Source organism: Lactuca sativa, chromosome 5 (assembly GCF_002870075.4).
Source record: "Lactuca sativa cultivar Salinas chromosome 5, Lsat_Salinas_v11, whole genome shotgun sequence".
Taxonomy (NCBI): domain Eukaryota; kingdom Viridiplantae; phylum Streptophyta; class Magnoliopsida; order Asterales; family Asteraceae; genus Lactuca; species Lactuca sativa.
Window position 1 is genome coordinate 23,146,580 of NC_056627.2, and position 72,089 is coordinate 23,218,668.

The window sequence follows — 72,089 nt, forward strand, 5'->3', positions numbered from 1 at the left end:
ATATAACGATTTTTGTTTATGAATGAAATGGTTGATAATTATGGTTTTTATTAATGATTTAAAACGAAATTTTTGGGATGTTACAAAAATGGCCTAAAGTCAACGGTCCAAACTTCAAAAGCTGAACCTCACGTCGTGACCAAGTCATGGTTATGTTGTGAGTATGAACTTGACCCAGACCCAACTCAGCAGGTCAATTAGCCAATTAACTTGCCCAGTGTCGATTCCAACCACTGTCACATCGTGGCCACTCCGGGTCACGTCGTGACCTAAAACAAACAAAACAGTTGCAGATGAGATGCATTCTCATGACGTGGCAGGCTCATCATCACGTCGTGAGCGCTGCCCTGGCTAGTTTTGAGCATTAAGCTCTTGTTCCTTTAAGCCACTACTTGGGACTTACCATAGGGTCTTCCCTCACCCAAAGGATAATAAAAATCATAGCTTTTTAGTCATGTATGCTCAATGCATGACTTAAACACTCGCTAGGTCAAAAGAGGGAAAATGTGATCAAGACTCATGCTTGGAGTCTAAAACCAACTCCAAAACACAGATCCTAAGCTTATAATACCAAGGTTGTCTTAATGATCCATAAAGTTGCCAACTTTATGAATCTCGTGTACGCTATCCAACTCGACCATGCAAAAAGGAGCTTAGAACCTAGATCTAGCATGCAAGAGGTAAAAAGGTGTGACAACCCGAAATTTCTATTCTTATAAAAGTCAAAATCAGTAAATTAGTCAAACGTACCAATTAAAGATCGAAATTATTTCTTTAATTATCTTAATATAATTAGAGTAATGAGTTATAGGTGTATGGACCTTGTGTTCAAAAGGTGCAGTGTGTTTAAGGAGGGAAACCTTCGGAACCGAGAACCTTGCCCGAACCACAAAACTTCGCATGGACTGCAAACGAGGTTCACAACCGTAAACCCTCGCAGCAACAAACGAGGTTCATAGCCGCAAACCACTTCAGGTTGTGAACTCGCCTCGACCGTGAACTCTCTTCGGACTGTGAATCCTACCCTATATATATATATATATATATATATATATATATATGTGTGTGTGTGTGTGTGTGTGTGTGTGTTTGACTGATTTTATCCTCACTTCTACACCTCTAGCCGAAAACTCAACTATTTTCTCTCGAAATCTTCAACCGAAAACCCTCATTCCCTCTCAAATATCATCCTTCTTACTTTAATCTTCTTAGGATCTTGCTTAGGATCTTCAAGTATTCTTCATTCATCAAGATCCTTGGGTCGTAAAATCAAGAACACCAAGTTCTTCTAGGGCCGAAAACCCCTAGGCTGGCCGTGAACACCTTGCAGCCTTCCATCTTTGCTTCTAACACTTCTTTTCTAAGTAATTCTTACATACTAGGTTGTTTCCTTAATACCTTAGAGGTTATATTCACTAATTCAATGGCAATATATCGCATAAATTGCTATTTAGAACTTGGTTGTGTCCGGGGAGCTAACATGTGGAAAAACACCCTATATCAAATCTTCAATTGAATCACCCACATAAGGTGAGTTCATAACCCTATAATCTACCTTTTTAAATGTTTTTAAATGCTTTTTTTTTGGGGGGGGGGGGGGAATACAAGTTGAACACAATTTAATTGTGTTAATATTTATATGTGAAAACAAGCAAACAAAAGGTTTTCTTATTGTTATAAATATTGTGTTTACAATAAAAGATTACTAAATGTTTCCAAAATGACGTTAAGTCACGTAAACTCTTTGAAATACTGTTAAACTCTTTTTAAATGTTTTATAAACTCTTTAAACTTATATTTGTCAAAATCATATTTATATATGTATATGTACATAAATAAGATTTAAAGGACTTAGGGCTAATGATTCGCTTTATTTCCTTTTCCTTGTTTGGATGTGGGCTTAAGGTGGAGTTATTTGTCCGAAGGTCATTTCCATTTTAATTATATTATATTATATTATATTATATTATATTATATTATATTATATATATATATATATATATAAGATTACTTAAATCAGTATTATTACCTTTGTAGCACGCCGAGCAAAGGGGTACAGTCATGAACAATCATGCTAAACAGATTGCATATAAATTATAATAGGTATAATTTATGAAGCAAACAAGAAATCTATTTTTACTAGATAAGTACACAAGGTTAAGCTACTTTGCTAAGATAAGGATATAATTCAAAACTTCCATAAACAAGTTAAACTAAAATGTGAGATACTATTTCACGGCATAGCAATATATTTGCTAAGTCGCATTTTGTAACTAGAGTCTCCTGGAGGGAGAGCGTGAGTTTGTGTATAGATCTATACGGGATTGACCATCCCACACCTTGTTACTAGCTATAGTGGGACCTGCGTGTCTACGGGTGACAAATGTCATACCATTATTGACGCTTGAAGAACGTCGTGTTTTATACTAGTCAATCAAGTATGCTTATAACCTCAATCACTTTTTAACCCTAATTAACCAACTTAATTATAGGGTAGTTAACCCTAGTTAACCAACATAATTTTATTTTCCATAAACAAAATGGGAAAACATTCTTCATATAATTTTATTATACATTAAAATTATGTTATACTATGTTATAAGTACAATAACACTTATACGGAGCGGTTTTATGGCATTAAAACTACTTTTCATTTGTAATAGGAAATAATGGGATTTTTTGAAAGGCATTCTATCTTTTTCGTAAAACTAAAGCAACCATAAAATCTCCCGCACTTGGCACACCGGCCACGACCCTGTTGGCCCTTACACAAAGAATCAGAGGTCTTAGGCTTTTTAGCCTGACCCACTGCTGTATGTGCCTGCTCGGGCTTCTGCTTTGTGCGGAAATCCAACTCCATCTCCCTCTCATGGGCCTTCTCCACCATCTCATTCAGGGTCTTGCACTCCGTAAAGCTCGCAAACTCCTGAATATCATCCCTCGTCATGGAATCGTATCGAGTCCACCTCAACTCCTTATCGGTTGCATAGTATGAGATCAACAAAGCTCGTTCCCGAAACTTGGCGGTGATCTCCGCTACAGTCTCGGTGGTCTGCTGCAAGTCATGAAACTCCCACACTAGTCGTTGCACCTCAATAGGTGGTGCAAACTCTGAGTAGAAACGCCAAACAAACTTTGCCCAAGTCATCTCAGCCACACCGAATGGTCCCACCTGGCTAGTAACCTCGCCACACCAATCTCGGGCCCTGTCCCTCAACATATAGCTTTTCCGCATCCGGGAAAGAACTCGTGCGATGGTCGTTCTCGATATCCGCCACCCAACGTCGGCAGACAATGGGGTCCCTAACCCCGAAAAACTTCGGTGCCCCACATGCCTTGAACTCCCGGAATGAGGGAGTTCAGGCCCCAACCTGGCCTGGAACAAACTTATCCATGAATGATTTGAGTCTCTCCTCCATGATCTCCATAATGCCCTCCTTGACCGTCCCAAAAATGACTGGGGTAGCGTCAAGGATGCCCCTGGTAACCTCGGATGCAACAAGCTCGTGCAACCTCTCATCAATCACATCAGTAGTGTCACCTGACCCTGCCCCAGATCCAGATCCCAATCCTGATCCCCCTACTCCAAATCGTGTCATCACCATGCTGAACTGAAAAGTCATAAATCATAATGATCAGGATTTCCATACAATGGATTTCCCCACACCGGTCCTCCTTGAAGTCGTCAGATCTAGCATTAGATCGGGTACAGGTCCTGTGCTTCCAGTAGTACAGGCCCAATACTACCTTCCACACCTACCTGTACCTTTCCCCAATGCTCTACCTGATAACTCCAGTTCGTCCCAAAACCGAACCATACCCACAATTACTACATATATCAATCTCAGGTTGTCCTAAGATTTACTATACTCATATCAATCAAACCCATCATAACAGGTTGATTTCATGCATGCAAATTGTACACAGAAAAGGATCAAATAGAGTTTTGAATAAAAGATTCTACCCTAGGACCACAGCCAAACAAGAAACATGAAATAAGGCCAAATCAATCGTTCTGAGGCTATAAGCTCATAACCGTATACAATTTTAAAAGCATACACATAGCAAGTTCCATATAATCAATAAGGCTCATATATCAGTATAACATGGCTAACATATTAGGGAACTACTTACTTGGCTTGGCTGATCACACGCGTTGCACTCTCATCTTTTTGTTTCCTTTTGAAAACCCATTTTTATGTTACTTTTAAAAACAATTTTACCATTTCCTTAGTTTGAGTCCTAACACACTCGAGAGTGTGCCCGAATCCCTCAAACCAAGGCTCTAATACCAACTTGTAATGACCCAAATTTTACAAAGAAAATTTTCATTTTTAATTAATAGAACACATTTTCATAATTCATGAAATCCCAACATAATTGTTTTCACATCAACGTTCATTACAACTTTATTTAAATCATCAGAGTGTCCCCAAAACAAATCAGTGAAAGAGAGCTAGAGTGCACGCCATGTCATCACGCCTTGACCTTGCCCTTGGGCTCGGATGTACCTGAAACAAATCCACAAACGGTAAGCTTGAAAGCTTAGTGAGTTCCCCATAACATAACCACACACAATCACATATTACATAACATACTAGCTAACAACTATACATATCACATAAGCTACGCGAAAAACATATGAAGAAGCCTTAGAAACCCTCTCGGGTCTTACACCTAGTGCCACTGGAACCCCCCACGTGGTCTTACTATCTACAATGGGAACCCCCACATGGTCTTCCTACCAAGCAAATTGTTGGATTAGTGTCTAAGTTAGTAACCATATTTTGTATATACTTGACCCGAGTGTGCATGGTCCTTTTGGGTTGCCTTCACCAAAGCAACTTGACAAGGTAATTTGATATGAGAGAGGAGAAATTATGATTTATTTATATATTATAAGAATAATATATTAAAGGAGAAATCATATTTATTTAATTAGTATTAGTCATAAATTAATTAGGAATTAATTTGGTGACTAAAAGAGATTAATTAAATAAAGGGGTATAAACTGTCAAATGTGTGATAGTTGAGTTTTGGGCTAGGAAACCTAATGGACTAAGGGGGAACGAAATTATGATGAAGGATCATCATATTTTCGTCCAAGGCCTCATTCCATAAGGTTCCTTGGGCTGCTTGGTGGCTAAGCTGTCCATTAGGGTTTATACTAAAACCCTAGCACCCTATAGTATAAATACATGCCCTATGCTTCAATTTAAGGCCACTTGATTCCAAGGAAACCCTAGGGCCGAAATTAGCATCATTCCCTTCTCTCTCTTAGTTTCCTTCTTGCTTCAAGGTGTTTGTGAGCCATTAGAGGCACTACAATTGTGGTGCTTGCTTTCAAGAGTTCAAGAGAGTTCAAGAGATCAAGAAAACTAGTTGTTATTGCTATATAACAACAAAGGTATGTCTACTACACTTCTATGTAATTTTCGAAAATCATAGAAGCATGCTAGGGTTTATTTTGTGTTCATAAAGTTGTATGTCTTATAGTGAAAACATAGATCCAACTAGGGTTGCATGCACACATAGGATTGTTTGTATTAAACCTATCAGTGGTATCAGAGCCATTGGTTTTTTGTTTTCAATTGGATTTGATACATATTATGAATTTGGCAAATTAGGGTTTATGGCAAGTAAACCCTAAGGCTTGGTGATTTTCGCAAATTAGGGTTGCAAAACCCTAGTTGGCGATTTTTGATAGGGTTCTTAAAACCTTTTTGCCTAGCCTCCAAATTTCGAAATTAGGGTTAAGAAACCCTAGGGATTTCGAAAATCCCTTGCCCCCCAAGATAAGATCCCAAGATTTTAGGGATTTGGATATTGCTATCTTTGTGATTATCAATTTAATTGTTTAAACTAGATAATTGAAGATCTTGTATTATCCTTTCCATATATTTAAAAATACAAAAAATCTAGGGGATAATATCAGTTTTGATTTTATGATAAACCTTAAAGATTAAATAATTCAAATTAATTGTTTTATCTTGATAATTATTAAATCAAAGTTTTTGGTGTTTAAAATTTTAAATTAAATAGCCTTAATTTTCGAAAATTTTAAATACACATTAAGATACTAGTATTTTGAAATGCTTTAAAATACACCCTTATACAATTATAATATTATAAGATTAATAATTATATATGTATAAGAATAAGCTAGTCTTATCGCTAGTAGGCCTCATTCACGAAGCCAGTCTATAAGGTGGGTATAAGGTTGCTGCCTATAAAATGGCGCTTAATGGATGTACACTCACATCTACCGCTTGATTGACTGGTGGAGGGTCGTTAGCCGAACGGATAGGATAGGGCACTTAATTCCTCATTAAAAGTATAATGGAAATATTAAAGTAACTACATTGTTTTACAAATTCCCACTCTTAGTTACTTTAGGGTAAAATGTGAAAATGATGCTAATCCATGGAATTACACTTCGTACCCTTGTCAAACATTGATGGAGCGCGTGTGGTTAACCGGCACATGAATTTGGGGATGACATTGGTAGCGAAGGGTGACTCGATGTTTGTCATAGATCAATGGAGCGTGTGTGGTTTACCGGCACATTGATTAGGTGATAATGACATTGAATGCACCACGTTAATTCGCATGGTTATTCACAAATTTGTTTGCGATCCTCGGCATCCCAGTCGCAAACGTGAAATGCATATCGAGATTTAAACATGCCATTGAAAAGTTCAATGAATCTCAAAGATCTAGGAGTTTTCAATACATTTAAAACCTAAATTGCTTTTTCGTTTTTCATGGTGAGAACTAGTGAATCGTCATTCACTTACCTTCAAGTTATTTACTTTTAGAGTACGGCATCCCTTTCTAAGTTGTAAATAATGTTGTTGGATCCTAGCCCTAATTTCTCATTTGGGTGTTTAATTAGGGATTCATTTCTAATCAAGCTTTGTCCTTTTCTTTTTCAGATGTCTGCTAACACCAACAACAACAACGCTTCTGGGTCATTCTCGTTGATGAACTTGTGTCAGAAAGTGACATTTGATGGTTCAAACTTCAACGAGTGGATGAGGTACATTCGCATGCTCACACGCTATGAGGACAAAGAATATGTCCTCGATGAAAAGCTTGAGAAGATCATCCTAGATGTTGCTACTCCTAAGGAACTGGCCGCCTTTGAGGCCCACGAGCGTGATGCCCCGAAAGTTCACTGCATCATGCTGGCCACCATGAACCTCGAACTCCAAAAGTCCTATGAGGACATGTATCCATATGAAATGCATCAGGATTTGCTGGACAGGTATCACCAGAGCGCGAGGCAAGAGCGCTATGAGATCATTACTAACATGATCACCGCTAAGATGGGGAGTGGAGAATCCCTAACCTCTCATTTGCAAAAAATGCAGAGGTATGTTGATCGTCTTCTCAAACTTAATGTTAAGTTTGATGAGGATTTGGCTATCGACATAATCCTCCACTCCTTGCCCTCCTGCTACAATCAGTTTAGGATGACCTACCATATGAACAAAGAGGAGGTCTCCTTGAGCAAGCTCCAAGGACTTTTGAGGACTGCTGAGAGCAATCTCAAAGACAAATCCGTTGCACCGTCCCCTGCTGTGGCCGCTCCTGTGATGGAAATAGGTCAAGGAAAGGGCAAAAAGAGGAAGGCTCCATGTAAGAGCCACCATAAAGGGAAACCCCGTGATGGTTCGTCCTCAAGTGGGACCAAAGCTGGCCCCGTTAAACCCTCTTCCGATCCTAAAGAAGCAGAGTGCTTCTATTGCCACCAAAAAGGCCACTGGAAGCGAAGCTGCCCACAATATCTGCAGGACATAAGAGATGGGAAGATCAAGCCCACATTTGCAGGTATGTATTCTATTAAATCTAATAACTCATCATTTGCTACTTCATGGGTTCTTGATACAGGATGTGGTTACCACATTTGTTCTGATTTGCAGGGCCTAAAAAGAAGTAGGGAGATGGAGCATGGGAAGACGAACCTGATTATGGGAAACAGAAGATCTTCGCCTGTGACCAAAGTCGGTGTTTATTCTTTAGTGTTGAGTAATGGGTTAGGAGTAGATTTAGAGAATTGCTGTTATTCGCCAGATATGGCAAGAAACATTATTTCTTTTCACGGGTTGTTTAGACAAGGTTTCAGATATTCTTTTGATAATAATAATGGTTCTATTAATGTTTATTTGAATGGTGTCTTTTATTTCAATGCATTACCTTGTAATGGGATTTATGAATCTGTGATGATTGTTGATAATTTTGGAAATAATGTTTTGAATATTGATTCGTCTACTAGTCTAGACAAAGCATGCTTGTGGCATTGTCGCCTTGGCCATGTCAACAAGAAACGCATAGCCCAACTCCAAAAGGATGGAGTGTTGGAGTCATTCGACCTTAGGGACGATGACACGTGTGAGTCTTGTTTACTTGGGAAGATGACCAAGTCACCCTTTACTGGCACTTGTGAAAGGGGTGAGGGTTTATTGGATCTCATACACACTGATGTGTGTGGGCCCTTTAGATCCACCACAAGGGATGCTTGCCGCTTCTACGTGACTTTTACAGATGATTATAGCAGATATGGATATATCTACTTGACCAAGCAAAAGTCGGAAACCTTTGAAAAGTTCAAAGAGTTTAAGAATGAAGTGGAGAATCAGCTGGGCAGGAAAATCAAGATGCTTCGGTCAGACCGAGGAGGAGAGTACCTAAGTCTTGAGTTTCACGACTATCTAAAAGAATGTGGAATCATTTCGCAATTGACGCCTCCGAGAACGCCACAATTGAATGGTGTGGCTGAGAGACGTAATCGGACCTTGTTGGACATGGTTCGTTCTATGATGAGTCGGACTTCGTTACCAATAGCTTTCTGGGGGTATGCCTTAGAGACTGCCGCCCACATACTTAACTTAGTTCCCACCAAGAAGGTTTCCAAGACTCCTCACGAGATGTGGACAGGGAAGGCTCCCTCGTTGGCACATATCAAGGTTTGGGGTTGCGAGGCTTTCGTAAGACGAGAAACTCACGACAAACTAGAACCTCGCAGTGAGAAGTGTTATTTCATCGGCTATCCGCAGAAGTCTTTTGGCTACCTTTTCTATAAACCAAATGACAATGTTGTCTTCGTTGCTAGAAGAGGGGTTTTTCGAGAAAGGGAATTAATAAGCCAAGAAGACAGTGGGAGGCAAATTGAACTTGAAGAAATTCAAGATCAAAGCGATGAAGGAACCTCGGACACTGGCACTCAACTTGAGGAAGAAACTCCTGTTGAACCTATTGACGAGTCCCTACCTCTTCGACGTTCCACTAGGGCTAGTGTTCCACCCCAGTTTTATGGTTTTCATATTACTACTGAAGGGGATACATTTATTAGTGATAGTACACTAGTAAATTTGGATGAACCTAGCAGCTATAAGGAAGCCATGGCAGGCCCAGAGTCTGCAAAATGGAAAGAGGCTATGGACAGCGAGATTCAGTCCATGTACGACAACCAAGTTTGGAATTTGGTTGATAATGTACCGGGTCGTAAGACAGTCGGGTGCAAGTGGATCTTCAAGAAGAAGACGGACATGGATGGGAAAGTGCATACTTATAAAGCGCGATTGGTTGCGAAGGGCTTTACTCAAACTCCCGGAGTGGACTATGATGAGACCTTCTCACCAGTTGCGAAGATAAAGTCTATTAGGGTGATGCTTGCCATAGCTGCGTTTCATGATTATGAAATATGGCAGATGGACGTGAAAACCGCTTTCCTTAATGGAAAGTTGGCTGAGGATGTCTACATGAATCAGCCAGAGGGTTTTGTCGATGAGAAGCATCCGAATAGAGTATGCAAGCTTGAGAAATCTATTTATGGATTGAAACAAGCATCTCACAGATGGAATCTTTGTTTTGATGAGAAGGTTAAAGAGTTTGGCTTTCTACGAAACAAAGATGAATCTTGTGTGTATGTCAAAGCCAGTGGGAGTATAGTAAGCTTCCTCGTATTGTATGTCGACGACATACTACTCATAGGAAACGATGTCCCAACCTTGCAGGAGGTCAAGTCCTGGCTTGGGAAATGTTTCGCTATGAAAGACCTCGGAGAAGCCGCTTATATTCTGGGAATAAGAATAGTAAGAAACAGGGAAAAGAGACTGATAGGACTCAGTCAGGATACATATTTGGAAAAGGTACTAAAGCGTTTTAGTATGGAAAATTCCAAGAAAGGGGAGTTGCTAATCCAAAGCAATACCAAGCTGAGTAAGACTCAGAGCCCGAGTACAGAGACAGAGATAGCTGATATGAGCCGAGTACCTTACGCTTCCGCAGTAGGCTCTATCATGTACGCTATGACTTGTACTCGCCCTGATGTGGCCTTCGCTTTGAGCATGGTCAGCAGATATCAAGGGAATCCCGGTAGAGCACATTGGATTGCAGTTAAGAATATTCTTAAGTACCTTCGGAGGACCAAGGAATGGTTTCTAGTCCTCGGTGGGAGTGATGACTTAAGGGTACGAGGGTACAGTGATCCTAGTTTTCAGACGGATCGGGATAACTTCCGATCGCAGTCGGGCTGGGTCTTTACCCTAAATGGAGGAGCAGTGACTTGGAAAAGTTCCAAACAAGAGACCGTAGCTGATTCAACATGCGAATCACAGTATATTGCGGCGAGCGAAGCGTCAAAGGAGGCTATATGGTTGAAGAACTTCATTGGAGACCTTGGAGTTGTGCCATCCATAAAGGAGCCCGTGGAAATTGTCTGTGATAATGAAGGAGCGGTTGCCTTAACCAAGGAACAAAGGGATCATGGCAGATCTCGACATATCGACAGGAAATACCACTTTATTAGACATCGGGTAGAAGAGGGACTTCTCGTTGTGAAGAGGGTATCGTCAGAAGATAACCCAACAGATCCCCTTACGAAGGGACTGAGTAGGGTCAAGCATTTGCAGCACGCTAGGAGCGTAGGGCTAAAGGACGATATTAGTTTGGATTAGATAGATAGGAAACTTGTAATAGATAATGTCATATTCAACAAATGATGATTAAATAAAGGTGTGTTATTTATAAGAAAGTTTCTATCTTGTGTTGATTATTTATCTATTGTGTCGATTTTGCATGTTTTGACTTCCTGAATAATAAGATTATTCGAACAGTTCACAATCTCTCATATGTTGGAAGTAGATATGAAGGAAGATTGTCATAAATTTGTTTGTAGATTGTCTGAAAAGTTTTAGACATAGCAAAGGTTTGCTGCAAAGTTTATGAGTGCTTATGAAATTTGTATTGAGCATTGAAATAGACCCACACTTGCTGGTATTACTTCATGAATGTTATCACAAGTGATCGCAAGATGATAATATCATATAATCTTTAAACCTAGAGATATGGTTATTGTTTGCTAGTTGATTATACATTGATAATGCGAAAACGCATCAGTAACTTGATGTTATAAAACGTATTATTGTGTGTGGTTCAACTAGTAAATGATAAAGGCATATTAGTCGACGTTTTTCTGTTCCTTTTATTCTATGAGGATAAAAGCGATATCTAGGCCACTTGATGATTTGGTTTGACTTATGTGTCGGGCCCGGTCAGGATAAAGTTGATATGTTCAACTGAGTTCTATGTCGAACAAATCAGAGATCAAGAAATAAAGTGCTAAACAATAATTATTGTTAGCATGATATCTAGAACAGAGGATTATGTGATCCCTTATCTAAAGGACAGATTATTGGTCAGGGTTGACAGCGGCTATTGAAAGCTACGATTGCTATCGGGTACGGAAGTCATACGTGAGATATAGTTACTAGACTTATCCAAGTGGGAGACTGTTGGATTAGTGTCTAAGTTAGTAACCATATTTTGTATATACTTGACCCGAGTGTGCATGGTCCTTTTGGGTTGCCTTCACCAAAGCAACTTGACAAGGTAATTTGATATGAGAGAGGAGAAATTATGATTTATTTATATATTATAAGAATAATATATTAAAGGAGAAATCATATTTATTTAATTAGTATTAGTCATAAATTAATTAGGAATTAATTTGGTGACTAAAAGAGATTAATTAAATAAAGGGGTATAAACTGTCAAATGTGTGATAGTTGAGTTTTGGGCTAGGAAACCTAATGGACTAAGGGGGAACGAAATTATGATGAAGGATCATCATATTTTCGTCCAAGGCCTCATTCCATAAGGTTCCTTGGGCTGCTTGGTGGCTAAGCTGTCCATTAGGGTTTAGACTAAAACCCTAGCACCCTATAGTATAAATACATGCCCTATGCTTCAATTTAAGGCCACTTGATTCCAAGGAAACCCTAGGGCCGAAATTAGCATCATTCCCTTCTCTCTCTTAGTTGCCTTCTTGCTTCAAGGTGTTTGTGAGCCATTAGAGGCACTACAATTGTGGTGCTTGCTTTCAAGAGTTCAAGAGAGTTCAAGAGATCAAGAAAACTAGTTGTTATTGCTATATAACAACAAAGGTATGTCTACTACACTTCTATGTAATTTTCGAAAATCATAGAAGCATGCTAGGGTTTATTTTGTGTTCATAAAGTTGTATGTCTTATAGTGAAAACATAGATCCAACTAGGGTTGCATGCACACATAGGATTGTTTGTATTAAACCTATCACAAATAACATACAAGTTAATCATGCAATTGCACTAGGGTGCCTTGGAAACCATCCAAGGTCTTGTACCAATTACCAAGGAACCCCCCCCCCCCCCCGGGTCTTCCATACAAAAATCATACTTATGATAACACATAGTCAATCGACAATCCACATATCGTATAATGGGCTGGCCTTGGTGCCTTAGACCCATTGGTATGGTGAGAAGACTCACCTCTCGATTACTGAACTGGTAAGTTGAAGTCAAATATTTTCCACACGCCGCTCCTTAACTGCCTACAATCATCAAGTGATTAACTTAACACCATCCTATAAATACTCCTAGGTCAACCCTGGTGATAGCCAAGGTCAACAGTCCATGTTGACTTCGACTCGTCGAGTATAGCTAGCCACTCGTCGAGTCCTAGCATAACTCGTTAAATCGCTGAGTCACTTGAGTGACTCGTCAAGTTCCATAACGTTTGCAGCCGCAAACTCACAACCGCGAACTCCTGGCCACAAATCCATCCAGCTAGAAACCCCTCGGCCGCAAACTCCTTGGCCGACTCATCGAGTTGATTAAAGAACTCGGCGAGTTCCGTTGGTCCTTCTTGTTTTCGGCCTTTTCCAGTGGGGTCTAGAGTCCCAAACGTTAGATCTAGCCTTCCCTAGTATAGATGTCACGTAAACTGACAAACTTTACGTGCATGCAAGGCCTCACATGGCTATAACACCAAAATTAGTCTTCATACAAGATTTTACTGCATGGAAAGGGATTGAGCTGCCTAAAGGAGGCAACTTTATGCCATTAGGGACCTAAAGAGATCCAGATCTGGAACCATATCCCTGAGATAATTCCAGATCCGAGTATGACTCCATTTTGCACCAAAAATGGCCATTTACTTCCAAGAAGAGGGATTTAAGTGTCTAAAGCTCAAGGTAACGACTTTATACCTCAAGATGGTGGCCAAAGTAGTGTAAATGTCGGATCTACTGCTTCTCTCCTTGCTCCTTCTTCGTCAAGCTCCAAAAATCCTTCCCAAACCACCAAAATCAAACACAAACTATCTTAGTCTCACTCAAGAGTGTTCATGGCCGCAAATTGCTTTCTGTAGGGAGATAGGGTGCTAGGGGAGGCCACAAGGGCAGTTAATGACCTTTAAATATGGGAAAAACCCTGATATTAGGGTTTCTTCTCCACAACTCTAACTCGACGAGTCGGCCTTCCAACTCGCCGAGTTGGTCCCGATACGCGTTCATAGTTAAATGTCCCTACTCGACGAGTCATACTCCCAACTCGCTGAGTCCATGCAACAAAACCCTGAAGTTACTAAATCAAATAATACCTGGAACATGTGTCACAGGATGGTCAACCCTAGCCCTCTCATTCCATTAAATACTTGAACATTAGCGTTTTGGATCATCAGGTCGTTCTCATGTCGTGAGGCTTCATACCTCATGTCGTGAGATTCGAAAACGCGGGTCAACAAGTCAATGGTCACTCACGACGTGAGCACGTTATCTCACATGGTGACCATCTTCCAAAAGGTTAGAAATTCAATAAATTAAGTACATCCATGATCCGGATGTTACAATTCTGCTCCACTAGAATCAGACTTCATTCTCAAAGTCCACTACTGCAAATAACCCATGATAATGCTCCCTCAACTCCTTTTAAGGCTCCTACGTCCATTCTGAAGCCTTTCGGTGCTGCCACCACACCTTCACGAGATCCACCACCTTGTTCTCCAAGGCATTCGCCCTCTTATCAAGGATCACCACTGGTCGTCTATATAATTCAGGCGATCATCAACCTGAATCTCCTCCAACGGAACCACTGCAAAATCATCAACCAAACACTTCCGCAGTTGAGAGACATGAAAAGTGTTATGAATTGGACTAAGCTCCTCAGGTAGCTCCAAATGATACACAACCATGCCTAACTGGGCTATCACCTTAAAAGGACCGATATAATTAGGGCTTAGGTTACCCCACCTCCTGAATCAGATGACACCTTTTTAAGGTGACACATTCAGGAGCACCATGTCCCTAGCATGGAACTCTAAGTCTGACCGGAGTCTATCTGCATAACTCTTATGTCGACTTTTAGTTGTCTGAAGTCTGCCGCGAACCTACTGAATCAATTTCGTCGTCTTTAGTACCACCTCGGTACTCCCCATGACCCATTGACCGACCTTTTCACAACATATCGGGGTCCTAGACTTCCTCCCATAGAGCATCTCGAAAGGTGTTCGATCAATTTTGGCGTGATAATTGTTGTTATACGAAAATTATGCCAAAGGAAGATATATATCGCAACTACCTCCAAAATCTAGTACACATGCCCGCAACTGTCCTCCAAAGTCTGGATAGTCCGCTCACTCTGAGCATCAGTCTGTGGGTGGAAATTCATATTGAAGTGCAACCAAATCCTCATGGAATGTCTTCCAGAACCTGGAAGTAAACCGAACTATCCCTATAAGATACAATAAATCCGGCTACCCATGTCATGCCACCACCTCCCAAATGTAGATATCGATCAACTTCTCCGCCGAAATGATCTCCAGAATTGGAATAAAATGTGTGCTCTTTGTCAATCGATCCACGATGACCCATATTGAATCCACTCTGCACGTCGTCGTAGGCCATTTGGTGATAAAATCCATTGTAATCTCCTTCCATTTCCAAAGGGGACTTCCAAGGCCTCCATCTTGTTGTAGGGTCGCTGGTTCTCGGCCTTGAACTTTATACAAGTTAAGCACCTCTCCACATACTAGACCACATCTCGCTTCATGCATGGCCACCAATAATCAGGCCGAAGATCTCTATACATCATTGTCTTTCCGGGATAAATAGAGAATATCGACTTGTGCTACTCCTCCATCAGAACCTGACGCGCACCACCCTAATATGCAACCCACACCCTCCAAGAAGAGTCAATAATCCCTGGCTATCATAATCAAAGGAAGTCACCTAACCAACTATGTGCTCACTCTTCTGGTGCTCTTCCTTCATAGTCTCAAACCGTGCCTCTCGAATATGCTCTAATATGGTGTGTGCGATGCGGTCATCTCGAGCTCTTCCCCTTCGAACCAGAAGTACTTGAAACATAAACTGAAAACCGTAAGCACAAAGGTTGGTGATTTTCCCAAAATACCGCATACCTTATATATCAAACATCTGACATCCAGCCCCGCTCGAAACAGATGTCATCAGGCCCCGCCTGGCATCGGTCCCTGCCCAGTATCCATACAAATACATAAACACATGCAAATATCACAAAGATAAATAGCATACAATATAATTATCAAGCCCCGCCCGACATCGGGCCTCACCCAGTAAACATATCAAAAAACATACATGCAGAGTCTCACATATAACTAGCATCCTAATCATAGTAAACCATGGGCCGACATTGGTGCCTTCGACCCGCTAAACACAGTGAGGAAACTCACCTCTAGCTACTGAATCTCTCAAATAAAATCTTTGTCTACATATCTAGAAAATCCCCGCGCGCTAACACCATCAAATAATGTCCAATTAATAATTGGATCTATATCCATAATCAAGAATATAAATTACTTGTTCAACATCCAAGGTAAAAGACCATTTTACCCTTTTCCTAATTGGGCCCAAAAAACCATCATGGAGCTACTTCTAAGAAAGCCCATAGTCTATCTATGGTCCAAAATCAGAAGTCCAATGGCCCACAAGGCCCAAACCCTAAAAGTATGAAATATGGCCCAAACTCATCAAAATCAACCCAAAAGTCAAATAGTTGAGTACGATGGGTGTACTTAGACTTACACTTAGCATACTCCTTTCGGGGCTAGTACGAGCTGAGTACACCCCGCGTACTCCATTGACAACCAATCTAACCCATTAAGCACTTAATTGGTTAAACCATCATGCCAAATGTGACAACCCGAAATTTCCATTCTGTACAAACTATATCACTTCAATAGAAGTTATAGCAGTCACAGTTAATTTTCAGACTTTTTTGCGTAAGTTTGAGTAATTCAGGGTTTACACTTCAGGAAATATCAGGAAAGTGGGTGCAATAGGGTTTTGTGCAACATTGTTATTCCAAAACTCTATTATATTAGAGATCATTTCAGGAATAAAAATATTTTATGCCAAAAATATCTCAGGACTATAAATAGAATTCTGAACCAAATTCATTCATTATTCACATTTCCAACTAGAGAAAAGCCATTTTCTCTCTCATGGATCTTCGGGTTTTTATCCCAAATCGTGAGTACCTCTTTCTAGTAGTGTTAGAAAGCTTTATATGTAGTTATAACATGATTTAGAAGGCTAAATCACTAGATTTAGGAGTTTACTCCCCAAGGTGTTCTTGGGCGGTAAACTCCTGAAACAAAGCCGAGACCGACCCTTGTGTTATGCTACTGCCTTAGACTCATTTATAAGTGTGTTAGGGACACGAAATCAAGCAAAATCCACCCAAGTTTGGGAGTTCACGGCCCAAGAGTTTCTTAGGCCGTAAACTCCAAATTCAAGCTCCAAATGGTGCTTTTAAGGCACCTAAAGCATTGGACATTTACTAGGAATTTTCCCACTTAATTAAAGGACAAAAACACATCAAAATCACCTCTTGAAGTGAGTTTACGGCCCTGGTAATGCTCCTAGGCTGTAAACACCAAACAAGGGCACCAAAGTGTGCCTAGGGTCCTCATTAGCTTTAAACAAATGTTTAGAACCTATCCTTCATATGCAAGAGACTTGAAAACAACAAAAACACCATTCCAAGGGAGTTTACGGCCGTAAACTCCAAAGGAAATGGCCTTGGGGCCGTAAAGTCCTCTAGGGAGTGTTTCTAGGCCTTAAACCCTTCCAAGGACTTAAGCACCAAGTTGGAATAATTCTAGGAATCATTTGGGACTTCAAAACACACAATCCCCCATGGTTGGGAGTTTACGGCCGTAAACTCAAGAGTTTACAACCTTAAAATCCATGTGTGTTAGTATATGAGGAGTAAACTCATATATGGGGTCCTTTGGAACCCTAAACACAAGTACCTTGTCCCATAATAGCTTAGATGCAATCCTTAGGGCTTAAAACACTTATATAAAGTGTTTATTATGTCTAGGATGTCTTAGCTTTATCAATTAGTAACTTAAGACTAATTGAGTGCATATATGTGTGATTATATGTTCATTAGGATCGTAGTGTGTGTACAAGTCCTCGCTTGACACCTAGCAATCCTATACCGTTCAGTTCATCCCAATCACCATCTACAGGTGAGTTCATACCCCTTAATCAATGTTTTAAATGATTTTAAATGCTTTAATGGGGGGGAATACAAGTAGAAAACAGTATGTTATTAAATCAATCTTATGTATTTTATAACGGTGTTTTCACTCAGTAGATTTCACATATTTCAAAAGGTGTCACATGAAATGGTTTTCTATCTTAAAATACCTTGATAACAAAAGTATTAGTTTTGAAATGTTTATTAAAATGACATCAAGTCATTCTTAATTATTGTTCAAAACTCCTAGATATCTTGCAAAACCATTATTTTTACCTTCTTGAGCGAAACTACACTTATATGCATATGTTCTTATATATGTATTGATGTTATAGTTTCCATCCTTCGTTCAGTTTCCCACACCCTGGTGTATCGAGGGGTGCATAAATCTAATTGAACAACCAATTACTTTCCAGTTAATTATCATAGGGATAGTTAGAAGGAACAAACATTTATTCCTATTACAAAGAATCACACAAGAGTCAGTTCATTCATGAGTCTATACCAATACCTTACATGATACATGATGTACACGTACTTAGGATTACATGATACATGAATATGTTTACATATACTTACCTGTTACATGAACACACTTACATGAATACCATACAGGAACACTGTTACTTAGGTGCATTATCCTGTATTGACTTACCTGGATACTTGTACTTAGAACTACAAGGATGATTTATTAGTACTTACTGTGTAAATTGTCTTTCCTATCCCAGTTCAATGGGATAATTCGGCGGGACTTACCATTCCGAACCCCACTGATTAGCACCAGTGGTCGATGAACGTCTACGGATGTCTAAGGTTGTTACTTACTTAGTAGTCAGTGACTGGACTAACCATCCCTCTGTCCAACTGTTGCAACAGTGGATGAGATGTGAATCTTCGGAGGGTCATTAGGTTAACGATCGATATTAGGAGATCGATGTTGGGACTAACCCTCCCTCCACCCTGCTGCCGCTACAGAGGATGAGGGGACACTCTTCGGATGTCCATAGGGTCTATCTTTCGCTTCGGTGATGTCGTGTTTGTCCTGGTAACACGAGACAATAACACTTACATGATTATATTTTTCCTGTTTACTTTATTTTGTGATACTTTCACATAAACGAGGAGTTGGACTAAGTACTCTAGTACTAGTCAATAGAAAGAAAAAGCTATCATATTACTTACAAAACATTCGGGTCTTGGTAGAAGACTACACTTCATACTTATAGAACATTCGGGTCTTGGTAGAAGACTACATAGTCATAACAAAACATTCGGGTCTTGGTAGAAGACTACACTTCATACTTATAGAACATTCGGGTCTTGGTAGAAGACTACATAGTCATAACAAAACATTCGGGTCTTGGTAGAAGACTACATAGTCATAACAAAACATTCGGGTCTTGGTAGAAGACTACACTTCATACTTATAGAAAATAAGGGATTTTCTAGGGTTTTTCATACTTACATCAACATTTTCATTTAAAGGTTTACATGGCCTTCATGATAGATTTTCATAAGCAAGACAATGACATTTAATTACTTATGAATTCACCAGCTTTAAAGCTGATACTCTCTTTCAAAATAACTTGTATTCTCAGGTCAATAGTAGACAGGTACGATGGCTAGGTTTTGAGAAGACGGAGCAGACAAGACTCGTCTTTTATTTTGATTGTATATTTTTGGTGTCTTACTACAATGAAAGAACACACATGTATTAAAACTCTACTTGTAATGCAATGGATGATGTTGTTGCTTGTTTATTATATTACACTGTTGTGATACTGTACATGACGTCCTCCACCCCTGAACGTTTCTGCCGTTCGTGGTTTTGGGGTGTGACACCAAAATCTTAGATCTGATTCTAAATGGTAACTTAATGCATAAAGTTAGAAACTTTATTCTCGTGCATATCTTAATAAGACCCAAAACTCAAAGAGAACCGTAACAAGGAACCTAACACATGCATGGACCAAAATAGCTCATAAACATTTCATTTTTTATGGACAAGGGACCTCAAATGTGCTAAGATCTAACATACATGGCTTTTGGAGTAGACCATAATCTCAAATATGGCTTAAAAGACCCCAAAATACATAAATAACACCATAAGTTAGATCTAGCATAAAGAACCATCAAGATGAGAGCTTTTTACCTCAAATGGCTTGCTAAGATGAAGATGACTTTGGATCTATGAGCTCAAGCCACTCCTAAGCAACCTCCAAGTGTTCTTCCTCTTATACTTCACCAAAACACCACTAAAACTCACTTTCAAGCTCAAATCTCACAAATTACAACTAGGGTTTCGATTTTAGGGTATAGAGAGATGGAGGCTATTCATTAGAATGTCCAAGGGTGTCTTAAGTTGCATAAATAGGGAACAAACCCTAAAAATTAGGGTTTGACCCTGCATTGCGTATGTCATGTATATTCTTATAATTCGTGTATCTCAAAAATATCATTCATCACATAAAAATCATAATTCATGTATCTCAAAAATATCAAAACATTTGTCAAATATATCAGAATATAAACATCCCAAGCTGAACAAATGGTGTGTGCATTGCAATCATCTGGAGCTCTTCCCCTTGCTACCGAAAGTACCTGAAACCAAAACTGAAAACTGTAAGCACGAAGCTTAGTGAGTCTCCCCAAACTACCACATACCATACACATAACATCCAACTAGGAGATATGGGCCTCTCCCACTCTGATGGAGATTTGGGCCCCGCCCACACTCTACTGTCTAGGAGATTTGGGCCCCACCCACACTCTGTTGTCTAGGAGATTCGGCCTCGCCACTCTCCGCTGTCTAGGAGATTTGGGCCCCACCCACTCTCCGCTGTCTAGGATATTTGGGACCCGCCCACACTCCACTGTCTAGGAGATTTGAGACCTGACCACACTCCGTTGTCTAGGAGATTCGGGCCCTGCCCACGCTCCGCTGTCTAGGAGATTCGGGCCCCGCCCACACCCCGCTGTCTTGGAGATTCGGGCCCTGCCTACTCTCCACTACTAACATACATACAAGTATCACACAGACAACAAGTATATCTATTCCTATCAAGTAGTCACATATCTATACTCAAATAATATTACGAGATTTGGGCCCCGCCCACCTCGGCTACTATGAGATTCGGGCCCCGCCCGCACTCACATACATAAACAAACACATACAAGTATCACATAGACAACAAGTATACCATAATCTATCAATTCATAACCATACTCAGATAATGCTAAGATATGGGCCCTGCCCACACTTAGTTGCTAATCATACACAATTCTAAGATACGGGCCCCGCCCACAATTAGCTACTAATCATCATAGATACTCTACACGGGCCGACATTGGTGCCTTCGGCCCGTTCCTACTTAAGGAAACTCACCTGGCACTGCTGAAGTCCCGCAAATAAATCTCGGGCTGCTGGCTGACAGATCCCCAAGCTGTCAACATCAAAACAAAACCCAATTAACCATTTGGGTTTCCAATGCATAACTCTAAAATCCCCACTTAGGGTAAAAGGACCATTTTACCCCTAACCTAGTTTGGTCCAAGATTATCGCCCAACCTCATACTCTGAAAGCCCAAAATACCAATAGTCAAACAAGGCCCAATTATGGCCTAATTTTCCAAATTGGGCCCAAACCTCTACATGGTCTTACCTTAAGGCCCAACCATTTATTCTGGTCCAAACACTTGGCAGTCCACTGGTCCAATATTTCATAATCATCAAGGCCCAGCTATGACCCAATTTTCCAAATCAGGCCCAAGCTTTTCCAATGGGCCTTATCCTAAAGCCCAATTCAATATTCTAGTCCATATACTTGTTCTTGGATGGCCCATCAATAGCCCAATCACCAAAGACAAAATTAGGGTTTTTACATAAAATGACGATTAGGGTTAAGTGTTCTTACTTAACCCATTAAGGACTAAACCCATTAAGTCCATCACTCCATTATACCATTCATACAATGCAGTTGAACATAAATCAAAGTTCCAGTCTAACAGTCCAAAGGCGGGTCCTGGCAATTCCCAAACTAACATTCCAAGAATTAGGGTTTTCTAAACCCTAATTAGTGTTTCCAATCCAAGTCACAAACCAACTAAGTCTAAATTAAGGTATTGGGCCGATTAGGGTTCTGCTAGGTCGGGCACCACCCACAGCCACCTTAGGCAGTGACGGTTGGCGGCGGCTCGAGGTGGTGGTGGGGGTTTTCCATGGTTTTTCTCTGGCTTAAAACACACAATCATATCTTCCACAAGGAGTAAACACACTCACACCCACCCATGCGGTGGTAGGTGGCAGTAAACGGTGGCAGCTACCACCCATGGTGGTGGTGGCGGGCCTTCCTTGGTTTTTTCCGGCTAGGTATTATGCAAACAGCACCATGAGCGCAATAACAACGTAAATATACTCAACCACCTAATGTCCGACCACCCCTCAAGCGGCTGGCATCGCCGAAATACAACAAAATGGCAACCACTTGGGTGGCGGCAGCCACTATCGGCATACCCGATGACAAACCGTCGAACAAAACAAAGGAGAGGAGAAAGAGAAGTGGTAGATGGTCATACCAGGTGCTTCTCGGAAATTTGCGACCTATGCAGCGATGAACAGCGCTTCGACTCCATTGGCGGTTCTTTGGCGATCCACGTGACGTTTCAACATTGCTCTTGACGTCCGGCAATCGTAGTGGCGTTCCGATGGCGAGTTAGCAGCGGCAGCAGACTCGGTGATGCAACGGCGGCTAGGGAGCTCCTTGAGGGTGGCAGCTGTGAAATGGTGTCTTAGGTTTAGGGTTAGACGATGGGAGGGAATACCAGGTATAACAGTGTCTCTCTTCAAACATTTGAACGTTTTTACAACACCAGTCCCTCCTCACCAGATCTTCTTCAACTTTAATCCAATATTTACCCTTTATCCCTTGATTCTATAATTTCATTTCATTTTAGGTCTAAAACTTACCAAACAACCCCTTAGCCTCCACAATCTCTTCAAATTAAGTCCCAATAATTTACCAAGTAGTCCCTGCCTTCATAAATATTTACAAACCACTCCAAAACTTACCCTTTTAACCCCCAACTTCTATAATTGTAACAATTAACTCCTCGAGACCAACACCTTGCCATATTATTATTGATTTTTAGGGCTACTATTCATTCATAAATTTGTCTATTTATTTATTTAATAAACGGGGTGTTACATCGCAATCCTTAAATGAACCCTTGTGGTGCTGCTACTGAACTTTCACCAACTCAACAACCATGTTCTTCAGGTTTTCGTCTTTCTGTTAAGAATTGCCACGGGTTTCTCGATATAATTCAGGCGATCATCCACCTGAATATCCTCCAATGTACCATCGCGGAATCATCCAATAAACATTTCCACAACTGAGATACATTGAACGTACTATGTATCTTACTAAGCTCCTCGAGAAGATCCAAACGATAAGAAACCTGACCCACCCGGATCAAAACCCTGAAAGGACCGATGTACCTGGGAACCAACTTGCCCCTCTTCCTAAATCGGATGACACCTTTCCAAGGTGATACCTCCGCTGCTCTACACCACAATTGTCACGCCTGTCTCTTTCGCACTGGTGAAGGCCTGGCCTTGGCCTCGGACTTGGTCCGACTGAGTTCAGCTCAGGCCAAGTCCTATAATAGTTTTGACTTCTCTTTTTGACGTTTCCTCTGAGGGATACGTTAACAATTTGATTGACTAGCACAAGGATTTTCCGTATCAGCATCCCGATCATTTGTTTGACTGTCAGTAGACTGAGGTGAGTTTGCTCACTATACTATAGGACACTAGCATATGTTATGTACTTGTAGTCTTTGTGTTATATGCATGTGTTCCTGTTTGCTATATGTATGTGGGGTGAAATAGACCCAATATAGTCTCGTGCTAGCACATGAGTTGAAATAGACTCAGGAGTGAAATAGACCTGGTACGGCTTTGGGTCAACACAAGAGTTGAAATAGACTCGGGGGTGAAATAGCCCCGGGGATGAAATAGACCCGGAACAACTTTGAGCTGACAGATGTGTATGGTATGTGGTATTTTGTGGAACTCGCTTAGATTCATGCTTATAGTTTTTAGTTTATGTTTCAGGTACTTCTGGATCGATGGGGAAGAGCTCGGATGATCACATCGCACCCATACACCATGATTTCCACTTTACGTGACTTTGATGTATTTAGGGATGTTTGATTTATATACACTGTTTTTCTTATGGATTTATGAACATGTTTGATTGGTGATTTTAATATTAAAACGAAATTTTTGGTCTTAAATTTTGGGACGTTACAACTGAGCTCCTCACGTTAGATCCAAATGGTAGGCAACCTTGCCTACATGAATAATAAACCATAAGGGGTCAAATATATCAAGGGCCCAACTTGCCTCACGTCCAAAATTGTATGACACCCTTCCAATGTGACACCTTTAGAACCACAAAATCCCTAACTTGAAACTCAAGATCAGATCTCCATTGATCTGCATAGCTCTTATACCAACTTTGCACAGTCTAAAGTCCCCCACGTGCATGTTGAATAAGCTTTGTAGTCTTGAGCATGTCATTAGTTCTACTCATGACTATCTGAATAACATTTCCCCAACAAACTGAGGTCCTACACTTCCCCTCATAAATCATTTTGAAGGGAGACATTCAAATACTGGAGTGAAAGTTGTTGTTGTAGGAGAATTTTGTCAACGTTAGATACAAATCCCAACTCCTACCCATGTCAAGTACATAAGTCTTTGACGTATCTTCTAAAGTCTGAATCGTCCACTCACTCTATCCATTTGTCTGAGGATGATATTTTGTGCTGAAGTGAAAATGAATGCCCAGATCCTCATGAAATTCGCTTCTAAAACTTAGAAGTGAACCCGACATCCCTATATGAAACTACTGAAATAGGCACGCATGACTGGAAATCACCTCCCCGACATAGATATTTTCTAGCTTCTCGGTTGAGGTGCTCTCCTGAATAGCAATAAAATGGGACCTACTGGTTAACCCATTGATGATGACCCAAATCGCATCAACATTCCGAAGAGTCTTCGACAACTTCGTAATTAGATTAATCATGATGCGATCCTGTTTCAACATTGGGGTATCCAAAGGTTGCAGCTATGAACCTTGAGTTTCCAGCAAGTCAAACACCTCTCTACATACCATGTCAGTGTGCCACATCCTTCTTCATAGCCGCTCACCAACAATCATCATGAAGGTGTCTATACATCTTGGTCGTGCTCGCATGGATCAAAAATTTGGACTTATGAGCCTCATCCAAAGTCTGAGGAGCCACATATGACACCCATATCTGACCAAATCAAATCAACAAACAACAAACCTCGACTGTCTCTAACATACGAAGTGACTTGTCCCTTGACTCTCTTTCTCTTATGATTCTCAATGCTGGCCGGTTTGGTCCGCACCTCTTTAATAATTTCCAACAATAGAGTAACCATTGTCATCGTCAAAAATAAATCACGAATAGGTGCACTAGTTGTCTTCCGACTCAATGCACCAGCCACAACGTTAACATTGCTTGGATGATAAAGAATTTCATAGTCATAGTCATTTACTATGTCCAATCATCTGTACTGTCTCATATTTAGATTTGGCAGATCTATGTAATTATTTTAAAAAAATACCTTACTTGGATGATCTTTGAGAACCCAACATAAAATTTCTCTATCACTTCACACTCCAAAATACACAATATTCAAAGCAAGATCACCTTCTTCTTCCTCCTTAGCTTTTACAATTTCTTCGAGAACACAAAGACCAAAACCCTAGCTTATGGAAGCTAGGTTTTACACAATTTTAAGGGAGAAGAGATGCAAATTTCATGGCTTGACTTAAGGAGAGGGAGGGGACACCAAAGGGTTGCCTTATATAAGTAAACCCTAATGCTAAACTTGCCCACCAAAAAATCTTTTAATTAAGGACATAATTATCTAAAATTAAATGATAATTATCTAGTCATAATCAAATGTTCTTAATAACAAATTAAATATATCTCTATTTTGTAGTTTCTAATTAGACCATCAAACTACTCAAGAATAACAAAGTAATTCCTTTATTTATATTTATTTATAATTCTTGCTTTTAGATTTTATTTTGTGTGCAACACAAGTCACCAACATATTATGAGAGTGGACATACCTCCAACAAATGGATCCTATCACATTTCAGGCTTCTTGGTTAATTTGAAAAAAAGAAGTTATTTTCTTATAATTTCCATTAAATTATGGTTGGTTAGTTTACTCGATATCTCAAAAGTTTATTTCTTAGAAATAAGTTATTTAATGAAAGAATTACCTATTAGTTGTTTGCTTCTGTATCAAACAGATACAACAAGATACGGTTAAAATTCTAAAAGTGCAGTATACTTTAAAGGGGATAACTATTTTATCAGGAATGTGGTGTCACCACACTATCTCAACTTTTGAGGGGTGTCCTATTTATTCTAGACAACGATTTTTAAATTTCATCTAATAAAAATGAAGGTGCCAACACAACTTTGTTTTGTTATTTCAGGAGAATAAAGTTAATATCAAATTATTATTTATTAGAAATTAGTCAATTACCTATTTCAATTAATAAATATCATTTTTAATTAAGAATTACCTTATCATGCATTTAATAATTGCTATTCGTATGTTTACTTTTAATTTTACGTGTTCATTAAAAAAATCAAGATATGTAATTAGCCAAATAGACAATATATATAATCTATTACCATATTAAAATTTATTTTTAAATAATATAAAGGTCCAATTTAAGAAATTATATATATATATATATATATATATATATATATATATATATATATATATATATATATATATATATATATATATATATATATATATATATATATATATATATCATACACACTTGAACTTCCATGATTGTCATCGACCAACATTTTCTTTGTAAAAATTCTCTATCTTTCTACCACAAAAACCATCAATGGAAGTTTCCCCATTTCACGAGCAGCACCACCCTTTTCTTCTTGATCAATCCCTGCTTTACCCAGCAACCACCGGCACCATCACCGACTCCATTGGTTTCTCCGATGAGTTCCAGCTATCCCATGACGATCATATTATCCCCAATGGCGCCATTGAAATGAGTGCTCATAGCAACCAAGTCGACATTTGCAACAATTTAAAAAGCTCAGAATCTCCGATGCCAATGGTGGTTCATGGTCACATACATGAGAAGACGATGCCCACAACTGATTCTTATGTAATCAATTAACTTTATTCAATAATTTATTTTTATTTTTAAAAGTTTCACAGCCCACATTCCATTGTGGCAATAGGCAATAGGTGAATAATAAAGTTACTTGATTTTTCTTATTCTGTTATAGTTAATTAATTGATTAATATTTTGGTTTTGTTTTGTAGGGTATGACAAAAAACACTTGCAACAAATGTAGGAATCAAAATAAAAGCAATATTGAGCAAGAAAAAAACAAAAAGTTGAGATACTCTAAAGAAGGGCAAATTGGGTATGTTTATGTTAGAGCAAGAAGAGGTGAAGCAACAGATAGCCATAGTCTTGCTGAAAGGGTACTATCTACATTCTTGAATTTTCATTTTTATCCTTCATTCCAAAATGTAGTCTGAATTATATTATATGTACAACACTACTTCATCCATCAATGTTTATTGGAAAGCAGTTATTATAGATGACACATTTTTGTCTTGTCCGTTTTACACTTGAATTGAATCTTTTAATAAGATTGTGTTCATCTTTTTCTTTACATGCACCGTCCATGTGACAAACAAAAATCCTGGCTTCGATCATAAATGTAGATAAAATATTTAAACATATAAATATATATAGGGTCCTCAACTCCCAACTATAGAATTAAATAGAGGTTTGAAATATGGAATTTTGCATAAATGTATATATTCTTTTATTGTCGTAAGTTTGGTTTTTTTATATAATTATAAAAAATAAAAAATAAAAAAAATAAAAAAGAAAAGAACAAGATGCTAAGATGGATTTGCAATTTTTTTAGGTGAGGAGAGAGAAGATAAGCGAGAAGATGAAGGCATTACAAGCCATTGTTCCAGGTTGTGATAAGGTAAATCAATTAATTTTAAGTTTTTTTTATTTTTAAGTATGAATGAATAGTCAATTATGAATAATTGATTTTTTTTTTTTTTTTTTTATAACCAGATAACAGGAAAAGTTCTTATGTTGGAGGAAGTTATTAATTATGTTCAGTCTCTACAAAATGAAATTCAGGTTAGTTTTAAATTAAATATTTTTTAATAATAAATATATGTAAAAGAAACATGTTAATCAAGTTTTAATTACTTATTTCATGAGTTTATGGACATGTGTCATAAGTTAATTATCTTCAAATTTAAAATCTAATATATATGCTTCATAATTTTGTTATAAACTTATATACTCGTACTCAAAATGTATGTGATTTTAAAATACATTAAAAAAGAGAAAAACATTGATAATGTTTTATCTTTTTTTAATTACTATTCTTATTAATAAATCATATTTCCAGTTCCTTTCTTCGAAGCTTGCTTGTGTAAATCCTATGTATTATTCTGCGTCGAATTTTGATGCATCCATGCTAAACACTCATCAGGTATTATTTATTGAATTATTGATCTCATTCTTAAATTATCTAAAACCCATAAATGTTTTCGAAATTATTTTTATATGTAAACCAAATTTAATAAAAATAATAATATGCAGAATATGACCACCAACCAGCAACATCTGCTTTCATTTCAAGAACACCAGATGTCAAATGTGGGATTCGAGGTATTTCTGTCTCATGGTAATAAGTAGATAACATGTGTTTATATTGAATAATCAAAATAGAAATAATTTTACAGAATGATAAAGAGGTTTTGTGGGATCTAGAAGAACAAATACAAGGATTTGAGGAACCTTTTGCTATTATCAACAGCTCCAATTCATTTAATTAGTCTCTCCTAAACTATCGAAGGTAATAATACACATACATATGACGTGAGAGGAATGATAAATGAACCATATCCATGTTTTTTGGAAACCAAAAATAAAATATTGAATCATTAAATAATTAGAAAAAAATGATTCGGGAAAAAAATCCTAAAAGAAAAAATAACGAAGATTCAAATTTTTGGGACGATCCATTAAAGTGGGAAAACTATATCATCCCTTAATTCACTAAAACAATATCATATGTGAATCATGTTATTTTCATCTAATAACTCTTTTATCTTGTTCACCAAAATACATACAAAAAAACATGAAGATGAATTGTTTCTCACGCTTTTCATTATTTCATATATTTTTTATTTTTCACATGATCCTATATCTTTATACATAAAGTTGGATCAAATGGAAAATGGAATTTTGATGAGAAACTCAACCCTTAATTTCTAAAAGGCACGATCAAAATTGTGTATTGTTTAAATAGTTTGCTACCATGATATTTTTAATCATGTTTTTTGGGTCCACTACTATGGGGTCTTCATCGACAGTTGAATTTGTTCGATAAATTATCTATTTTTAGATCTTTTCTCGTCATACATGTTCATGATCAGTTATAAATATATTGATTCGTTCGCTGGTTTATATATTTCTTAATTTGATGTTGCTTATTTCAGTTCCTAACATATATTTTAATAATATATATATGTTATCTAATGTTTTTGACAGGTTCAAGTGATTAGTGATTGTTTTCTGTCGAAGCTTATTATGATATTTCAAAAGAAGGATATAGAGCAAGTATGTTCAATTGTGTTTTCAAGTTTTTCGTAATAACTGATTTAGAGTAATTTGATCAAAGTATCATCATAGCCATTAATGTTAGTCTTCAATGATGATTCTATGTATATTTTCTTTTTGTTTATAAATCAAAGAATGGAAGAATGAGTCACTGTAAAAGGATCTGCGTAAATTTAATTTGTCATTGTCAAGGACAAATGAAGATTTGTAAATCATTATTTAAGACCCAACAGTGCGTACAACACCACACATTGCGGTAAATGATTTGGTATCACAGTATGACGCAAACACCCTATCGATTTTAATAAAAAAGACATATATGGTATCTATACCGCACGTCATTGGTTTACCGCACCTTTTTTCTTTTCTGTTCTTTTTTTTTCTTTTTTAATTATTATTAAATTATATATATATATATATATATATATATATATATATATATATATATATATATATATATATATATATATATATATATATAAAAGATTTATCAAAATTCACGGTTTTTTAATTCTCTGTAAATAAAATATAATATTGATATTACATATATTTAAAATTAAATAAAAATATGGTAATGTGTGGTATGACACCTAGTTTTGTAAGGTGAGGAGAAAATGAAGTGGTAATGAATTTAGACTATATTAGTGCAAAAGTGTGGTATATGTGGTATGTCATCTACTAGCCTTAAATAAAACTTTTATTTGAATTTGTAATCGTGTTTGTTGTTTGTCTGAATCAATTTAGAGTATGTTTGCTCTACTACAACTAATTTATTTGTAATTTTATGAAGTTATTCAATTTACCAATACCAATCAATATTATTTTTATTTTGTTGGTCTATTATGTTGTACTTTCATCAATTAATGTAGTTTAAACCATGGTTTGTTTTTATGAATTAATAAAGTAACTCCTACACATTTGTTTCGATTTAGGTAATGAATCATTTTACCAACAAGCCTGAATCAATATGTGAATTAGTATGGTATCAAATCACATAAATACCTATAATGTTTATGTATTTTAAAACTATTTTTAACATATTTGTAAAAGAAAGTCATAGAGATTTTGTCTATGGACTTGTTTGAAAACGGATTTTTGAGAGTTTCTAGTAATTCGCACGGCTCTAGTGGCTTTGTCTAAGTAATTCGCACATAAAAAAACGAAAGCCATAAACGTATGTGCATAAATGCACATTCAAATATGCATATATGCACATTACAATCATAAATAGTTTTTTATCATTTCTAATCGAGCTAGACGAGACCGTGTTGGTGGTTTTGAAAATTTTTGGCAGGAATAAAATTTCTCAATTTCTCACGTAGATATTAGCTCTCTCTCTCTCTCTCTCATATATATATATATATATATATATATATATATATATATATATATATATATATATATATATATATATATATATATATATATATATATATATATATATATATATATATATATATATATATATATATATATATATATATATATATATATATATATATATATATATATATATATATATATATATATATATATATATATATATATATATATATATATATATATATATATATATATATATATATATATATATATATATATATATATATATATATATATATATATATATATATATATATATATATATATATATATATATATATATATATATATATATATATATATATATATATAGGCAAATGAGTTGCGAGTTGTATTTTATTTTATCAAGTTCCTATTTCTTTAATCGAATGAAACAACTTTCTTATCATGGTATTTGCATGTACTGTAGTTTTGTTATAAAACAATCATTTATTTGTAAAAAAAAAAAAAAAAATACAAGTTGAAAGCATCAAAGTATGACAAGTTGAGTTTAATCTGCATTATTTGAAATGAAAAATTAAGCTTACTTAAGTGTAGCAGCCTTGTGTTTCCTATTTCTTATGTACATTTTTTCGTATTAAGACATGCATGAATCGACAAAAAAGATAAGACTTATGATATCATATATCAACTACTGCTCATTCCAAGCAAGTTACCAATCATTTAAGACATATGCATGAATCGACAAAAAAAAGAGGCAATTAAGCGCAAATTACTTTTTCTGATTAAAATACATTATATTGTAGCTTATAATATTTGTTAGCTTACAACCTGGGTGATAATGTAAGGTTTTGCTATATGCATATCTAATACGTTGTTTCAGAATTTTGACATCAATTCATTAAGAGAATATCTGTTGATAAAAAAAAAAGTTCATTTAATATCTATCATTAACACTTTTTAAAGGGATATATCTCAAATTTTGAAAACCTTCATTAGAGCACATATTAACTCTTTTCATTTGTTTGTATTCATTAAATTTACTAATTTATCTTTTATTATATTAAGAAATATGATATATCTATCTGTATGAGTGATTATATATTTTATATAGTGGATAGTGGATATGACAATCCCATTTGAAATATGGAGTTGGGTAACTTGTATCAGCCTTACCCATATACTCCCTCCCCTGGAATGAGCAAAAGAAAACATTCGTATTTTTATATTGTTTATTGTCTATTCATTTATCTTTTATTACAAAATACAAATAGACAGTAGAAAAAGAAACCGAGTAAGAGAAAGTAATAATCTCAATATTTCAAATATCACAAAAAAAAAAAAAAAAAAACCTTATTTGGAGTTGAGATTTTACATGGTTTTCAAGCAAATCAAAGATTATTACACAACTTTGGAAATATAACCGATAACCGGGTGCCCTTTTCGCATCTTCCTAAAACAATTAACATTCGGTGTTCGTTTGGATGGATCGGTTTGACCGATCCAATCAAGTGAATCCAAATTGATTTCGGTTTTCAAAACATGGATCCGAATAGTCCAAACTAAATTCAAATCCGATCCAATTGCAATTCAGTTATGTCGGTTTTTATAATTCGGTTTTCAAAAACCGAAACATTTTAAAACGACATATAATTTTAATATTACCCAACTTTACATAAGAAGCAAAAACAAATAATTTAGTTGTAATTTGAAATTTATAAAAAAACTAATAAGAAGTTATATTATAGTTAAATATTTTATAAATACAAAACATTTGAGAGAAAATGCATATTAAAGCTTTTTTTATCGGGTGAAACGTTTTGAACTTATTTGAAAAAATAAATTCCAAAATTAATATATATATATATATATATATATATATATATATATATATATATATATATATATATAAAATAAATGTTTATTCGGTTTTTTTGGACTATTTGGTTCTTCTTTTATAAATCAAAACCAATCCGAAATCCAAAATAATAATTCGGATTTGTTGAAAACCAATCCAAAAATCCGAATATCCGAACCAAATAGTCCAATCCAAATTTTCCAATTGGATAATTCGGTTTTATCTGAATAATGAACAGCCCTAATTAACAATATAATGAGCAGGCAGAATACAAAAAAAAATAGGGTCGGGATGAAGCAAAAGTCATGAGTGAATTAATACAGCTTAAAATACAGAAGAGATTATTGAGTTGAAACCGAGAAAGACTGGTTAAGACAACACAAGGCTCATATAAGATTAATGGTGAAGGAGACATAAGGATGAGTGTCAGCATCACCACCCAAGCTGCCCATTCCTCCATCATCCTCTGTTTTCCAGAACAATACCCAAATCCAATCTCATCAAAAACGGTTATATTCAGTTGGATCAGATAAAACAAACGGATTGGGGTGGGAGGGATAGCGTGGGGGAGGGGGTATTGAAGAACCTCCATTCCTCCTTTTTTTTTTTTTTTTTCTTTTGTCTTATTCAATTGTATAGTTGAGTGTTTGTGATCTACATTCTACAACAGTCTTAATGTTGAATACCAACACCCATATCCTGTGGCTGTATATATCCAAAATTCTAGTCATGAAAAAGACAAATGGTCCGCACTCAATGGATAGGGTAACACATGCCAGAGGAGAGGATTCATTCATTGTACCAGAAATACCTACATACACAATGGGGACTGGACCTCGTTTCTTGATCTCAATATAGGGAAGGGATATTGTTTGTTGTCATATTCTTCTTCAAGTATAAGACTTAAACTAACTAGTTGATTTTAGTCAGTGAGATGGAAATTATATTATAATTTATAGGACAACTTGCCTGTTTGAACTGCTGCATAGAGTTTCAAGGATGGAACCTACTTTCTTCTCACTCTTGACCGATGGTGACAGCACAACAGACTGAATAAAAGTTTTATTTATTTAAAAAAAAAAAAAAAAAAAAAAAAAAAATGAAGGAAACCAACCGTTTGGATGTGATGCAAAATTTAATTACCAGAAATGAAGGTGGCAATCCGTATCCCAAAATGCTCTCAGCAAACAAACGTACAGCACAAAAGTGCATCCAGGAAGTGAAAACCTGCAGTTAGTAACATTTTGGTGTGTTTTTATTTTCTTAATCAACTTAATCTGGATATGATTATGGGTGGCTAACATAAGGGCCTAGAAGGAGCCCAAAATCCATATTGAAATGGAAAAGCCCACACTACCAGTACCACTATGATTATGCTACCATTTCTGCAATTATACCACCCTCGAACCAACATACTCAAATTGTCTACAACAAGTCAAATGGATTTATTCAACAAAATTTAATATATAGTTTTATACTCATATTTAATACATCACATCATATCATATATGATGCAAAATAAAGAGCCAATCTACCCTCTACAAACTAATTTCTATTGAGGTTTGCTAGCTAACAGTTGTGAACAAGCATGACTTAACCTTAATAAAAAGTTGACATTAATAGTAAGAAGAAGATTCTGAGAGATACAAGTACCTCCCCATAACTTGTATAACCCCAATTCAAAAGAGAGTTTCTCAGGGATTCCTGGTTACATGTTTAATAACCCTAGGTTTTATATAAGTAGATTGATTGATTGTTCAACTTCAATCACAGTAACAAACAAGCAACTTGATTGATGAAAAACTCACTTGAAACCCTCTTTCGCGTGCCTTGGTTCGAAAACTGTCAGCATCACGCACGAATAATGTCACAGTATAGATGGCATACTCATTGTCCTCATGTAAGTTCTTGGAGGATCTGGGGACCTAAAACAATTAGTTCAATCAAAGGGTAGAATTTCCAGAATAATATTCTTCAACTAAATGATGAAAATTATATGCAGCAGCAATAAAAATCAAAATAGAATAGCTCCATTACCACATAAGTGGTCAGTGTCTCATAACTTGACAACCAATCCTTTTGTGAAAACTTGGGGACAACAGCAATGAGAGTGACCAAATGTTCTGAAGTCACAAGATCCTCTGGTGCCACTAAATTGGACAGATCACAAACAGCTAAGCTACAAAATTAAATGAACCAGGTCATGTCAGGTGGGTTATAAGAAATACAATAGAAACCTTTTTTCTGTCCCTTGAATCCTACTTATAATTCATTGATAGGCATTAATAGATTTTTACCTTCCAGTCTGCTTTCTGTTAATTGCATCGAGTTGACTCCGAACATTGTTATACTCAGCAATGCGTACCTGTCACAGTGCAAGCCACAAAAGCATCAAAAAACTATATTCCAAATACATAGTATCAACTCAAGTAAGTAATTTGTGCTTCAACAAGGAAAACAATAAGGATAAAATGAGCAATCAATGTATTATGTGGTGTTCTTGGAGACAAGTCCAATCATTCTTTTGGGATGAATGTTTATTTCTGCTCCTATCATAAGAACAGTTTGATAGAAAAGACCACTAGAAGTTAGGAACACATTAATTAATGATAAGTGTCGAGTGAGGTATTTCCAACATACTTATGTGTTCTTTCTTTTTTTACTTAATGGGTAATGGGACTGAAGATTAAGAATGAGGAAGTTATTAAGAGGAGATGGGATAGTTATGTTCATACTTTATTTAACGAGCCAAGACTCAAGAGGAGAAAGGATAGATATGGATGAGGAGGGTGCTAAGATTAAGAATGAGGAAGTGAAGAGGGCATTTATGGAGGATGGGGAGGGAGAGGGACAACTCAGACCAAATACCTATTTAGGAATGATTATGGTATAACAGTATGGTCATGATGATGAAAATATAATAGCTTGTACTTACCCTCTCAATAGAAATGTCAAGCATTCTGTGAAGTAATAGTAATACAGTTAGGTTATTGTTAATAATCTATGATGTATATCCTTTTCCCTCATTGCAGTTGTGAAATCTGAAGTATCCTAGAGAAGTAGATGAATCAAAATTGATGGGGCAGCAGGATATATTAATTTCATGGGCCATATTCAACCGATGAGGTCTCTCCCCTCCTTGAAAAAGGAGCTAAAAAATTCATCATTTATGTAGTACACAGGTGGAGTGCTTATAGTGTTCAATTGTACTTCAAAATAATCCATTACCCAAGGTAAATAACCACATACATTTTCATCCCAAGGATCAAATCTCAACTGATCTTAACTACCAAATCTAGGGTCTAACACTAGAGTGAACATGGTCTCCTATCTATACAAGTATATGGGGATATGCCACGCGAACTAATTTGATTTAAACATTAAAAAGACATTAAGAGATAGCACAACTGGATACCTTAAGATCATCATCTATCTTAGCTACTTGCACATGAATACCATCCACAATCTCCTTAAGAGGAGACATGGTTGGATACTTTGCCTCATCCCACACAAATCTACAATAGCAAATTCATAGGATCAAAATGCATAATCTTTCATCAATACGGAAAGATGCTTAGAACAAATGAGAATCCATTCCACCGAGCTACTAAGAATTCCCGATACTTTTTCCAAATCTTCAATATGACATCGTATCTTTGAGAACATGCTTCGATAAACGTATTCGACTACAATTCCACACACAGCCATATCAATAACCAGTTTCAAACCAAAAACCAAATTTAGGATAAAGCTTTCACAAACTATTATAATATTAAAAACGAATCCAGAGTGCCAACACGAAGATTTGGGATATTAAACTGTAAAACTACTCAAATTGACAAAGATACTTAGTAAAATTGAACGAAAGCGATTGCGATGATTGCTATACCCTGTAGAGAGGAGTGTCAAATGAGTTTTTGGAGATGGATTAATTCTTGGTGCTCAAAATTCTTAAGATCAACAACGGAGGTTCCCGATTGTTGAATTGAATTATGGCTTGCAAAAGAAAATCAAAAGGGGGAAAATTAACGAGATCTCTCCTCTCTCCAGCTGGCAGTTGTCAGTCGGATCCTTATTCGGGTCTGGATAACCCGGTCCCCCATTTTTCAATGACATCAATTCATGGATTCATGAATTACGCGTGAAGGTTTCAAATAGATTATTCATAGGTAAATTTTAGAAATGATCATTGTTTCTAAAACTATCAATTTCAGTAAAACATTGTAATTGTAATATGTTATAAAGTTGGTCTTTGGTTATAAAACATTGGTTTTTTAGAAAATAGGATCAAGTACTAGTAAGATATTATGCATGTTGAAAAATGTCACGTGTTCCCAAAAAAAAAGGGGACATTTTAGTAACTTAGAATCTTGTCAAACCATTATATGGGATTCAAAACTTTAAATCGAATTTATGATCAAACCGTAGAACCCTAGTTCCTCATTGCAGAAATCAACTCTGCTGCCTTACAAAATGAAATATCAAATGCCATATTTGTCACTACAAACTCAGTATATCATTCTAAAAGTTGTTGTTTGTTTCTAATACCTTCTTATTTCCCTTCAGAATGGATGATTCCAATGACATAAAGGCTTTAATCCTCACTTTTGACATCTTTAAGAGGTGCAAAACTCCTGCTAAGCTGAGATCTTGTCCATGGATCCAATGCTGGCCTTTGAGGTGGTTGTGAAGCTGGGGGTTTCAACTGCCTAAGCTCATTCTCCCTATCTATAAACCTGTTAATAAATAGAAATATTCACATAAGAAAATACTGAAAAAACATGCATTAATTATAAATCCTCAAAGTCATGAAAAAAAAGAGCCATTAGACTTATAAGGTTTCAATGACAAATGAACACCAAGCTGCTGTTGCAATTTAAGGCACTGTTTCTTTCTTTTTCCATCATTAAGGGGATTCTTTTTTTTAATCTTATTAAATCCTGTATAGGTAAAGTGGCTGAATGGGTAATGATGTCTGTATGGTCAAACTGTTGTATACATAAGGGTTGCTTCATTTCTAGACCAAGTAAAACGTCTTAATGAGATTAAATGACCATCTTACCCTTAGATTCCAATAAATAAATCTCACAATACCCATTAATTTTAACAATCTTAATCAATTTGAACTTGAGGGAAGTTGGGAGGGAAAAGAGAAGGGAAATAGGTAAAGGGTTAAGTGTCTTAATACATGTTTTTTTGGCTTAACCCATTAAATCATTCTCTCCAGATTAAGCCAAAAAGAAACATAAATTAAGCCCATTAAGTAAAAAAGAAACAGCTTACAAGTGCTATATGTATAAAGTGCTGCCTAGATAAATGACATGCGACATGCTTTGGAAAATGGAAGAAAAAAGTAAATGACAATAAAGGACTTGAAGCCAAAGTGATAACAAATCTTACTCTATATATGCCATTGGTGCAGCATCACCAACTCTTATACGAGTTCAAAGTACTCTTGTATATCCTCCTGCCCTATCTCTGCAGCACCAATATATTGTTTAACCATGGTTAATATTTAAGTAAATGAGAATAAAAAAATTTGACCAAAGGATGGGTTTGATGTTCACTTGTATCGGTAAGCCAGCTCTGTAAATAGTTTGTGAATGACATCATCCCCTCGCACAAAGGCAGCAGCACGCCTGGCAGCACAAAGGGTACCCTGCAAAAGTTATAGGGAAATACTAATAATCAATTGTATATGAAGTACCAAATAAAAGAGAAACGATTTTGTAATGATTATATGGGCAAATATGTAATTTAGCATCAAAAGTGGAAAAGTTTGCAATATTCATGAGGTTCATCAAAAGTGGAAAACCTGAGCATGGAGATTCGATGACCTGTAGGACGATTGAGCTTCCTGAGCTTTGTCATGATGTTTGACCAATGACCATAATAATAAGATGCAAACTACCTGTAATATGGACTGCAGTAAGTTTATGAGGTTGAAGATAAGGTCAGTGAATAAGAGGGAGCTGTTTCCCTGTTGCACTTATTGAGATTATCAGTTCCTGATACATTAATGAAACACTTCCTGGACAAAAACAATTCTTATCGGTTTTTCAGATATACAACAATCTTATTTGACTCTTAAAGGTCACACTGGACTCTGTTTATGGTAGCATCATTCAGAATCATCTTCAATATAGTAACATTTCAGCTTAGATCATCAAGAAATATCGTATCAATGGGAACCTAGAGATAAAAACTAATGCATACTGGACTAAAAGTTCAAGATTGAAGCCTAAAATGTGTGCTGTCAGATTCTTAATGTTTTTTTATTTTAATTAGCGAACAGGAAGGGATACCGCCTCGGTGCTAGATGGTTGGATTATTACTGGTTAACAATCAACGAGAGCCATATCTTAATTTCCTACCAAATAAAAAACAAACTCCACTTCATTTTGAAAGAAAATGGAACAACGAATTACAGAAAGTTGTATCTTAAAACCCTAGCAAGAGAGAAAACCAAAATTGATATTCATATACACACTTACTAATCTCTGTGTGTATGTGCGATTGCGAGGAGAGTGAGAGCGACCAGAGAACTAACCAGTCAAGATGGAGGAGCTGCTTCTGTTATCACTGCTGGTGTTGGCTAGACGGCGGAGACGATGATCCCATGTTTTTTATTAACTAGAACTAGAAAGAGGGCTAACTAAACGAGTCCCCTCCCCCAACGTTTTAACTAGTGACAGAAACTACCCTCAAGGTAAAAAAAATTGACAAATACAAACCTTTTTTTATGAATACAAAAAAAAAAACATGACTTGGGAATGTTAACAAAACTAAAAAATGAAAAAAAAATATAATTAAGAATGATGAGTTTACGAAGACGTGTCTTTCCATAACATGGCACCAAAGTACACATTTATACTTCAAAATATAAATATAATTTGGTTAAAATGACATGTTCAACTATTTAAAAGTCGTACACCTTATTATAATAATGTATGATAAATTCTATAATTAACGTTCTCAAGCAAATTGGACTAAATTGCTTGAATTGTTAGACTAATTATTATTCTTTATTTTTTTTATCATTTTGTGTGATGTCAATATCACATTACTCCCCTCCTACATCGTTCACACCCTCTTTCAAAACATGTTAAACTTATTTTTCATCTTGCAAGAGTAATGTACAAGCAAACACAAACACGATATACGAAGGAGAAAAAGGGAAAGACAGAATGAGAGAAGAAGGACGACTCACAAAAGAAGAAAAATGTATGAGAGATATTGTAAGTAAGCCCCAAGCAAGGGCCACTAAGGGCCAGCTTGATGTTCCCGTTGGTACTCGAAGCGACCTTAGCACTCCGATCCTTTTTTCGAGGGATACGTAACATATAGCCTTATGACATCCATAGTGAGAGTTCAATAGAAAATGACATATGACTTAATGAAAGTTCTATGTATAATGGATTGATGACATGCCATTCGATAACATGAAGAGTTCAACACTCATTAACCTATATAGTAAGTAAATGGTTGACCCTCATTATATATTATATTTGCCAAAAATCATATAGATATATGTTGATAATTCGTTAAAATGTTTGTTTATTGTGTGTTATATATAATAATATATTACGTTAGATAAAAACAAATCATTTTTGCTTTATATATTAGTTTTTATTATATTTTAAAATAATATAAAATGGCATTCAAAAATGTATATTAATAATTTAAAGTTTTAATAATTAGCAAATAAATAATGTATTTGGAGGAACCGTTGTGAGAATAGCAAAATAAAATATAATAATTTATACGTATCATATCTTTTAATTGGTATATTTTTAGGTATTGTAGTATTTGATTGATATCATTTTATTTATTTGAACTTTTAGGTTTCATAATTTTTAAAATTTAGTTTAATTGTTTTTAATTAATGTATCTTTAAATTTTACGTAATATCAGTTCTATTTAAAAAGAAAGATAGTAGAATAATGATGCGACAGTTTATAAAATTTAATGCATCGTAAAAAAGATAAAGTTTTAATGGATTGTGAAATGTTTATATAACAACTCATAGAGTTCAATGTATATTGGCTTCCTACATTCGTTTTATATCATCTGAATAATTAGGACTTTCGAGAAGTTGTGATACGTTAACAAAAGTATAGGGGATAGAAAGCAAGATAGTACATAATATAAGGGAGTTAAGTGCTATTTTTTTGTTGCAACTATAAAATGTCTTCCATTTGCAAATCAGATCGAGAAGCCTTCAGAATCACTTCGTGATTTCCAACACCGACTGTGGTATTAAGTATTATTCTCCGAAGAATTAGGGGCTCGGATTCTGTCGAATGCCTAGTGAACTACTGATCGAAAATCTCAGCGGATCAGTAAACGAAGAGTCATTAAATGAGGCTCTTACATTTGGCATTCATCGTTGCTTTAGCATCTGGAGTTGCAGCTATTCTCATCTATATCACCGGCGTTTCTAACCTAAGTGTGTTTCCTTTTGTTTTCTCTGAGTTGCATCTGCAAATTTTTTATTATTTGTTTAGTCTGATTTGATGTTATAATTGCTACTCGTGAGTAGACGGAACACTCAACATTTCGGATGAAGAAATGGAAGCGTTGCAGTCGTTGCAAAGTGGATTTCAAAAGTGTGTGGTGAGTTTTTCATATAAATTAGTTGGATTCTTGATTGTGAACTCGACATGAAATATTTTATAGTAAAATGGAGTATTTACAAGTAGCTATATGACCTTAGATGGTTCAAAAAGCCAAATACGGCTATAGGTTGTTAAATTTGTAGCTATACTGAGATCACTAGAGATATTATTGAACTGGGAAGCGTTAGCTAATGGATTATACTGTATGAATATATTAATTAACAATTTCATTACATCTCATAAGCCTTCATGGCGTGAAGATCTAGGATAGAGCTACTAAGCTGATTCAGAGCATATTTGCGTCTTGATGCATATAGAGTACCAATTTATATATTGAGGATATAGAACCATCAAAAACGTAAAAGCCTGTTGTTTGGTAATTTCAGAGGTTTGATGTGTGCAACTGCATGCTGTGAATTGATGGAAAGAGTGCAAACCCTAATCCTAAAGGATGCCTAGTGTGCATTTTCATATATAACAAATATAAACACCTAACACATGCATTGATGTATCTGTGATTCTGTTCCATACCAAAGTCAGGCTTGTCATATATGATTAAAAAGCTTATGCAGTAACTGTTAGAAGAGGAGCACTAACTGTCCATCACTATGATATGATGTGCTTACTTTGTTCACATTGATTCAGAGGGCCAATGGATTAGGACTGCAGGCTATCAATGGCAGAGACTACTGCAAAGTTACACTACAGTTCCCTAGTGATACCATCCCCAAATGGGTAGGTTATCTCAAATTTTGGAATTTTCATGATCTAACATCGTAAAGGTGCCCTCAGGTACAAAGGGATATTGCCTCTTGTTGGACAGATGTACCTATACCTTGTAGTTTGTAATTAATATCTGAATTATCGGCGTTCACAGAAAGACCCCAAAACTGGGAATGTAGAGGGCTTATCTTTTGAGTTCAATCTGTGTGAAGCAGTTGCCACATGGGAGCAGGTTAGAACACATGATCTTGATATGTTATTGTTTTGTCATGAGGCCACCTTATACTAAAGAAATTCCATGTGGGGAGTTCATCTACATTTTGTCAATGTTTTGTTTCTAATAAGCTGAGTTGTCCAGGTACGAAACAGTACAACCATTCTCACCAAGGAGTTCATTGATGCTTTACCTAATGGATGGAAAGATTATGCATGGCGAAGGATTAATAAAGGAATACTCCTGTAAGTCTCTAACCATTACAAAAACAAAATGCACTGGTAAATTTCTTAAAGTTTCAAGAAGTAGTGAATTTTCAGTCTGATGTGTTGCATGTCTTATGCAGTAACAACTGTGAAAATAAAACTCTATGCATGGAGAAACTTTCTTTGGTATTACCTGAAACACCACCATATGTCCCACGCCAGTTTAAACGCTGTGCAGTTATTGGTAACTCAGGAGATCTGTTAAAAACCAAGTTTGGTAAAGAGATTGATGATTATGATGCTGTTCTAAGGGAAAATGGTGCACCAATCCAGGTATGTATGTATCTATTCTATTACATCTAATTTTCAGCACATAATTAAAACTATTTAACTCTTTCTCTCTCTCTCTCTCTCTTCTCCCTCTTTTGTTGCAATGAAGAATTACACAGAGCATGTGGGTCACAAAAGTACATTTCGCCTACTCAACCGAGGTTCTGCTAAAGCTCTGGATAAAGTTGCTGAGTTATATGGTATTGTAATAACTCTGTATATATGAACTTGATATGCTTTCACTAGAAGCATACTAAACTTTTCACATTCTACAGAAGCTGGAAAAGAGGTGCTGCTTGTCAAAACTACAATCCATGACATCATGAACAAAATGATTCGGGTGAGCTTTGGTATCCTACTATAACGTGTCATTTTATGTTTTTACAGTAGATAACAGAGTTGTGAATTTTATATTGTAGGAAGTTCCAATTCTCAATCGCGTATATCTCATGTTAGGTGCATCATTTGGTTCAGCAGCAAAGGGAACTGGGCTCAAGGCTCTTGAATTTGCTCTTTCAGTATGTGATACAGTTGACATGTATGGATTTACAGTGGATCCAGGCTATAAAGAATGGTACACAAACTTATATAAACTTTTCTCCTATCTTTACATTCTTGATATTTGATAACAAAATATCGGTTGCTAAGAATTGTGCATTGTAACTGATTGCTTTCAGGACAAGATATTTCTCAGAGTCTCGACAAGGTCATACCCCGTTGCAGGGTAGGGCTTACTACCAGATGATGGAGTGTTTAGGAGTAAGTTCGGATATTCCACCTACTCCTTGTATTTTCTAACTAATTTAATGATTTTATTTTCTAAATGAAAAGCTTATCAAGATTCATTCTCCTATGCGGGCTGATCCAAACCGTGTTGTGAAATGGGTACCCAGCCAGAGTACGATCACTGCTGCCAGACGTGCATCAGAGAAAATGCTGAGGTATGTAGTTTTCACATTTAGTATTGTATGCGATAAATTGGTATATTTATAGGGCGGGTTGATCCACCAACACTTTTTTGTTGATTTTTAATTGCATTAGCGATTAGTATGTTAAATATGATTAATGAAACTATTACTAAATAATAATCCGTTTCAATAAAAATCAAATAAGAAATATCACGTTTGCTGTAGCGTTTGACCCGTTATCATAAACATATAACCAAAATTGAGCACCCATTTTTCACATGAATAATGAATAATGATAGGTGGGTTGCAGCAGGGTCAGATGACCCACTGGCATCTTGTTCCATCATCAAAAAGAAGCTTCAGAAAAGTCAATATCCAAGCCTCAGAAAGGCTGCTGTGGATCATCAAAAATATGTGAAAGAGACGACAATGTACCCTTTGGAGCATAGTCCAGGACATAGTCAACTCTGCACTGTGTCCAACACCTGACCCAACAACACCCATCCAATACGTATATGTATGCTCAGAAAGTCAGTCAGAAGAACAAATGCCTGGAGTTCTGCAGGAGTAGCATACTAGCATAGACTTAACCATATACTCTGTAAGTTTCCATACCGTATCATACCAACCTATAAATTATGTTGTGTGTGGTTTGTTTTGTTGGACTGGAACTGAATTGGACAAGCTTTCCCAAGCTATATTCTGATGATGAGGATGAGGGCATTTACGTCTTTTGCTACAGACGAGAGATTGACACTTGAGAGCAAGTCACTGTCCTACCTTTTTGGCCGTAGTCAAAATATTGCTAAGAAAACTGACTCCTACAGTTTATTGCCCTAGAGCATATTATTCTTAATTTGGGTTTTGTACTCTATTTTCCTTCCAGGTTGGCTGGCATTTCTGATCACATCTCGAGGAAGTTTCGGTTTCATTGCAACACACTTGTAAAATTATGTATTCATTGGTCTTTCATTTTGTACACATCATTTGTGTTTTTGCTTCTTTATAGGTTTTACTCTTCACATTCTTTCTAGATCACTGCTTGGATGCCAATTCTGAATATTTGTAATTGCAATAGTTGCTAGGTATCTGATATCCTCCATGTCAACTGGTTATATATTTTAAACTTATTTTTTTAGCATTCAAACTAGATAAAATCTGGCTTCAACAAGCTCAAGTCACTTAAACTTAAACAACCCAATAAAAATTGTACTCACTTACTACCTGATATTAATCATACATAATATGCAAACCAATTGGCAAGATAGTAAAAACAATAAAGTTCTTCAGACTATCATTTTTCTCTTTCTTCTGCTCTTTGTAAGGAAGGGGTGTGGCTGTTAAGTAGGATTGTCACTATGTTTATATAATTTGGTACAGCTTCTATTTACCGTTTTCATATACAATTGACAATTGTTTCAATGAATAGTGTAAGATACATTTATAACTGGCATCCAGTGAATGCTAACGGCCAAGTAACATAAACATGATGCTCATCATATACAAAGTTTACACATGTGTTTAAAAAAGTGTCACAATCAAAATGTCTTGATAAAGCTCATCAGATACAAAGTTTACAAACAACAATCAATAATCTCATTTCACCAAATTACTACTTACATCCATGCCACCTTCTCAATATTAGCATTTTGTCATAACCTAGTTGAAGCAGAACTCAACAGCAAAAAGGCTTAGATAATTCCATCTTTAACCATTGACTTGCTAAATTACAGCAGTTATTAGCATTCTTTTTTAAGAAAGCATCAGCAAGATTACAGATGATTTAACTACTAACATTTGAAGACAAAAAGTGAGGCAAATTACACGCAAACAAACCATTTTTTACCAAAAACACTACTATATCTTGATAACTCTTAACCATTAACTCACTAAATTGCAGCAGTTATTAGCATTCTTCTTTAAGAAAACATCAGCAAAGTGAAAGATAAACTGCATCGATTGAAGCCAAAAATGAGGTAAATTATAGATGAATCTTTCTTTAACCATTAATTCGCTAAATTGCAACAGATATTAGCATTTTTCCTTAACAAAACATGTTCAAGATTAAAGATAATCCAACTGTTATCTACAAACCATAAAACTGCATCATTCAACACAACTTGAACTACAAAATCTATTCAGTAGCTCTTTCCTCATTGAACTTCAAAAGTTATTGACATTCTTCCCTAAGACAACATCCGCAAAATTATAGCTAATCCGACACTAATCTACATACCATAAAACTGCATCATTTGAGGTCAAAAAGTGAAGTAAATTAGGAGTAAAACAACCCGTTTTATCACAAACAAATTATTACTATCAAAATACAAGAAAACGGCTCAAACCAGTCCAGTTATAGACCTTCTGACTTTGCAATTAGCATGAATCGCATTCATCATGAGAACCCCTTACCGAGTTTTTCAATCGAACAGAACATTTTTCTCCGTGATCCTACTGCATTTATTCCCATATCTTTAAGATCCTCTAATGTCAATAATGGCAAAACTTCATCATCAACTTCATGTACTTCAAAAACTGGAGCATACCTTCCCAAACCTAATTGATTCAACCAAACCCTAACTCCATTCCTTTCTGGATGGTTATTGTTCCAATTTCTTGCATCAGTATCAGAAGGTCCATCAGAAACCCTAACCCTAGTTTCTTTACCTCTATTCCCACCACCGTAATCCAATTCCATTTCGTTATCCATCGAAAAATTCAAACTCTGATCATCATCATATTCGAAATCGTCCGCATCATCAAATTTCTCATCTCCTTCGTCCATTTTCGATCCCCAATTGGATCTAACACGTTTTGTTGCAGAAAACCCCTTTTTTGATTTCGAACAACCCCTAGCTTTCCAACTCCCAATCAAACCGTTAGTATTATTATTGTTACCATTGTTCATATTAAGATGATTCACATTTCCTCCATCTTTATCTTCAACGACATCTTGTAATTCTCCGTTAACAGCGCCACCGCCGGTTGTTAGATTTACGAGGGGCCGGGTTTTCGAAGATTTGGATTCCTTAGATGAAAACTTCCATTGATGTTGCTTGGTTCTTCGTTGATTATCATATATATGTTGATCTCCGATGTCGCCTAGTCGAACGCTTGGCCTACGCTGCCGTTTTGGTGGAGCCACCACTTCAGCCTCTACCGGAACACCCACCAAAGGCCCCCCTCCACCTCCATTGATTTGACCCTCCACCGATGGTGGTAGCTCAGACATTTTCCCCGTGGTGTAGAAATGTAAAGAGATACTTGTGAAGTGCCTATGTATGTATATCATGATATATATTTATCTTCGTCAACATAAATGTATAACCTTGAATTTGTTTAAAATTTATATTTTCTCCTTCCCAAAATTGTTAAAAAAAAATACTAGATAGCATTCATTAATACTAGTTTTATATAAATGACAATTTTGTATTTACTTTGCATTTGCATTTAATGTTACATTAAATGTTTAGTTGATTGCATTTAATGTTACATTAAATGTTTAGTTGGTTAAGTAATATTTTGGTAAAAATATTATTTATTTTTATAATGGACTTTTATTTTGAGACAAAAAAAAAATGGACTATAATTTTAGGACGAAGGGAGTATATTTTTTTGTTTAAGACCATAGGTGTACCCTTACCATATTGTTTTTGCTTAAAAAGTATGAGTATACAAGTATATAAAGTACTAGGTGTGAGACTCATGGGTTATATGAGTTTATTTAAAAGAAAAAATTTAAATATAAAATTCAAAATACTTGAGAAGTTTGAATTTATAAAAAAAATAAAAATAATATTGAATTATAAAAATTAAAGTGTTTTTTTTTTTTAAATTTAAACAAATAATTTAGATAAATAAATAAATGAAATTAATGAAACTTTAATTTAGTAATTTTGAAATTAGAAGGAAAGTTCAGTAATGAAATTGATATGTATTTATTGTTAGTTTAAATAATATGTGTAATTTAATAAAATGGAAAAAACCATAAAATGACATGTGGAATAAAAATTAATTTAAAATAATCATAAAATTACATGTGACAAAATGAATAAGAATGTGACATGTGACAAAAAGATTTTTATTTATTAGAGTAGATTAGGCAAATATTCGTGTCTTGTGTATGATAATAACTATATTGTTAAAATATGTTAAAATTTATATTTTACATACGTTTTTGTGAAAACCCGAAATTTCTTTTATGGTAAAAGTCAAAGATACCCAATAAAGGTCAAACTTATTCCTTTTATTATCTTAAGTTAGTTGGATTATTGAGGTATAAGTGTTTAAGCCTTGTATACTAGTGTGTTATGGTTTTAGAGGGAAACATTTAGAAACGAGAACATAGACCGAGAACCGTAAACCCAAACTTTTGTCTCAAAGATCATCAACCGTAAACCCTAGTTTCTCTCATTTATCCACCGAAGATCATCCAATTCGCCTTCGGATCTTGTTGTGAATCATCAAGAGTCCACCTTTTCATCAATCAAGCATCCTTCATTCTTGGGTTTACGGCCGTGAACCCTTGAATCTCCTTGGTTTCATCAAGAACACACACTGAGATTTCGGCCAAAAACACTTGAATACCGAAGCCAACCGTGAACTCCTTGCAGCTTCTTGACTTCGGTCCCCCAGAATGAGGATATGGGCGGTAGTCTCTAAGGCATACCCCCAGAATGAGATTGGTAACGAAGCTCGACTCATCATGGAACGAACCATGTCCAACAAGGTTCGATTGCGCCTCTCGGCAACACCATTCAGCTATGGTGTCCTAGGAGGTGTCAATTGTGAGACTATCCCACATTCCTTAAGATAGTCAAGGAACTCAATACTAAGATACTCTCCTCCTCTATCAGATCGGAGCATCTTGATATTCCTGCCCAACTGATCCTCGACTTCCTACTTAAACTCTTTGAACTTTTCAAAGGTTTCTGACTTATGCTTGATTAAGTAGATATATCCATATCTGCTATAATCATCAGTAAAAGTCACATAGTACCGATTAGCATCCCTAGTGGCTGATTTGAAGGGTCCACACACATCTGTGTGTATGAGATCCATATGGGGACTTAGTTTCTTTGATGTTTAAGGTTGTAAACACTTCAAGGAAGGGATCAAGACTAGCATCCAAGGCTTAGGAAGGGACTAGGGTTCATTTAACTTCACTTATAAGGGTTTACGGCCCAAGAACATCCCTTGGCCGTAAACACCTTTGATCATGTGTTTCTTGGTGTTTTCTAAGTGTAAACAAGTTCATTCCAAGCACACAATAAGCTAGGACAAGTGTACTTACAAGATAGAAGCTTGATTGGGTGTTTAAGGTCCAAGAGCACTAGTGTGTGTTCTTGGTGTTTTGAAGAACACTTGAAGATCTAAGTGAAACCAATAATGAATGGATGAAATGATGTATAACAACTAGATGTTAGGTTATAACAACAAATCAAGTTAAGAAACACTTAGGTTTTCCGAAGATCGGGAGAAGAGTGGGATGATACTTGAGAGAGAATGGTAAGTGTTCTTGAGTTTGGAAGTTGGGAAATGAAAGAATGGACAGTAAACTCATGCCTAAGGCATGAGTTTGCGGCCTTAAGAGAGTTCACGGCCGAAACCCTCTTTGTTTGGCCGTGAACACCTAACCAAGGTGTTGATTGTTCCATTGCTACCCCGATATTCTAGAAATCACTTCCTTTTATTCGTTTGTTTCATGAATAATTAATAAAAATACTCAAACGGACTTTAAACCAGCTAAAATTAGCAGAAAAGTATTTAACTTTTAATTGAAGTGCTTGACTGTAGGGTTTGTATGAATGAAAATTTCAGGTTGTCACAGGTTTAATACCCGATCACATAAACTTTGTGTCCAAAGAACACCTTTGGTCCCTCCTTCCCAATTTCTTTTGAAGATTAGGCCATAATTTACAAAGCAGCCCCCAACATCCAAGATTCTTTCATATTAAGTCCTTATGTTACCAAATGGCCCTCCACTTCGGAGAATCTTTTGCAAAACAAATCCAGAAATTACAGTCTAACCCCCGAGGCTCTAAATCATGTCATTTGGCTTCCCGAAACCAACAACCCGTTAATTATTATTTGATTTTGGGCTATAATAATCTGAATTAATAAAAAAATTACTTTTCGTGGTTCCAGGTTTATTATTTAATTATTCTATTTTAAATTGGATGTTACATGCAATATAGATGACCAAAATGAAAAGAGAAGCGACGAAAATGTTTCTTATATAGACAAAAAAAATTCAATTAACTAATCATTTAAGTAGCATAAGGTGAAGAGTTGGAGAGTTTTAAATGAATATGATTCAAAATAGAGACATATCTTGAACCACATTCATTTGAATGGTCTTATTATACTATATATTAAAATTGTCCACCCTTAGCTACAGTAAAGTGGCTAAGGGATGGCAAAAATGGTCCTTTAAGTATTCCCTTTGTTGCAGTTTGGGATTTATGCTAAGGGGATGACAAAAATGGTCCTTTAACTATACCTAGTAATGTTCCTAACCATTTTGGAATAATTCACCCATTTCTTTGTAGGAAATACAGTTTGCCCCCTATAATTTTTTATTTTTTATTTTTATCCATTTATTATTTTTTAAATGTTTGGATTAGTTTTGTGAATGTCTGTTGTGTGTACACGTGCTTACTTCTGCTTTGCCTCACCGTTTTTTTACCCAATCAAATTATGATATGTTTAATGCCTCTTCACCTTATCTCCATACACATACGTTGATCAGTACTTCCAGTTTCTTCCTTCCACCGTCTTATCCAAACGTTCTCTTCTCTTTCTTCCTTCCACCGCTCCTCATCTAAATTTTTTTTCTCTTTCTTTTGTAACAAGTCGACGGGCAGAGACAATATATCGATTCGGATGGGTTTTTCTATTCGATTAGGGTTCAGTGGGAAACAGAGCCGAGTCCATACTTCTCAGGTAGTTGGATCCTTCTCTATAGTTTCCTTCGTATACTCTTGATGAAAACAATCTGAGCCGTGAGAAACGACATCGGTTCACCAGTTGAAATCGGAGGTCGTCGGTGGCAGGTGAAGGCTCAGATAGGAGGCGACATGCGTTTTCAGGCGATGTTATTGGCCGTCGTCGGCCAACATCGAAGCAATTGAACCCTAGATGCCACCGACGCAAATCGATATCTTCCACCTACATCGTCTTCTTATGTAAACTCCACCATTCAATGTTCCTTTGCTCTCAACCATCATCACCGTCTAGCAGCACTTCAATTAACAACTTCTAATTAGGTAAGGAGTTCACTCTTTTCACTTCTATTCATAAATTTAATATTTTTTTGAAAATTCGGCCACCTTCGTCATGTTAACACTCTTAGCTGTAGGTCCACCTGCAGACTGACCTTGCTTCTTCAAGTTTCAATTTTTGTGGTTAGGTGCGGCCTTTACGGTTCGATCGGAGCGATCCCTGTCGTTTGGACTTCTATTATGTCGATTGATCACTTTTTTGGGTTTATATACGCCGATTTTATACCACTTATGGAAGACACTGTGAAAGAGTAGATTATCGTGTCATTGCTGAGAGAGTTCTTCTCAGGTAATTGTTTGTTGGAAATTTATTTTCAGATATTCTTTAATTTGGTTCATTCCTTCTGTTTCTTCTCTTCTATTCCTTGATCGAATCTTCAGCTATAAAGAACACCATTAAGGACCATCTTCATAGGGGTTCCTCTCTATCTGTTGATGATAGTTCAGACGTGATAAGGTCCCCAGACAACACTTACACATATGCCTTCTATTGCTTCTAAAGCAAGCGAACTGAATTAATCAGTTGTAGGTATGATTTTCTTACATCGTTTTTCTGAGTATTTCACATACTTTAAGAACGTATGTCTATTTTATTTGGAAGTTGATTTGGTTGCTCAAAGTTACAGGTTCTCGATCAAAACTTATTATAAAATTAAACTCTATGACATGCACGCCCATAAGGTGTTCGCTGAAATGCCTAAGCCAATTAAGGTACTCATTCCACTTTACTTTACCTCATTCATTACTTGATTATATTTTATTAGGATTTTTCGTGAATTATGTAATTTCTCTGTATGCTTCAAATGATAGTGAACAATTATTCAAAAATTATACTGGGTTTCAGTTGTGATGATGATGTTGGTGCTGTTCGAGAACATAAATTTCCCAGGTAAATTTTTTTTATTTGTGATGGTGGTTGCTCAATGATATTCATATTAAATCAATGCATAAATATGTTGTTGACTCTCATTCATTATGTTCCATCATATAGAACCAAGTGCCTTTCTTGCATATCAACCAATAAAATGCCTTTGTTATATCTTGATTCCCCTAAAACCAATACGCATGACAAAAACTTTAGGTTGAGATTTATGTAAAAAAACTAAATTGTTTATATATTATAGAAAACAATTTTTGGTAGTACAAAAAAACTCAGTACACATTTAATGTCATGTTTTAGCAAATGGGGTGACTGTTAGTTTAAGCTACAAAGGAGCAACTTTTAACATAAGGGTAAAACGGTCATTTGCTCTAAACATAAGGGTGAAATGGTCATTCCTTCACATAAATACTAATTTCTTTTTCAACAGATGGGTTTCTCCTATCCGGTTCAACTTTTGACCATTTTGCTGCTGGTATTACTTTGGTGAAATTCAACATTTTTGCTTTACAAATAGGGATGACAAATTTATGATGGTTTGCAGTTGAAAAACTCAAACATCATGTTCTTCTTGGTTTATAAGTTTCTAAATTAAACGAACGTTTTTCATGAAATATGTTTAACAATTCCAATTTAGCTTTATGTCTTTCTAAAAGAAACCAAGAAAGAAACCTCACCTGTGTCATAAAAAGTATGTATAAGAATATTTATAAAAGTATCTAATATATATACATATGAACACAAAACAATCGTTTCACTTCTCAATATGGTTTTCCGAACTTTTAAAATGAATTATTCCAACATTTCATGTAAATTTGATCATTTTTAAACTGCAGTCTCTACGGACAAGAACCTGCTATGATGTATGGCTTTAGTTTATATCTACATCATTCTATAGCTTCTTTGAGAAACAACTTGGGAGGTTCCTCCTACATGATCTTTTTATCAGGTAAAGATTAATTTTATATAAATTTGTCATCTTTCATGCATAGTTTTATAAAAAAGATTGAGTCTTTTCCTTTCTTTTTATTTGGGTTTTTTCTACTTTCGTAGTAAGATTGAATTGAATCTTTGCGCTTCTTTATGATTCGAGTTTTTCTGATTTCATTAAAATATTGGATCTTTACCTTTCTTTTGATTCGGGTGTTCTATCAGACATCAAATTCTAGACTCTGCTCATAGAACCCAGTTTGTGATTGCTTGGCGGTTAGAAATACTCAAATTATATAACCAAAAAAGACCAAAAAAAAACAAAAGGTAATAACTACTGTCCATCTTTTTATTGGTCTAATTTATCTTCACCATTGAAGATACATGCATATATTACCCCACTGTTCTTTGAGAAGACTACTAAACTATGACATTGTATTTTCCAAAAAATGGAAGGTAGGTTTTCTCTTTTTTTTTTTTTGTTATATACTCTGATTATTTCTTAACAGATAAATAAAAAATTAATTTTTTTTATAAAAAAACGATTTTTTAAATTGAGATGCATACAATCCAAAAAATTATTGATGGGGTATCATGAAAGGACGCACGACCAACACCAAAATGACAGTCTTTTGATTTTTTTTTCATCTTATATACATATTTGAAACACTTAGATGTCAATCTGGTAGCAAGAACATGTTCTATGAGAAATAGTGTGGGTTTTAAGTTTTAACATCCATACACAAATTTTTTGTTATCATTTTCCATATAAGACTAAACAGAAATTATGATAAATGGGGACTTGAATGGGGAGAATAAGAGCTAATGATGGTGGGTATGTTATTTATGTTCAATAGAATGATTACCATGTTAGAGTTTTAGGTTAACAATGATTTTAATTGGTTGCTTCTGATATTGCACTCATGGAACCACACTACTAATACATCATTTATTGCTTTTATGTAGCTACACGAGGATAACATTTTGATGTGTTTTGGTAGTTAACACGAGATGACATACCATCCTTAAGAGTTAAGACTAACTTAATAATTTATTATTCCTCTAAATACCCATGGTGGTTAAGAAGCTTGGTTACTACAAGTTATAGTTTTAAGGGGTCTTATGGCTTAGCAGATAATTCAACAATTTGACATAATATGTTGAGGTGACACAAAAATTATGACATGAAATTACTTTTTTAAGATTAAATGAGTACTTAGATGCCATATGTTGCAAAATTAATTTGTTTAATGTGTAAGTGGTATAAGGGATACAGGTACATGACCGAATGCAAATTGAAATTCTCATAAAATATTTGGCTATTGATTATTTTATATGAGTTATTATATGTGTAGATGATGCCTTCTGTAACTAGGATAAGAGGTGATGATGACAGGAAGGGAAATAGGGGTGAACTGGTCATTTCAGGATCACCGAGTGTACTATAGCTTTTGTAACTTAGGATTAGACTTCTAATTCTTATACAATTGATTCAAATTCAATTTTTGTAACTTTATTTCTTACCCATGATAGCAACATACTTACACTTCGACACCAATATGATCAATCGCCATCGAATCACCAACCATATATTGAGGATCCCATCGGTTTTCTTTGACATTAGTGGCAAATCTAACTTCCGCGAAGCGGGGTTTCTTATCTAGTTTATTAGAGATAGATAGATATAAACAATACCAAAATAAAATATATATTTTCTTTACTTCATATTAATGATAAATAATTATTATAAGTAATAGTTATATTAAAAGCCCAAAATAACCATACAAAAAGAAAAAACTAAATATTTTTTGTTCAAAGACCCATGTCCATGTTATTTTGGAAGATAATATGATAGTTGGCAACTTGCAATAATGATATGACCACCATATTATTGTGGTTGTATTTTATGCTTAGAGCATCTTCAATGAGAGGTTTTTAATAGCTTATTACTATTTACTTGAGTGATCAAAATAAATTAACATCATTAGAGAAGAAAACCTTTTTTGTTAATTTTTATTGACAACTGAATATATATTGAGTAATCATTATAGTTTAATAGTTTGAACACTCAACCTTTTTCTCTTTAATAATATTTCTGTAACATCCCAAAAATACAGGCCAAAAATTTCATTTTAATCAAGTTATTACATAAAACCATCAGTATAAAAACATTCATAATAATATCTCATGTCAAACCAACACTACTAGAAAAAAGGCCTTTTACGACGCGCAAAACACGACGCTCTTTGATTTATGTTACGCATTAGAGAGCGACATTAAAAAAGTGTCATCTCTTAAAAAATTTGAAGAATTTAGGTCGCGCATTACTGAGTGTCCTTAAATTAGTGTCTCATGTAAAAATATTAAAAACACGGAGGGCACTTATAATAAAACGGGCGTCCTCTACAAATGTCGCTTTATAATTTTAATAAACGCGCGTTTCTGGACTCCTTGGTAGGTAAGGGGGGAAACTAAATCCCCTAAAATTTTGAACACCCGCTTCCTCTTCCTCTCTACTCTCTACACCCGCCAAAATCGACTTCATTCTCTCCCTTCTTTCTCTCTGCAAACCCCTTCCTCTCCGATCGACTTTCACTTCCTTCTATGTGCAAACCCTAATCAAACATAACACATTTGAAATAGTAATATCTTCTTTCACAAAATAGAAGATTGATCGAAGAATGATTTTCTTTTGATGAATCGGGCATCACCAACAACAATAGCTTCCATCACAATTTGTGTTTGCTTTCAAGGTTTTGTGTGGGTGCTTTATTGTGTATGATATTCAGGTCCTTCACAAAAAAAACAGTTGTCGGTGTGATTGCTCTCTCTCTCTCTCTCTCTCTCTCTCAAGAATCAAATTGCTTGAGAAAGGTTTGAGATGTTGGCTTGAGGGAAAGAAGAGGCGGCGACGGTGGCTCCAATGAAGGAAGACGCCAGACGGTGGTTGTGGGGAATGAAGATGCAACGATGGTTGGGTTCAACCCCTTAGATTCGCTTCTAATCCTTCTAAGGCTCTATCATCAACGATTATTTTCTCTCCCTTTTGTCTATATGTTTCTATGGCCTCGCGTTTCTCATCTCCTTCCTCTTTGCCCCTATATAACTTTTCTACTACTTTTCAGTTTACAGTTCTAGGTTTCCCCCAAAAAAACTACAAGATCTTGATCACGATGACCTCTTTTTCTTTCCAGTGTAGGTTTTACCTAAATCAGATGCTTATATATATGAAAAGGTTTCTCTCATAGTTACCCCTTAGATTCGCTCAGAAGGCCACGAATTGCGTACCAAATAGTTTCGTACCCAATCGGGTACGAAAGCGTTCCGAACGTGACCTGGATCGCAAACCGGTACGGTGTCGAGATAGTTCCCAATCGAAATCTGGAACAAGTTTGATTCAGTAATCCAATAGTTCCAAAACACGATTTTGGGTTCAATTTCTGAAATTAGTACGTCAATTTCTGATATTGGTATCCCGATTTTTTGGAATGGCGCGAAACTGCCGACTGTTTCCACATCGACTCTTAATTCTTCTAATTCACTGAACCATCTTACACACTAATGTTCAATTTCTTATTCTAGGTACTATAATTGCGTATATATTACTCAATTTGAAATCATCTTCTAGAATGATTGTTTGTGTATTCTATACCACTGTTCCAATTCCCAATTTCTACAAAGTCTATACGTACCAGACTAGCACTAACATGTATGTATACCTACAAATACATATTGAATTCCATCATCCAAATCTGCTCTACACTTCTACTCTTCTCCTTCTTCATTCTTCTTATTCTTCTTTTGTTTTTGTTCTATTTTTATTTCACCGAATTTACTCAAAGTTCATGTTTTGGTTTTGGAATTTGGTACACTGTACCATACTAAATTGTATACCGTACCGGATCGTTCCGAAATGAACCTACCCCCCTCCTGTAAATAATGGCATGCTGCTGCTTCTGCCAAAGGAAGAGTTGGAAGATGAAGCTTCACCTATAACAGCTTCCATAAAATGTAGGGGCTCAAGGTAAGTGATGCAATCTTTCTTAATACTTATGGTACACTAAGGGTCTATTTTGGTTGGATTGAATATGATGACAAATGTATTGGAATTGTTGATTACATTGCATAATTCCATTATCTTGCTTATTCCATTACCATGTACCTATATATTGCATTTCTTCATCGTTTAATTCCATCCAACCAACACCCGTTTCACTCATGAAGTTGAAGGGGGGTATGATGGTCATTTTCTCACTTTAAGGTACCATTTATTTTATGATCTTGTAGGGAGAGTTCTACAACTATTCAGGATGTGGAAACACCTTCAACTGCAACCATCCTATTGTCGCCAATTCATAGTAGATTCCTTGAGGTATATAAGTTGCTACTTACCTATCCCCTGTTTTCAGTTATTATTTCAAGAGTAAATTACAATTTTGCTCCCTGAGTTTAGCACTTACTTAGTTTTGGTCCCAAAAGGAATTTGTTTGGAAGACATTGCCCTTATTTTATTGTTTCATAATAATTTTGATATCTGGAGCATTTAATCTAACACCCAGTTGTTGATATTTTTTCAACTGACCATCTTGCCCTTTGACCAAAACTGCAAACAGATCCCTTTTGATACATGTGTTCCTGATTCTTGGTAAATTAAGTTTTTCTTTATGAAACCTTCCTACAGATATTGGGTAACAAAGATGCATGTCGATGGATTTCGGTTTGATCCCGCCTCTATCATGACAAGAGGCAGTAGGTTATCAGTTATCTATTCTACCAAATATCTTATATTCTGATTCTTATCTTAACAATATTTGAAAAAAAAACAACATTCATTTGTGTTTTCTTTATCTTTTTTCTTTCAGCCTTTTTGATGCAATAAATGTATATGGAAATCAAGTAGAAGATGATTTACTGACAATTGGCTCACCTCTCACCAACCCATCTTTCAGCCTTTCTTTATCTTTTTTCTTTCAGCCTTTTTTCTTTCATTAAACTATAGTGGTTTTATGAGATGTAGGCTTAGTTATTTATTTATATAATAATTTGTGACAATGATTATTGGCACGTGGGCATCTATTTGCCTGGTTCAGGGGTTGTCACAAAATACTTGCTCTAGAGGTAAAATTATGATTTTGTCCTTGATTATCTTTTAATCTCTTTGCCTTCCATTTTTATAACTTTCCTCATGTATACAGTTGCCTGCAAAAGTACTTGGACTAGCAGGGATTCAGCATAGTAGGCCATGGCTGCACTATATGTAGTAAATTACAAAAATGGTCCCTGTAATTTTTGCTTTTTCCTTGTTTAGCCCAAACATGAAACCTTTTTTTCAGTTTTAGTCCTTATTTCAACATTCTAGGGACCAAAATTGAAAAAAAATGTTCCAAGTTCCAATTTTGGAGTGAAACAAAGTAAAAATCAGAAATCATAGGGATCATATTTATAATAAAGCACAGCTGGTGGAAGCATCTGATAATCCTGAAACACAAGGTAATTTTGTACTTCATGTTATGCTTTATTTTTATGGTTTAGTGGTGTATTAAAACTAAAAAGAAAACCATATTTCTAATATCTCAATATTTGTTAGCAGCTGAATATGAAAAAGAAATATCTCCAGACTGGTGGGGTAACAAATTTGGATTTGTGTCTGGAGGATTACTTGGAGCACAATCCAAGAGAAAGAAGTCTAACAGCACATCGGAAATCACTCAAAATAGTAACAAAAGGACTGCATTTTATGAAGAGGATCAAGAGAATCTTTACAAACTTGTACAAGTATGTACCTTTTTTTTTAGTAATAAAAACTAAAAAGACCTCAACTTTTGAATAAAGAATCAACATCTACAAAATTGACATATTTTGTTGTTTTTGCAGGATAAAGCAACTTCTGGAAAACAGGGACTTGGTATAAAGGATCGCCCAAGGAAAATAGCAGGGGTTCGCTTTCAAGGGACAAAAACGTCTTTTAGCGACAGTGAGAGGGAGGAGTCTGAGTCGGAAGATGATCATTCTTTAAAAAAACAAAAAATTGATGATGTGTCGGAATCAAAAGTGAATCTAAAGAAACTCTGTAGAAAGCTTCTTAGCCAGGTACCTGAGAAATCATTGAAGCTTAAAAAACTCAAAGCTCTAATCGATGAAAACTCTTCAATTTTTTCCAATTTCTCTTCAAAGAAGGATTCTCTTGAATTTTTGAGACAGAAGGTATGATTTTTTTTTCTGGTCACACTATATAGAATATGGTTGCATTTGATTCTGATATTAATAATTTCTGTTATTTTTTTTTACTGTAGCTTGAACGCAGTGAAAAGTTTATTGTGGAAGGGAAGAGAGTTAGTCTCTCATCAAAATGAGAACAAATCTTTTTGGAGAATTTCAAAGTGTAGAGTTTGCTAAGGCTTGTAATCCTATCGAGTTACACAATTGGATTTGTTAGCAGGTAATTAATATTATTATTCTTAAGAGAATATAGATTTGAAAATTTTGAACACATCCATTTAGGGAATTTTAATGTGTCTTATTTTATTATTAACAGTTGTACCCTTTGTCATACTTGACTTAAATTATGGAAATAGCAACTTTCGGGAAATAGAAACTTTGAAGGGCGTGTTCACCCACTAACAAGAGCCAACTACCTGGCTTCACCTCCCTTGGTTGTAGCTTACGCACTTGTCGGCACGGTATGTGTAAAATTACTCTTCTACCCTCAAAGAAACACACAACACAAATTCATATCATGTTTTGCATGTTGTGTGTTTTATTAACAACTTTTATTTATTCATGATCTTCAGCTATCTTCTGTTGGTAGACAGCTTGTAATTTCAAGTGATGGAGTCGCGGATTGGCTCCGGAATCAGCAGCAGCACAAACAGGTAAGTTTTGTTAAATGATTTTTATAAAGTTTAAAGTCAATCCTTTCATCTGGACAAAATTCTTCATGTTAAATTACGTAATAGTCCTTGGAGTAGTTGACATGAACAGTTTTTTTGTTAGAATGATTCCATATATATGTGCAAGCAAAGCACATGCCTTGTGAAAAAGGGAAATCTATTCTAGTCATTCTCTTTAACAAGGCAACCTTAAAGTTGATTTTTTAAACCTGATGTTTAAAACTACATTGAGTGTGAGATAGAAGTTTATACAGAGAAGGAAAAAGATAGAAGTTTTTGAAGATGTTGCTGATGAAAAAGATAGAAGTTCTTTAGGATGCTGCTAATGAAGTTTATGCAGAGAAGGAAAAAGATAGAAGTTGTTGGCACATAGTAAGCTAAATAATGCAATTGTATATAAATGAGTTCATTTTTTTATAACATTTACTCACTATTGGAATAATTATTTGTATTTGACATATTAGTGAAATGAATTATCTTTGTTATTTATGGTATTTTATTTATTATTATGAGATTTCTAATGTATTATTTAATATGAAAAATTAGTAAATCTATAAATAATATTTTTTTTAAACATTTAAAATTATGATACGCAAAAATGTGTGTCATCTTTATTTATGACATGGCCTTTCTTGACAGGGGCTTCCTTGATACGCATTGCGTGTCATAAACACGCGCGTCGTAAGGTTACGACACGCAAATGCGTGTCGTCTTATTTTATGACAGGGCCTTCCTTGATATGCATTGCGTGTCATAACCGCGCGTCGTAAAGGCGCGTCATAAATGCGCGTCGTAAATGCGCGTCGTCTATAGACGACGCGCAAAAGCGCGTCGTCTCTCTTTATGACAGGGCCTTCCTTGACACACATTTGCGCGTCGTCTGAGCGTTTTACGACGCGCAATGAGCGTCGTAAAAGGCCTTTTTTCTAGTAGTGCAAAGTGTCAATAATCAAAACATAGTATCATAAAACCATATCAGAGTGTAATCCCAAAGGTCTCGTGTGCGGAAAACATGGTGTGATGCGCTGTGTGACATTCCCAAAATCTCGGCCAGAAATTACCGATTTCATTTATGTTTTTTAAAATAACTTCGGAGTAAATCCTTTTGATTTAAAAGAGTTGCGGAATTTGTTTCCAAAAACAAAATATGATAAAATAATATTTATCAAAGCATTTCATCAAGAGATGCATTTTCATTATATAATCAAAACTCGGGATGTCATGTTCCGATACAGACCATAAAGCATAAACGATAACATTACAAGTCATTCAACAAATATATACATATACAGACTTGTAAACAAAACAACTTGATGATTCATCCATCTTATGCCCTCGCGCCACTACCTGTAATACGAATAAACTGAGTGGGTCAGGCTTGGGAGCTTGGTGAGCATATAGGGTTTTCAACCCACAATAAATAATTATATTTAATTTCACCAACCAACAATAACCCGATTACCCATTCCCGTTATCCTCACTTTATGTCCCTAAAACAACATCTATCTCGAGGGACCTAATCTAAGATTTTCATCGGGACGGACATTACTGCTAAGGGGTTTCCTCAACCATAGATATCCTAAAGGCAACCATCAGGGGGATAGAGTACACCGGTGAACATATCGTTCACAACACCTACATGTTATGAACCTGCTAGCGTTCCACAAGACTGTCTAGAAAGAGTCTGTGGTCGTCATCCATACTCCGCTAGATGACTAGGTCAACATCAACAACATCGAGGTCTCTCATCTGTTTATCACACATCAACTATCTACCCATGTTCTACCCAACATATTAGTAGATAAAAATAGATATTTTTATACATAGTTTAAAACCTGTATAGCATTCTCATTCAATACATATTCCAAACAACAGATGAGACACATACACATAACACGTATTTCATAGAGAATAAATCATATCTATGAGATAGAAGAAAGTGAATATACATTCACGCATATAACAACAAAATATACACATAACACGTATTTCGTATAAAATACTTCATAATTATGCGTTAGAAGAAGGTAACTACACACTCACTTGATTAGAAGATGATCGGACAGCACTACGACTTGCAGAAGTAGTATTCTTCGGTAGATCTGGAAGATCTTCACAAAAACCGGGCTCCTCGCGGGCAGAGCTTCAGCTCGGAAATTGCACTTCTCGGGATCTTCCGGGCTTCGGGACTTGCTTCAGGGCTCGGGATTAATATCAGGGCTTCGGTATAATTATTGCACGAAAAACGAGGTAAATTCATAATTCATGCATTTTTGCCTTGGACTCGGCGAGTTGAAGGACCAACTCGCCGATTAGGAGCGGGATGAGACGCGGGATCTGAGCCTCGGACTCGGCGAGTCGGTTCCCCGACTCGGTGATGGGTTTTGGTCCTAAGGACATCCTATGTGCTCATACAAACCCTAATGCTTGGATCTAGGTTTCTCTATTGTACATGCAAGTTATCCAAGACTATAAACCCTAATTCTAGCATACAAGTAATCATATTAACATAAGAATAGGTTTAAGATGTTACCTTGATTGTTATGTAGCAATAACAATCCCAAATCTCCTTGTATTGACTTTAGAAAGCCTAGAGTCACAAATGTCACTCCTCTAATGGTTCATAAACACCATAAGCAAGAGGATGAAGAGGAGAGAGGAAAGAGGCTGCCCAAAACCGTCTACAAACCCTAGAGAAGTCTTAGCCACGTTTTTGGGTCATAAGGGATCCATATATATAGGAGGCAATTAGGGTTATTTAACAAGGAAACCCTAATTTGGATGCTTAAGCCATAAGCAACCCATAAAGCCCTTTCCTTAAGGCCTTGGACGATTTCATATGGGCTTCCCCCATAGAATTCGTCTACCTTATAATATAAGGCAATCCATGGCCCAAATTGCAATTATCTTATAATTACAATTCCAATCCCTTAAGTTTAATTAATCTCTTTTAGTCACAAAACTAATTACCAATTAATTATTGACTAATATTAATTAAACAATATGATTTCTCCTTTAATATATTATTCCCATAATATATTAATAAATCATATTTAATCCTTTCTCTCCATAATTCATCCTATCAAGTTGCTTTGGTGAAGGTAACCCAAAAGGACCATGCACCATCGGGTCAAGTACATACCAAAATAGTTATGGACTTAGACACTAATCCAACACTCGACGAGTAGGCCTTGTTTGGGCAAAAACCCTAACCCGAGTGTTTGCACCCTATTTAAGCACTTTAACTCGGCCTGCCTTGTCCCTAACACTTCCAGAGAGCTGTAGAGCGAAACCCTAGCCCCCATATTGTTCTTATGAGTGATTTTTGCTTGGTGAATGAAGTTTGGAGCTTAGAAGAAGAAGGAGGAGGTTGAAGAGTGCAAGGAGGGGAGTAGATCTGAAATCTACACTGTGAGAAGCTTCCATTCAGGTAGAAAAGTTCCTACCTTGATCACTAGTTCATTAGATACCATTTTTGTCCCTAATTGGTGGTTTTCAAGCCCTAAAACACCAAACTCCATGTGTTTGTGCTTAATGATCTGAAAGGACTTCAGATCTAGACCTTGTGGACGTATTAGAAGCATAAAGTTTCTGTGGTTGAAGTGATTGAGGTCCCCATTGAGTGTATGACCTCATAAAGAGCTTGGATTTGCCTTTTTGAGCTTGTAGGGCCATGCATGCACGTAAAGTTTGCAACTTTACGTGATAAGCATGCCCTAGGAACATAGATCTATGGTTTTGAGGCGTTGCATGTCTCAGATTTGGCCTATATGGGAAATGGCTCAAGGGACTCAGCGAGTCCCAAAGTGGAACTCGGCGAGTTCTTTGAAGATGGCCTTAAACTCGGCGAGTTGGATGAACAACTCAACGAGTCCTATTTAGATTTCCTGGTACTCGACGTGTTGTTCTTCAAACTCGGCGAGTCAGATGAACAATTACTAAGTAAGAGGGGTTTAGGTGTTGAAGGTTCAACCCTTCGTATCTGCACGCGGAATTAGCAATCTAACGTGTAGCAATAGTCCTAGAAACCCAAATCCTCATAAAGGATGCTCTGGTGAGGATTTGGAAATGAGTGGGAGATCTGATCGTATGGACTCGACGAGTTGTTCTTGGACTCGGCGAGTCGGACCACGAGCCGACTCTATCGTCCCAAGTAATGAGTTAAGGGTGACTCACTAAGTGGGAAGAGGGACTTGTAGAGTAGGACCGGGTTAGTGGGAGAAGGACTCGGCGAGTCGGTGCCATGACTCGGCGAGTCCAATCAACTGGAAGTTGACTTTGACCAAGGAGTTGACCTTGGACCAGGGGTGGTTCAGTCATCTGACCTAAGGGTGTGTATGAGTGGCTAATTTATGTTTATGATTTATAGCCGGAGGATTACCGATTCAGCAGTCAGGCGCTTAGCAAGCAGACTTTCAGCAGCTAGTTTTCGAGGTGAGTTACCTTCCAGTACCGATGGGTCTAAGGCCACAATGTCGGCCCACCAGTAGGAGACGTATGATAGATAATTGTCTTTGTGATATCATCTAGGTTTGTTACTACCTGATATGTTATATGCTAGCATGATATGTTGTATGTGATAGTAGTAGAGTTCGGTTGTTAGGACCGAAGGGTAGTCAGACACCCCAGATACGTCTGACAGTATGTGATGATATGTTTGCATGTTGGCTTGTTATGTTATCTGCGATAGAGGTAGTAGGAGGGGACTAGTCCCTGAGTTCGGTTGTTAGGACCGAAGGGTAGTTCAGGCACCCCATATATGTCTGATAATATGCTTATGTTATGTTATATGTGATAGTAGTAGTAGGGGTGAAATAGTCCCCGAGGTTCGGTTGTTAGGACCGAAGGGTAGTCAGCACCCCAGAATGGCTTGACATGGGTAGGTCGGCACCCCAGAATGGCCGTATCGGGTAGGTCGGGCACCCCAGAAATGCTTGGCAGTATGTATGTGATATGATTGTATGGTATGTGGTACGATGGGGGGACTCACTAAGCTTCGTGCTTACGGTTTTCAGTTTTGGTTTCAGGTACCTCTTCAGCGAAGGGGAAGGAGCTGGCGTGGTAGTGACACATCATACACACACACATTGGATTTCCGCATTATGAGATGTTCTGGGATTATACTCTGACATTATTATTATTTTCATGTTTTGGGTTTTCAGACACAAAATATGTTTTATGAAATGATATGATCGGATGATGTTTTACTATAAATATTTTACAAACCACTTATTTTAAATGAAATTTTTGGGCGTGAAAATTGGTTCGTTACATTGTTTCGGCTAAAAACCACTCGGTCTCAAATCGAGTATTCGGGCTGCATACTGCTAATTCAAAACTTAGAAAAATCATAACTTCCTCATACGAAGTCAGATTTGGGCGTTCTTTTTATGTACGCTCTCGGTTTAACGTATTCTACAACTTTCGTTTAGATTACTAAGGCTAGATATCGCTCTATCTTAAATTTGTATTTTACGTCATTCCATGTCGTGCCGGTTCTGACGCGAAACTTCGAGATGTCATAACTTCTTCGTTATAACTTGGATTTCGACATTCTTTATATATTCGGAAACCTCGTCACGACAACTACCATATCCTTCATAGATATCGTGTAACAACGTAAATTTTCAAAATAATTTTTCGTTTTTAAAACATTCATTCATCATAAAATAATGTCAAATACATTGTATCAAATGTTATTGTCACAAAAACATCTCCCCAGAATCTCTACCAAAAACTCCAATGCGTGTGTGTACGAATCATGCCGGCGCCTTCCCGCGCTCATCACTAGTACCTGAAACACATAACACAACATCTGTAAGCATAAATGCTTAGTGAGTTCCCCAAAATACCACATACATCACATACGCCACTCGAGGCTATAATACGACCCTCCGGTCGATGTGTCTCAGCGAGACCCTCCAGTCCCGTAGCTCGTTGGACCCTCTGGTCCGGTCATAGCTCGTTGGATCCTCCAGTCTGGTCTACATCATCATACAACATATAAATATCACATAGCACATAATCTCATACATAACACATAAGACCCTCTGGTCATCGCATAGTACCACTCTAGGTAATGTATAGTGAGAAGACTCACCTCGATGTCTCGGTAAATATTTGACTCGGAAGAAGTGTAATCTAGCCTCCGCCTAATCAAACAAAATAATACTCTCATAAATACAACTGTACTCAACCCTAAAAGTCAACAAGGTCAACGGTCAAACTTTGACCCAACTCATCGAGTGCACTAGGGCGACTCGGCGAGTCTAAACGTGCCTACTGACTCATTTAGACCCTCTCTTGGCACGTTGAGTACTCCCCCAACTCGACGAGTTCCACCTGGCATGAATCGCGGGGCCACCCCGACTCAACTCGCCGAGTCTCAAGAACAACTTGGCAAGTTCCAACTTGAACTCAGACCTCTGACTCTCTCTGACTCACCGAGTCATTTCCCCCAACTCGACAGTCCACTCACTGAGTGATTAACGGGCAACCTTCATACTACTCGGCGAGTCTGTTCTTCGGACTTGGCGAGTTCATGCCATGCATAAACTCAAAACAACTTCTGAGGTCAGATCTGTTCCATACAATCATAGATCTGGCCTCCCCAAGCATGATAATCACGTAAAGTTTGGACCTTGATACACATATAACATCTAAATGGTCCAAAATGGTGATTTAAATCCCAAAAATAACATTCCAAGCTCAAGACTCCCAAAATGACTCATAAAGCTCCAAGGGTTAAGGTCTCTGGACCTCTTTGGGTCCAGATCCAAAACACAAACTCGAGAAGGGACCAACTACTCCACTTAATCAACCTCTAAAAGGGTTAGAAAACCCTAACACTAAGAATCAACACCAAAAACTGAAGAAGGTCCGAGAATAATACCTCAATACAGTCTCTATGAGCTCAAAGACCACCAAAATCGCACCTCCTTCAGCCTCCTCTTGCCTTGAACACTTCCTTCTTGCAAAAACACCCACAAAAGTTCAAGATTGGCCTCTCCTTCCTCACAAACGCTCTAGATCTCTTTAGGGTTTCTCTCTGGGGGTTGGTGGCCGCAAATGATGGCCATAAGGCCCTTTAAATAGGTCTCAAACCCTGGAAATTAGGGTTTCATTAAACAGCGTGGACTCGCCGAGTCCACTCATGAACTCGTCGATTCCAACTGTGAACTCACATCCAAATCCACGACCATACTCGGCGAGTCTAGACACCAACTCGCCGAGTCTCCCTCAACACCCAAGAAAATAAAGAACAAACATCATACCTGGGAATCCGGGTGTTACATATCGGGATTATCTAACATTTCATTTTGACGCTTATTTTTATCCTTAATTCATTTAAGTCACACAACTAATCACAAAACACATAATACTCAAATAATACATCTTTATTATTTAAAGATAGGTTACAAAGGTTAACCTAGACTATTACATCAACATTAATGACAAACCCAGAAGCACAGGCGTTACAATTCTCTCCACCTTAGAATGATTCCGTCCCCGGAATCACACATCAACAAAGAAATGCGGGTAGCGACTCATCATGTCACTTTCCGTCTCCCAGGTGAGATTCGGCCCATTCGTGTGTTTCCATCGGACAAGCACTAACTCAACCATCTTGCGTCGCAACTTCTTAGTCTTTCGGTCAACGATTGCCTCTGGTTCTTCAATCAACCTTTTGTTCTCATCGATTCTCAACTCCGAAAGTGGAATCATGTCGGGAACTTCTCCTGTGAACTTCCTCAAATAACACACATGGAAAGTGTTATGAATTCCATTCAGTTCTTCTGGTAGTTCGAGCTTGTAAGCTTGGTTCCCAATCCTCTGAAGAACTTTAAATGGTCCAATAAACCTTGGACTTAATTTTCCCCTTTTACCAAATCTTATAAGTCCCTTCCACGGCGAGACTTTAAGCAAAACCGAATCTCCAACTTCAAAAGTCATCGATCGTCGCCTGTTGTCAGCATAGCTCTTTTGACGATCTTGAGCTGCTAACATTCATTCCTTAATTATTTTCAACTTTTCAGCAGTTTGATGGACTATCTCCGGTCCCATAAACTGCTTTTCCCCAGCCTCAAGCCAACAAGACGGCATACGACACTTCTTTCCGTACAAAGCTTGACAAGGTGTCATCTTTATGCTCGAGTGGAAACTATTATTGTAGGAAAATTCTACCAAAGGTAAATGTTCATCCCAATTACCTTGGAATTCTAGGGTACATGCTCTCAGCATATCTTCAAGTGTTTGTATCGTCCGTTCGCTCTGACCATCAGTCTGTGGATGGTAAGCTGTACTCAAACACAACTTGGTACCCAATTCCTCTTGTAGACTTTTCCAAAATCGTGAGGTGAAACGGCTGTCACGATCTGACACAATCATTAACGGAACACCGTGAAGCCTCACAATTTCCTTCACGTAAGAATTCGCAAGCTTTTCCATAGACCACTTCTCATTGGCTACTATGAAATGCGCACTCTTAGTGAACCGATCAACGACCACCCAAATCATGTCGTGACCACTTTTCGTTCTAGGCAGTTTAGTGACAAAATCCATAGCAATGTCTTCCCACTTACCCATAGGCACAGACAAAGGTTCTAAACTCCCATACGGTTTCTGATGTTGTGTCTTAACTCTCGCACAAGCTACACACTCGGCCACATACTTTGCAACATCAAGCTTCATAGTCGGCCACCAGTAATAGGGTTTCAGGTCCCTATACATTTTAGTGATGACGGGATGAATTGAGTACATGGTTTTGTGAGCTTCTTCCATTAGAATTTCTCTAACTCCTCCTGTCTTAGGTATCCAAATCCGATCTTGGAACACCTTCAGTCCTTGACTGTTTACACCGAACACCAACGTTTTGCCCAAACGTTCCTCCTTTCGGTCATTTTTCTCAGAAGCTTCTTCTTGAGCTTTCTTTATACTCCCCACAATTGTCGAGACAACTTCTATTCTCAACGCTCTTGGCCTTTTTCTCTCAAGATTGACTTTCCGACTGAGAGCATCAACAACAACATTTGCTTTACCGGGGTGGTAAAGTATCTCACAGTCATAGTCCTAAGTAACTCTAGCCAGCGTCGTTGCCTCATATTCAATTCTTTCCCATTAAAGAGATATTGGAGACTCTTATGATCAGTGAAAAGTTTGCACTTCGTGCCATAGAGGTAATGCCTCCATATCTTCAGAGCGAAAACTACCACTGCCAACTCCAAATCATGAGTCGGGTAGTTCTTTTCATGCTCTTTCAATTGTCGAGACGCATATGCGATCACCTTATCTCTTTGGGTCAAAACACAACCCAATCCAACCCCAGATGCATCGCTATAAACAGCGAAATCTTCAACTCCATCGGGCAGAGAAAGTATCGGTATCTCGCATAGTTTCTTCTTTAGCTTCTCGAATGCTTCTTTATGTTTATCATTCCAAGCATAAGTAGCTCCTTTGTGGGTCAAAGCTGTTAATGGAGTAGCGATCGAAGAAAAGCCTTGGATAAACTTCGGTAATATCCGACTAATCCCAAAAAGCTTCGGATCTCCGTGGGACTTTTCGGTTGTTCCCACTTCATCACAACTTTGATCTTCGCTGGATCAACCATTATCCCTTCTTGGTTGACCACATGACCCAAGAATTGGACCTCTCGAATCCAAAAATCACATTTGGAGAACTTTGCATACAACTTCTCCTTTTTTAACACTTCCAACACTTCTCGCAAGTGTCTGTCATGCTCCTCTTGGCTTTTCAAGTAAATCAGAATGTCATCTATGAACACTATCACAGATTTATCTAGGAACGGATTACAAACCATGTTCATTAAATCCATGAATGCTGCTGGAGCATTGGTTAGTCCAAACGACATAACCAATAACTCTTAGTGCCCATATCATGTTCTGAATGTAGTCTTCTCTATATCATGCTCTCTTACTTTCAGCTGATGATATCCTGACCTAAGATCGATCTTTGAGAAATAGCTCGGACCTTGTAGTTGATCGAACAGGTCATCAATCATCGGCAATGGATATCTAATCTTTATTGTTGCCTTGTTCAGCTCTCTGTAATCGATGCACGTTCTCATACTTCCATCTTTCTTCTTCACGAATAACACCGGAGCTCCCCAGGGTGATGAACTAGGTCTAATGAAATTCGAGTTATAACGAAGAAGTTATGGCCCGTCGAAGTTTTACGGCAAAACTGACACGACACCGGGAGACGTAAAAAAATGAATTTATGATAGAGCTTCTTTTAGTCTTAGTTATCTAAATGAAAGTCGTAGAATATGTTAACCTGAGAGCGTCCATTAAAAGAACGCCCAAATCTGACTTCTTATGAGGAAGTTATGATTTTTCGAAGTTTCGGATTAGCGGTGTACAACCCGAAGTTCGAGTATTAGATCGAGCGGTTTTTAGTTGGCACAACCAAAACGAGAATCGAAATAAGATCTCGTTATTAGTAGCATAACGATAAAAGACAGACGAAAATGGACATCGGATGAAGAAGTTATGAGATTTTAACGGACCAATCCTGTCCCGACCTGTTAAAAATATAACTTTAAAAATAAAGTCAAAATTAGCCGACGGAGTCTAAACGAAAGTTGTAGAGTACGTCTCCACCTATGCGTGGATACAAAGAACGTTAAAAACGGAGTTCGTATGAACGAGTTACAAATTATAATAGCATATTTACGTATTAAAATAAAGTATAAATCATATATACGTACACATATATACACATATGTATATATCATTAGAAATGTATCGACGATGCAGTCATTATAAGACTAATGTTGAGTTCTTTCGACATTAGTTTAGTACAAATATCATTAAATCCATTTAAAATAGTATTATAGAGGGGTGTTTAGTTGTTTATATAACTAAAAGGTTTATGGGTTTACGGTGGCGATGGAAATCGTACCCGGAGTTTATGGGTTTATCGGATCAAGTGACTTGCCTTTCATCAATCATCGCCTCAACTGTTCTAACTGTTGGTACCGATCGTACAACATGTATGCTGGACAAAGACGGTGATTATAAAGTATACTTGTTGCGGAAAAAAATTGATGATAAAACTGCCCCAATAGTTAATACATCCCCTATCAGTTGGTACAAACTGATACCCTTAAAGGTACTAACTTTTGTATGGAGAGCTGCATTGGGCCGAATTCCCACGAAGATGGCATTGGCAGGTAGGGGTATACAAGTACAAAATTCTTATTGTAGTGCTTGTATTGGCGAAGAAGAATATGTTGGTTATTTTCATAACCAAAACATAAAACACGGAAGCATAAACTTTGGATCTTTAATCTCGAATCTGATTAAAAGAAAACTTAAACATGAAAGAATGATTACATACCTTGTTCCATTGAGATTTTTGGATCTACAGGCTAGGAAGAGTTTTCCAGTTGATCTCAAGAGTTCTCTCTAGAATCCCCCAGCAATGAACCATACGAATTTCTTAGTGTATTTTCGTGTGTCTTGATTTGCTCCTCATCACATGTATTTATAGATGGATATAAACCCTAATGTGAGAGATGGAAGGGATCTTGAGGATCTTGAGTCAAATCGGGAACTCAACCCACATGGTAAGTAAATATTCTATAAATCGGTCTATCAACAATTTATATTCTTACCATAATAAATTGATTTCATGATAACATTACATATATATGAAGTGGTCCCATAATTATATAACAATCTCCCACTGGACCACAAATATATAAATGTACATATAACCGTATAAGCGCTTTAATGAATGCTATCATAATATTGGTACCCTTAAACAATCTCGTCCACTAATCATAATAGTATAGGATCAAAGTGGTCTTCGTTACAATTTACGTAACTAAACCTATCAATGGTCACATATACATATATAACTAACGACATAGATTAAACATGATGTGTGGTTTTAAAATCTAAATAGATTTACAACGAGTTCCTTTTTTTTTTTTTTTTTAACTTGAAGTGAGATCAAACTTCAAATAAGTGCAACTAATAATGGAGTAAACCGAATTCTTAATTCTGTATAGAAAAACATGTTCTTAAACAAGACATAACGCACCATAAAACTCCTACTAAAACCAAGTATCACACCAACGTGTGTAATATGCTCATGAAAGACCTAGGGAGGTAATCCCTTTATGAGCGGATCTGCTTTCATGGAGTTTGTTCATATGTGCTATATATATATATATATATATATATATATATATATATATATATATATATATATATATATAGGAATGAGTTCTATGGAAAACAAATAACTAGGGCAACATCTACCGGAACCAATAATCAAATG

The 72,089-nt window shown here is 36.5% G+C and overlaps 5 protein-coding genes across 9 annotated transcripts; 3 read left to right on the forward strand and 2 right to left on the reverse strand.

Moving 5' to 3' along the window:
* Window positions 1–26,786: 26,786 nt before the first annotated feature.
* On the forward strand, window positions 26,787–29,841 carry LOC111906625 (transcription factor bHLH137). The gene is made up of 8 exons (XM_023902398.3): window positions 26,787–27,115; window positions 27,277–27,441; window positions 27,897–27,962; window positions 28,058–28,126; window positions 28,404–28,487; window positions 28,598–28,666; window positions 28,741–28,853; window positions 29,552–29,841. The coding sequence occupies exons 1-7, from the start codon at window positions 26,837–26,839 to the stop codon at window positions 28,831–28,833; spliced, it is 825 nt and encodes a 274-aa protein (XP_023758166.2). The 5' UTR covers window positions 26,787–26,836; the 3' UTR covers window positions 28,834–28,853; window positions 29,552–29,841.
* Window positions 29,842–33,093: 3,252 nt separating this feature from the next.
* On the reverse strand, window positions 33,094–39,545 carry LOC111906479 (V-type proton ATPase subunit C). 3 transcript variants are annotated; one of them, XM_023902238.3, is made up of 13 exons: window positions 39,352–39,545; window positions 38,617–38,712; window positions 38,369–38,460; window positions 38,202–38,279; window positions 37,350–37,537; window positions 36,426–36,487; window positions 36,217–36,316; window positions 35,099–35,166; window positions 34,839–34,980; window positions 34,610–34,726; window positions 33,945–34,028; window positions 33,771–33,850; window positions 33,094–33,267 (listed from the first exon to the last, which is right to left on the reverse strand). In XM_023902238.3, the coding sequence occupies exons 5-13, from the start codon at window positions 37,413–37,415 to the stop codon at window positions 33,261–33,263; spliced, it is 726 nt and encodes a 241-aa protein (XP_023758006.1). In that variant the 5' UTR covers window positions 37,416–37,537; window positions 38,202–38,279; window positions 38,369–38,460; window positions 38,617–38,712; window positions 39,352–39,545; the 3' UTR covers window positions 33,094–33,260. The 3 variants fall into 3 exon arrangements, with proteins under 3 accessions (XP_023758006.1, XP_042758325.1, XP_023758009.1); XM_042902391.2 differs by having other exon boundaries at window positions 39,296–39,545; XM_023902241.3 differs by having other exon boundaries at window positions 38,617–38,724; window positions 39,352–39,399.
* Window positions 39,546–41,005: 1,460 nt separating this feature from the next.
* LOC111906494 (sialyltransferase-like protein 2) lies at window positions 41,006–44,947 on the forward strand. Of its 3 annotated transcripts, XM_023902252.3 has the most exons (13): window positions 41,006–41,250; window positions 41,344–41,417; window positions 42,065–42,154; window positions 42,297–42,374; window positions 42,501–42,601; window positions 42,703–42,895; window positions 43,002–43,092; window positions 43,168–43,232; window positions 43,312–43,466; window positions 43,570–43,651; window positions 43,724–43,833; window positions 44,100–44,401; window positions 44,687–44,947. In XM_023902252.3, the coding sequence occupies exons 1-12, from the start codon at window positions 41,163–41,165 to the stop codon at window positions 44,287–44,289; spliced, it is 1,317 nt and encodes a 438-aa protein (XP_023758020.1). In that variant the 5' UTR covers window positions 41,006–41,162; the 3' UTR covers window positions 44,290–44,401; window positions 44,687–44,947. The 3 variants fall into 3 exon arrangements, with proteins under 3 accessions (XP_023758020.1, XP_023758035.1, XP_023758040.1); XM_023902267.3 differs by lacking the exon at window positions 44,687–44,947 and having other exon boundaries at window positions 44,111–44,257; XM_023902272.3 differs by lacking the exon at window positions 44,687–44,947 and having other exon boundaries at window positions 44,114–44,257.
* A 1,248-nt stretch (window positions 44,948–46,195) lies between these two features.
* On the reverse strand, window positions 46,196–47,032 carry LOC111906317 (uncharacterized). The gene has a single exon (XM_023902085.1). The coding sequence runs from the start codon at window positions 47,030–47,032 to the stop codon at window positions 46,196–46,198; it is 837 nt and encodes a 278-aa protein (XP_023757853.1).
* Window positions 47,033–56,837: 9,805 nt separating this feature from the next.
* On the forward strand, window positions 56,838–59,443 carry LOC111884229 (G-patch domain-containing protein 1-like). Its single transcript, XM_052771518.1, has 5 exons — window positions 56,838–56,917; window positions 57,181–57,265; window positions 58,426–58,668; window positions 58,768–59,097; window positions 59,187–59,443. The coding sequence occupies exons 1-5, from the start codon at window positions 56,838–56,840 to the stop codon at window positions 59,244–59,246; spliced, it is 798 nt and encodes a 265-aa protein (XP_052627478.1). The 3' UTR covers window positions 59,247–59,443.
* Window positions 59,444–72,089: the final 12,646 nt, after the last annotated feature.

Coding starts and splice junctions, on each gene's coding strand:
- LOC111906625 (XM_023902398.3), top strand. CDS start 26,837: ATGGAAGTTTCCCCATTTCACGAGCAGCACCACCCTTTTCTTCTTGAT. Junction 28,127..28,403: donor CTCTACAAAATGAAATTCAG/GTTAGTTTTAAA, acceptor TCATATTTCCAG/TTCCTTTCTTCGAAGCTTGC. Junction 28,488..28,597: donor CCATGCTAAACACTCATCAG/GTATTATTTATT, acceptor AATAATATGCAG/AATATGACCACCAACCAGCA.
- LOC111906479 (XM_023902238.3), bottom strand. CDS start 37,415: ATGTCAAAAGTGAGGATTAAAGCCTTTATGTCATTGGAATCATCCATT. Junction 34,029..34,609: donor CACGCGAAAGAGGGTTTCAA/GTGAGTTTTTCA, acceptor TACTAACTGCAG/GTTTTCACTTCCTGGATGCA. Junction 33,851..33,944: donor GATTGCCACCTTCATTTCTG/GTAATTAAATTT, acceptor ACTTTTATTCAG/TCTGTTGTGCTGTCACCATC.
- LOC111884229 (XM_052771518.1), top strand. CDS start 56,838: ATGCTGCTGCTTCTGCCAAAGGAAGAGTTGGAAGATGAAGCTTCACCT. Junction 56,918..57,180: donor ATAAAATGTAGGGGCTCAAG/GTAAGTGATGCA, acceptor ATGATCTTGTAG/GGAGAGTTCTACAACTATTC. Junction 59,098..59,186: donor TTGAATTTTTGAGACAGAAG/GTATGATTTTTT, acceptor TTTTTACTGTAG/CTTGAACGCAGTGAAAAGTT.
- LOC111906494 (XM_023902252.3), top strand. CDS start 41,163: ATGAGGCTCTTACATTTGGCATTCATCGTTGCTTTAGCATCTGGAGTT. Junction 43,652..43,723: donor AGATGATGGAGTGTTTAGGA/GTAAGTTCGGAT, acceptor CTAAATGAAAAG/CTTATCAAGATTCATTCTCC. Junction 43,834..44,099: donor GCATCAGAGAAAATGCTGAG/GTATGTAGTTTT, acceptor GAATAATGATAG/GTGGGTTGCAGCAGGGTCAG.
- LOC111906317 (XM_023902085.1), bottom strand. CDS start 47,032: ATGTCTGAGCTACCACCATCGGTGGAGGGTCAAATCAATGGAGGTGGA.